The sequence below is a fragment of the Lynx rufus genome, unplaced genomic scaffold (assembly GCF_022079265.1).
Source record: "Lynx rufus isolate CCGP_SWC_20201006 ecotype Redwood Valley unplaced genomic scaffold, mLynRuf1.p SCAF_1, whole genome shotgun sequence".
Lineage (NCBI taxonomy): Eukaryota > Metazoa > Chordata > Mammalia > Carnivora > Felidae > Lynx > Lynx rufus.
The window spans coordinates 129,573,830-129,645,918 of NW_025814823.1; the positions used below are offsets into that span (position 1 = coordinate 129,573,830).

At 42.8% G+C, this 72,089-nt stretch overlaps 1 long non-coding RNA gene across 1 annotated transcript; it reads left to right on the forward strand.

Moving 5' to 3' along the window:
- The first annotated feature begins 23,448 nt into the window (after positions 1-23,448).
- Positions 23,449-54,279, forward strand: LOC124517588 (uncharacterized). Its single transcript, XR_006963510.1, has 6 exons — positions 23,449-23,853; positions 27,309-27,480; positions 28,100-28,218; positions 33,908-33,956; positions 35,699-35,829; positions 53,946-54,279. It is a non-coding gene; the product is annotated as an uncharacterized LOC124517588 (long non-coding RNA).
- Positions 54,280-72,089: the final 17,810 nt, after the last annotated feature.

Below are 72,089 nucleotides of genomic sequence, written 5' to 3' on the forward strand. Positions count from 1 at the left end.
GGATTTTGGCTCAGGTCATGATCTCACAGTTAATGAGTTCGAGCCCCATGGATTCTCTTTCTGTCTCCCCTACAACACACACACACACTCTCTCTCTCAAAATAAATAAAGTTTAAAAAAAGGATGAATTAATGGCCACTGCTTTTCATCAGCATAAGGCAAGCTGACAAGAGATGGTGTCATCAGTGTGTGTGAGACACGAGCATCTGTGGCCTTGGGCATAGCATGTGGGGTTTCTGGGGAACTGTATACCCTGGTCTGGGCCAGGCTGTCCTTTGTGGGGCTGCCACTGTGGATGGCATCCTAAAGGGGGCATTATTCCTATATTTATCCAGAATATCTGGCTTGAGTCAGCAGGTTAGGCCATGTCCTGCTGCCCTCTTAGCCCTCACTGACAGTGTCCCTTGGGCATGGCACTTCTAGCTGTCTCCTCATCAAAGCCTTGGTGTGTAATCTTACCATGGTCATCCTTTCCCAGCTCTTGGCATGTCCCCAGTCTCAGTGACAGGATACACAGAGTCCAGATTTACAATGTAAATGCATTTAGAGTCTAGACTTCTTCCAACAACACATGGAAGAGTTCGAACCAGTGGGGGAAACCCAAGCTTGCAAATCTGTCCTATAGCCCTTAAATTAGGGAGCCAAGATGCAAGAAACCAGGGTCAAGTTCAAAAGCTTCAGCCTTGGGCTCCTGGGCCAGGAAGGTGCCTGCTAGGATGTGCATACGCCATTTCCCAGTCTGTTTTGTCCTGAGCTGAATTTTACTCCATCACATGGACAGGTTCTCATTCCCACCACTCCCCCATGCAGATGAGGACTTGGGAGTTATTAAGAAAAGGAGCTCAATTGTCCCCCTTGGCTTATCGTTACTAACCAGGCAGAGGAAAGCTTCAGCCCACCATTGATTTAGATTAGCCCCTTCGTTTCAATATTATTAATTACCCAAGTTAGCATACAGCATGTCAACATCAAACCCCTACTTTTTTTTTTTTGAATTAACTGTTTCATTTGCAACCCCATGGCTGTACCTGCTTTCTTTCATGTCTCTGGGACCAAAGCAGGAATACCTCACAGATTCGGTTTTAACTCCGACCAACCAAGTTACTATACTGGGGACTAACACAGGTGACTCCTTCCATGGGCGTCCACCAGGTTAATCTTTGGAGGTGACATTTCCATAATAACTTAAGGTTTGCCCAAGTTCTCTGTTGCATCCTGTGCAAAGTAAACAGAAGGGTTAATTTAGTTCTCTAATCTCTTGTTATAAGCCTAATTATTTTACATGTCTTCATTTCATTAATGAATTGCTGCTTTTTACATGCAGCTCCTTCCCCATTGCTTTTGTTTAAACCTCCTGGTGGGAAGGGATAGATTAATTTTGTTGTGCCTTAATGAAACTGTATGCTACATTAGATTTAACCATTTGGCATGCACTGCCAACATCACCATTATGCATAATGAATTATTTTTTGTGAGTCCCAAACTACTATAGACCTTCAGTGTTCTCCTTCAGATATTGTGACTGTGCAACGGGCAGGCACAGGACACCAAGCTTGGTCATTGCCCCTCGTGTGTAAGGAAACTGCCTTGTGGCTTTTTACTTTCTGTCACTTTCATGGAAGTGTCTAGATTTCCCCTTGTCATGAAGAACTCAGATGTCCAGTTGAGGTCCAGTGAACATCTCACATGAAAGCAGCAAGTCAATTTTGAGGTTGTGGGAGCAGAACACCGTGCTAGGCACCTTGAGGCAAAATGTTGTTTGGTCCTTGTCTTCAATTTAAAACCACAATCATGCATTGTTGCTCCTGTGTCTGCAGGTCATCTGGGCTCTGCTGGTGTAGACTGGGCTCTACTGGTAGCTGTGCTTCAGTTTGCAGCAGCCAGAGCAGCTCTGTTTCTCTGTCTCCATCCTCCTGGGACCAGCAGACTAGTCAGTGTCTGTTCTTCTTATGCTGATGGCAGAAGTTCAAGAGGGCAGGTAAGAATGTGCAAGGCCTCTTAAGGCCTAGGCTTGGAACCGACACACTTTTACCCACTTACTGTTTGGTCAAAGCAAGTAACATGGCCAAGTTTAAAGACGAGGCCGCGAAGTATTCTCCTTTAAGAGTTAGCTGTGGCAAAACTGGGGTTAAAGGAACTGGCAAATAATTGGAGCCAACAATTAAATTGTTCATATGTTTTAAAGGGTTGGCTGGGTTCTGGGATGTGGCCATCCCAGTTTTCAAAGCTGGAGCCATTTAATCCCACAATTAAGGTTGGCCCCAGCCAAGACTCTGGAACCAGTTTTGTCTCTAGGCAGGGGATTGAAGGATCTCAAGCCAGTGACTCTCTGGCTCATCACTGAGTTAGGCCTGATCCAAGTTCCATTAAGCCAGAACCACATCCTGTTCCAGGTGCAGTGGGGAATGCATTTCCTGACCCTGAACTTGGGTTTCCCCCATATCTGCTGCTGACCCTACTCTAACACACTGGCCTGCCAGCACGTTCCTAAGTCATTTTCTTGGTTACCTAAGTTGCCCTGCTTGCCAACCTTTTCTGAATTGACTTTGTGAATACTTGATCTTAAAACCACCAGTCATTATTCCTTGCCTGGCCTCTCCCACAGGACAGAACCAGTGCTCCAGAATGATTTCCAGATTCAGAACAGGGGACACCTGCCCTTTCCTTTGCTACTGGAATTGGTGTTTCACTGTCCTACGGTTCAGCCTACACCTCTGATCCTGGGATTTCCCCATCTGGTGTCATTCACTGCTCCTAAATCCTAGCTCCAGACTGGAAACCCAGCTAGCAATATGGTGTAGACGATACCAAATTGCTACCAAAAAGTTGAAAGAGTGTTATGTTCCCTAGGTTCTCTCCATGGGTTTGGAGGAAGGTGGGTCCCACGAATGGGTACACCCTGGAGCAATTGCTTGAGGTCAAGAAGGATGAGGAGCCAAAGAAGAAATAAGCAGTGAAATGGTAGCTCACTTAAAATTGTGTCATAATCAAGGCTAAGTGCTGATTGTCCTGGATACAAAGACAATGAGTTACAAACTCCACCTGGATGGAGTCTTGATGACATGTGTGCTGATTCTTCAGTGTCACCTTGGACACCTTCCGGTGGGGGGAGGTCGCTGTGCTGTTCCTAACTCAGGGCATTTGGTATGACCATTCCCTCTAGGAAGAACGTATTTTCCCCTGATATTTATATCCCTCCGTCCCTCATCTCCTCCAGATCTGTACACAAATATCGCCTTCTCCATGATGTCTTTCCTGATCTCCCTACTTGTTATTGCTATTCCTACCCCTCACCCAACAAGGCAATCCCTCTCTTCCTTTCCTGCCTTATTTTTTATCAAGAACACTTATCACCATCCTGTGCAGTTCACATTTTACTTTTTGTTTTGTTGATTGCCTCCCTTCACTAGAATACGTGCCCCATGATTTGTCTGTTGGCCCCTGGAACATATTATAGATGCTCAGAAAATATTTGCTGAATGAAGGAGGGAAGGAGGGATAGACAGAAGCAATGGGAGGCTGGCCAGAGTGGGTTGGAAGACAGAGACAGGCCAAGACAAAGCATGTATAAGTGCTTGAAGACTCACAGTCACCCTGAGGACACCAATGAGGTCAGCCCAGGGACTCCAAGGCACTGCTGAGCTTTAGCTTCCCCATTGCTTCTGCTGGTTCCTCATTGTCAGCCTGTCAAGCATACTCAAGGTTCTCCACTCCTTGACCCAGAGCTGTCCTTGGTCTACCTTCTCCCCATCTTAACCACACTTGAACAAGTAGCCAGCCAGCACCCTGAATCTCCACTTACTTACCTTCCATGGGCTTTGAATTAGACTTTGGTCCAGATCTGTCTGCTAAAGGGAACTCAAACCAAAGTCCCAAACTAAATTGATCCCATTTACCCTGCCATCAGTCAGAGATCATCTTTCTCACCAACCCCCTTAATCCCAGGTTTTTTTGTAAGCACAGCATCTATTTGGGTGTCCAGATAGAATCTTGAGCATCTTCTTTTACCTTTCAAAGGTGTACTGACTGCACCTGCTTCTGTCATTTCCTGTGCAACCACTGCTTCCACTCCCATCCTCCTCATCTCTTAATTGGCAAGTGTCCTAACCATCTTCCTTCTTTAAGTCCCCTTGAGCCCCATCCATTAACATTTCCCATCACCTGGGGGGCTTGTTAACATGGCATATAAGGTCCTCCATGTTCTAACTGTTCCCTCTCCAGTTCCGTCTCTCTTCCTTGCTATTATGCTGAATTTTCTCCAGTCCTTTGCACAGACAGTCCCCCTGCTAGGCCTTCCCTCTGCCACTCCTACTTACCCTTTAAGATTCAGCTCAAGTGTCATTATGATTTTGCCCATATTGCATAGCACATGTTCACTTTTTAAAAGCGTTATCTTCAATTGGATCAGCAATGTTCAAAGAATAATGGACTTGATATTTTTTCCCGATACATAGTAAATGCATAGTTATTAAGAATGTCCATCCACATAACCTCCAAAGATCATCTTGGATACCACCAAAGTCACCCCACTTTTTTAAAACAGTGGGATGGGACATCTTGCTGTTTAAAGTCATAGAGTTGGAGGGGTGCCTGGGTGGCTCAGTCGGTTAAACATCTGACTTCGGTTCAGGTCATGATCCCACGGTTTGTGAGTTCGAGTGCTGCATCGGGCTCTGTGCTGACAGCTGCGAGCCTGGAGCCTATTTCGGATTCTGTGTCTCCCTCTCTCTCTGTTCCTCCCCTGCTCATCTTCTGTCTCTCTGTCTCTGAAAAATAAATAAACATCATAGAGTTGGAGAGAGCTGTGAGAAGTCAATCATACTGCCTTTAGTAACATCTGAAATATTATGCTTTGATGGTATAATATTCAAGTTATTAACAATTACTGAGTGTCTCTTACATGCTGGGCACTGTTCTGCATGACTTACTTATACTCACTCATTTAATCCTCATAATAACTATGAAATGAGACTAAAATCATCTTTATCTTACAGAAAAGAACATAGAGGCTCAGAGTGGTTAAGTAATTTGCCCAAGGTCACACAGCTGATAAGGGTTGACCCCTCTATTCAAACACAACCATTTGAGTAGAGTGAGATTATCACTTCTAACAGGTGTTAATGCCTCCAATAGTCTATAGATGAGACTGTACTTGGCACCTAAACTTTGCTGTACTACAGCCTGTTCTTGCTGGTGGAAGGAGGGATGCTTTGCCGGAAGGCTGCCAGGATACTCAGAAAAGTAACCTCTTGAAAGTGGACAACTCAGTAGTCTATGACTCTCTAATCTTAGTTTAAGAAGTTCTTTGTGGCAGGAGCCAACTTGGTATCACTTTGATAGAATCCCTGGCTGCTGGCCCTTTCTGCTATCCTGTGTGTTTTTTTGGTCTCCAGAGATAGCCTGAACTTTCCAGCTCTAAGCAAGAAAGCTTTGGAACCAAATCATCCATGTTCTTCTTGAAACTCATAAGCCCAACCCCTGTTGAACATATTAGAGAACTTTGTTCTTCTGCAGAACAGGTTCTCCTACAGAAGAACCTCAAAGCCAGAGGCTGAGCTCCTGCTCCTACATGTCACTTGCCCTATCTTAAAAAAAAATCCTGGCTTGAAATATTTATGCACCTGATTGTTTGGGAGTTTTGTGGAACCTGCACGTGTCAATTAAACAGCTCATTCCTGTCACATGCTTGTCACATTCACTGGGAGCCTGCGTGTCACAGCTTTTGAAATGACGCAGCCCAGATGCTATGGATCAGCTCAGTGTCTCTTGGAGAAACCCATGCTCAGCTATATCCCTGTGGGTGATAAACAGGATGGATGTCCCCATCCCCTGATAAAGCACTTCTATCTATAAGCGCATAACTCAAAAGGAATTACCACCAATATTCTTTTAATTGGAAATATCTTTCTTCCTCCTAAGCAGATACATGCAAGCTCCTTTTCTGCAGAAGCCATCCATAGAAAAGGAACATGTGTGTGAAAGACAGCCTGTTTAATCTTTCCCTGTAATCAGCTCCCCGGAGCCCAAATGCTGAGTCTGTAAAAGTTGCAAGCCCAGGCCACTCTTCTGCTCACTCCTGCTAACGACTTACTCGGCCTGCCCTGCCCCTTCTTCCTGACTTTGGCAATGGGACTCCTTGGAAAGCCAGCACTTTCCACCTTAAGGGAGATTCTCCATCAAAATCAGACACCCTAGAAAAATAGAGCTTAGGCGAAGCGGCTTTTCTGATCCCATTATTGATAAGCTCTTAGAGCTCATCAATGGAAATTAGAACTTGTTAATCCTGTACATTTCCCCCCTTGATTTTTAATTACAGAAGAAAGAAGTAATGGATAACTTATGGGGCTACAGAGACACTGAGGCTGTCAAGAGAAAATTAAATTTACGGTCAGAGAGTTTTGTTTTCTCAAGTGTCCTTGTAAAATGCAAAAGAGGCTCCTGGCATCACCAAGGCAATTCAACTGGTTTCCTAAACTGGCAGGGTTTTCCTCGAAGAAGCCCTCCTTCATTTGCCAAGAGAGTGTATTAATGACAAGGACTGGACCTAAAGGGAACTCATTCAGAAGAAAACTGCATTAAAAGAACATTAAGGGCGATGTTTTAAAGTCTGATTTAAACTCATGAAAGCAAGGAGATTTATTGTCGAAGCCAAATCGCCAAGCTGACGCGCCCTGCCTGGTAATGCATTCCGATTGGAGCACAGGGGATTGAATCTGTTCAGAACCATCGCTCACCGGGGCCCAGGCGCTCCTGCTGGGGGAGAAGAAGAGAACCAAAGTGGGACACGGGCTGGGAGCAGCCACATTTCTGGAAGCAGATAGGGTGACCTCCCACAGGGGCCGACCCACCAGGGAAGCAGGAGGAGGAGGGCGCTGCCAGCTGAGGTCCGCCTTGACATTAGCACAGAGCTTAGCAGCCTTTGAGCTTCCCAGCACAGGCCCACGGTTGCTGGGGTGCTGCCCCCTGGGGAAGCTGGAGGCTCAGCAGGCTGTTCCAACCCCTCTCTTCTGACTCCTCAACCCCTCCTGCGTTATCCTCTTTGGCAGCCTCTCCTGCAAGCATTTAGACCCATGGCAGAACGGTCACCCCTCCCTGTCCAACCCATTGCTCTGTTTCACGTGACCACACTCTGCTTTGGAGTAATGCAACGCAGGTGTCTCACCTGGGCTGCAGACCTGGACTCCAGCCAGAAGGCCAGCTGCTTGCCACCTTGCAACTCAGGATCTGATTTCTAGCTTCGGAGTGTCAGTACCAATGTTGGAAAGGCACAGCCAGTCACCCCAGAAAACTCGAAGAACACAGCCTCGAGCCTGTGCTCTCTATCCCCATCTCGGTGCAGGGGTGCTGCCAGGGTACCTCCCACTGCTCCCGATGCCAGCGTTTATGGTTCCCCCCTCCGTAGCCTCATATCTGTTCTCAGTAGCTGCAGCCCTGCAGTTCAGCTTCGTACTTTTTCACGAAGCCTTGGAACTGATTCTGTCTCATGTTTTTCCTGGTGTTTCAGTGCCTGGACAGATACTCACTTCCCGGTATCTGTGCCCCTCTAAACCTTGTGGAATCTTTACCGTGTCTGGATGCAGGTTTGTCTTTTCAAGTGGCTGAATTTAGACAGCCAAGGGGCTGTCCGGATGTGGATGTGAAGTCATCTGCCAAAATTACAGGAGCCAAGAGCATCACAAGAGGAGAGACAGAAAAGCCTTTGGTGAAGGCAAATCCAGGGTCCAAGACCAGGAGAGCCCATCGGAGTCAGGGTGCAAACGTGCCTCAGAGAACTGGGTGGCAGGAGAATGGAGAGTCCAGGCAGTTGGCACGGGCTGTGTGACCCTTTCATCATGCATCTCCTTACTTGTACATTGAGTGCTTCACAATATCACTGAGCATGAAGCTATGGAAGCAATAAATAATATAACAACTATGTAAATGTTAGGAGAAACAACTGGGGAGAAGGTGGGAGAGGACTTCTCAGAGGCAGTGGCCGCTCAGAGTTGGGTTTTGAAAGGAAAGTAGAAATTTGCCAAGACAGGAAGTGGGTAGGAAGTGGGGGTGGGTTGAGGTTAAGCTCAGAGCATGACTGGGGTGGAGACATGTGGCCAGTTTCCTTTGGGGAGCAGAGAGCTGTGGAAGACGAGACTGGAAATGTCCTCAGGAGCACGATCGCAAAAGTTCTCAGTGTTATGCTAAGAAACCTTAACTTTCTCATGCAGCCAATAGGAGGAAGCCATTAAATGTATTTTAGGTAGCTTCCGAGTTAGTACTAGTCCAAGGTGGCTAAACCCCCACAACTGATCAGACTGTTGGCCTACTTGGGTTAGAGAGGGAGATACTGGAGGTGGGGCCCACTGTGAACTTCCTTTCCAGAAAACGTCTCATAGGTTCCACATTTTGCATGTGATCTCACGGAAGTCATGGACCTAAAGCTATTTCTGGGAAATAACTTGTTTCCTAGGGAGAATTTCATTCTTCTTAGGGGATGTGTGCTGCAGTGTTTAAAGATGATATGTCACAATGCCTGCAACTAATTTTCAAATCATTTGTCAGCACATTTTTGCAAGTGTGTGTGTGTGTGTGTGTGTGTGTGTGTGTGTGTGTTGGGGAGGGAGAGAGAGAAATGAAGAAATTGAGGCAAGATGTAAACAGTTGATGAATCTAGGGGAATAGTATATGGATGTTCATCACAATTTCTTTCAACTTTTCTGTACATTTGAAATTTTTAAAAATAAAAGCAAAGCAAAGCAAAACTCTCGCTCAAGGCAGAAGTAGCAGGAATGAATGTAAAGTGATGAATTTTATTCATTTATATTCCTTCACCACATACTGTCTGAATACCTACTATAGTTGTTCAATATTTAGTCGGAACAATCAATAGGACTTAGTGCCTGACGGGAGGCGAGTGGGGGAGATGATGGAGGAGGTGCGGTAACGGAGCGCGAAGTAGCCGGCGTGAATGACGGCTGGTTCAATTAACAAAGAGACGAGAAGGCAGAAGGGCAGCAGGCCGGAGGAGGGGAGAATGAGTTCAGTTCCGTGGACAGCATTTTAAAAGGAGTGTTGATGAACTTGAATGAGTTAGGAAGAGCCATCAGAAGCAAGGTATAAGAGAAACAGGGTGGGCCAAGGACAGGGATATATTTGGGAGGAGGTGAGGGTGGGTGTTGTCTGCAGTTGTCTGCAGACAAGAATAATATTAGGAAGTGTTGTGGACTAGATTCACATGACCTGAGAGGGCTATATTTGGAAGATGGGAGACAGTGACAGAGATAGTTTTGGGCTCAGGGTGTACAGGGACTTGACCCCAATCGTACTGTTGGACAGCGTCAGTCTCAGAAGACAAGTCACTAGGTGTCGAATGCTGGGCATCAGTCACAGGTCAGGAAGGCAGGGTCTCTATTCTCAAACAGCTCCCATTTTGCGATCGGATCTTCACAATCAATACCGGGCAGAAAACAAAGCCGTATTGCTTGACACAGACCTTCAAATTCTTAGAAAACCTACAGTTGTCTGTTCCTTGTCTTCCCATTTCCATCCAGGCACTTAGAAGGACGACAAGTCATGGCAGATGCAAAAATTCACAGGGTATGTTGTGGCAAATAGAAATCCCAGGAGTCCGAGGTAAGTAGCTATTTCCAAAATGTCACAGTCCCTCCGTAACCTCTCCTACCTCCGTAACAGACAGTGCAGCTAGGGAGGACTGGCCTTCTGGAGGGACAGTTGAACCCGGCCTTGAAACGGAGATAGGAGTGTTCCAGGGAAAAGGAAAGAAGACATTCCAAGGTGAACGACGTAGCAGAATGGAAGCTAAACCATCCCAGTCGCCCTCCCCTGGCCTCTCTCAGGAAAATAGGCTTGAGAATTAAAAGAAAACCCAGACAGTAGAACCCTAGTTTCTTCCAGGCTCTTGTCTTCTTTGACCTGAGTCCTGTACCAGGGCTATTTATTTATCTCCCTGGTTTAGGGGCTTTGCTCTAGGTCAGAGGTTGCAGGGTAAATCCCCAGACTCCCATTCTGGAGATGTTTCAACTCGAGTACCTACAAAATTTGGGGCCCCAAGGCTCATTTCGCTTTCAGTTGCTCTCCTCCTCATCCTCCAACTAAGCCCAGAAACAACGATGTGAGCTATGTCCCTCAGTTCCCAAAAAACAGCTCTGGCTGGCTCCCTCGCTCCCCAAGGGGAAATATGAAAATTGCCTTTTAAAATTTCTCAGTAGACAAGTCCTTGTGTCATTGACACCCTCCTCCTCTCTTAACATCTCCTTGGCTAACATTTGTGGAGCACTTTCTATGTGCCAGGCATCTTGTGGGTTTTTTACATACATTTCATTTCCATAGCAGCCCGATGAGGAAGGTGTTATAATTAACCGCATCTACAGACAAGGAAACTAAAGCTTAGAGTGCTTGAGCAATTTGCTCAAGGTCATGCCACTGAGATGCCAGAGAGTGGATGCCAGAATCGCGGGAGATGGATTCCAGTACACAAGCTCTTAAAAATTCATGCGAGGGGCGCCTGGGTGGCTCAGTCGGTTAAGCATTTGACTTCCGCTCAGGTCATGATCTCACTGGGTTTGTGAGTTTGAGCCCTGCATCAGGCTCTGTGCTGACAGCTCAGAGCCTGGAGCCTCCTTCAGATTCTGTGTCTCCTCTCTCTACCCCTCTCATGCTCATGCTCTGTCTCTCTCTGTCTCTCAATAATAAATAAACATTAAATTTTTTTTTTAAATAAAAATTAAAAAATCCATGTGACAGCTACACTGGCTCGTTCTAGAGGTCCTTAGTCCACATCCTGAACACAATTAAAAAAACCAAAAATCAAAAACCAAACACTGAGATACTGCTACTGTGTTTCGGGCTTTGTTCTAGGGATTTTATATGTATCAGTTCCAGTAACTCAAAGCCACCTTGTGAAGGAAGCGCTGTTATCATCTACTTTTTAAGGATAAACAAATGGAGGCACAGAGAGGTTAAGTGACTTCCCTGAGGTCAGAATTTTAACTCAGGCGGTCCATCCCGTAACTGTATTGCTGTGACATCTTGCCTGAGAGACAAGTGTATAGAGTATGCATGTATAACTTGCAAGGGGGGACCTTTTCAGGAATGTTGCCCATGTGGGGTGGACTTCCAGCCTCTCCCGTGGCCACTGTCCCTGTTCCGTACCGTACTCTGTACCACTGGTCATGTAGCATCCCTTTGCCGTCATCCTTGTCCCCAGAGCACAAGAGAGAGGATTCCTAAGTGTATCCTGAACATCATGGGGGGAGCTTAATTCTCAAGTGTTAACAATGTGAAACTCTTGGATAAACAGGTTCATAATGTGAAAATTCTGCGAGATAGTACATTGTTTTAAATTAGCATAGTTACTCTCAAAGTTAGAAAGGAAAAAGTTTCTTGCTACTGGCATTTATTAAATAGTTTGTCTCAGCCTAAATGAAAGCATTTTGGTAAAAAAATTTTCCTGCCATCTATAAAAAAAAAAGAGAGAGAATCACTGATTTGTATATAAAGAAAGGGAAAAGGGGAGAGGCAAGGAGGAAAGACACAAGGAGGGAGGGCATGAAGAAAAGAAAACTTTTTTCTTACTTTGGACTATGCACCATGGTAATGAGAATATAATCTGATCACCTAAAATAGTCTGGCCTTACTTATGCCCTCTGGTTGGTGATTATTTTTGCCTTCATAGGAAATACTTTGATTTAAAATTTTCATTATATTAAATCTTCCTTAAGTCTTAGAGTAGTATGCCCCAGGCTGACATTCACAATTTACAAACCATTTGTAAACCAAAGCTTACAACTGGTTTGGCCAGGGCCCCAACCAGTCAGAGCAAGTGCTCCCTGGTATATGGTGTCCATGGGAATCAACTAGATCTCAACCCTCAGACGTCATTGATCTGGGATTTTAAAATGAGATCAATGGAAAAACAATATAGCGAAAGCTTTCGCTCCTCTCAGCTCATTTCCTATAGGATTTAAATAATCTAAAATCTAGCCAGAAACCAGAAGAGCTCAGCAAAAAATGATGGAGCCACTTAGCATGTCTAGAAGGAGGTCTGTGTAGCAAGGCTCACACAGTCTGTTCACAGGACAGTTGATAGAAGGGATTCTCTGCCAGTGGTTTTGACTTTGAAACCACCTTAATGTTTGCCATGTTTTCATCAATCTTGAGACAGGAGACTGCAGAGGGAAGAATTACTTCTGGAGACAGTGTACGTTAATAAGAGCAAAAGAGACAAAGAGACAATAGCATAGGGGAAAATCCCAACATCCAGACACAGCAACTCTAAATACACAAGAAGCTGAGGTTATCTAGTACAGGGGCAAATAGCCCTGTACAGAGCAATCAATACTCCCAGAGGGCAAAGCATCATCACAATTATGTATACTGATGACTGGACCACCAAGAAAAGATGAAGTTGTGTTCTGGGTAGAGAAAAAACCAGAAAAGGATGAATTCAATGAATGGAAAATCTTTGCATACAAACATTTAAAATTCTAAAAAGAAAAAAAAATCAAAAACCCTAAGTAATCCTTAAAAGAATGGCTTCTGATATATCTCTTAGGGTATGAAATAATGTTACTGTGTTTATATGTATGTTCTTACATGTAAAAGTGTAAGAATAGACTGTTCCACAGTATAAAGGAAATGGCATTACCTAGGAAAATTTAACTACTGAGTTTTATAGTGAATTAATAGCCATAAGGTAAGAAGAAGGAAGAAATTATGTTTTCAAGGATTCCAAGGAGGCTGACACAATTCACTTGGTCAGCTGGAACTATTCTCCACCTGAAAAGTGGCTACAGAGGGTGGGGGAGGACTGGGCTGTGCTTCCAGGGACAGGGTGACATGGGTGTGTGAGTTTCATGTTGTAAGCCTGCACTTTTCAGAAGATAGTGGGCATGAGGGGAGGCCAGAAAATGACAGAAAGCTGAGAGGTACAAGATCCCGTCTCTTATCAAATGTGAATCTCTGATCAACTTACCAGATTGTGTAAAAGGACAGGACTTTTTTCATGTACTAGCTAGCGGGGCACCAAATTAACCTCAGACTTTTGGATTTAGGAGAATTGGAGGAAATCAAGAGGAGGTAAGGTCATGAACTTGTAGGAATTGTGAGGATGACTGATGGGTTCAGAATTTGGGGATTTGAACCAATTTACCTAAATCTCTGAGACTCAGGAAAGCCCAGTAGAAATCTGTGTGTGTGTGTGTGTGTGTGTGTGTGTGTGTGTGTGTGTGTGATAGGTATATATGTATGTGTATGTGTATCTGTTTTTTAATAACCAATAGTTATTGAATACCTGTTGAGTGACAGGTGCTATGTTAAGTGCTTTTATATTCATGATTTCATTTAATCTGTAAGCCAACTTCTGTGAGGTAAGATTTGCGACAGTGAAGAAATTGATCTCAGAGAGGTTAATTCGCTTGCCCAAAGTCAAAGTCACACGGCCAAAGAGTGGTTATTCTAAAGTGCATTCTTTCTGCCCAACCTCAAGCAAATTTTAATGCACCAGGAGAAGCTGTTCTTTATTTACAGACCTACATTCTCTCAAACAGTCAGGGAGTCTGTCTTCCGGTTGTCAAGTTACTAAACCTTGACAACAATGAAGGAGAATTTTAATGTTCCAAGATTTCAATAGATCTGGAGTTTGTGTGGGAAATTGAAGATGCAGGTTTAATGCGGGACAAGGAGGACAGCCGTATCTTGTAGATTTAAGGCATTTGCTGTGTATACATGTTTGGAGCTGTTTTCTTCTGCAACCACCACTGCCAGCGATAAAGAATGAATGATACTGAGTTCACAGGACTGATATCCATCAGCAACAGTATTTATTCCAGCCTCATAGGAATAAATACAAGGATGTGCTGATAATTACGCCTTGATACACGGAAGAGGATAGAAAAACTCTTCCTCAATTTGTCTAGCTCTCTGTGAATAATAATGCTGTCTGTGTGTTTATGGGAGGCAAAGTATTTAAAGCTCTATTGTTATTTTCACAGAAAAACAACTTTGAGAGAGGCATGTTTTCCGTACGCACTGGGAATGTGGGATTTATCTCGTGGCCCACGGCCCCCTTTCCTTTTCTAACCAGCACAAATTCCTAGTGTTTTGATGCATGGGAGACGCTCTGCCTTCACTGTGAGATGACAGAGGCTTACAGAATGTCAAACAGAGCCCTGGTTTCCTGACTTCTGACCTAGCTCAGGTTTTTCTGTTTCTTTTCTTTCTTTCTTTTTTTTTTTTTCCCTTTACATGACTCAGACAGGCTCTCGGAGGCCTAGAGATAAAAGGCCTTATTAGAAGTGCAAAATATGACTATTATTACCTCCTTCAATAAGGCTTCTTGCCAATTTTTCAAATGACTAGATTCCGTGTGCTAATTATTACTCCACCGATTCTGCATTTCATTTTCTTTCCCTGAAGGAGCCCACTTCCTAGGAAGATGAAGACAAGTGCTAAAAAGTGTGTTTACTGCCATCTATGGGAGGGAGCGGGGCCACCATGGCAGCGGCAGTGGGTCCCCTTCCCGTGTAAGTCACAAAGCCACACGGAAATGTGCATGCTGTGTACAGGTTTTGCAGGGGCCTCCGCAGGAAGATACCGCTGGCAATTCATTTGTTTAAAGTTTTCCAGAAATAGAAGTTCACATTCCTGCTTTAGAGAGTGAGAACAAACTGCCCAGTTCAAGGCCATCATATTCATGTATCTAGAAACATAGAAGCACGTGGGCCCCTCTCCTAACTCAGGGTTCTCCCCTATGAGTACCCTCAGTGTCCTGGCAGAGAATGCTTGAACTAGAAATTCATTTGCTGGTTGATTCTGAATATTCTGAAGGAAGCCAAGAAGTGGGGCCTGATAAAGACCCTCGAATGGCCAGAATAGATGTCTAAAGTCCATGTGCTGTGTGGCCTAGGAAATTGACCCACGAATAAGGCTATTATAACAAATTATACTGTTTAAGTATCAGGAACTCAATTACAAGATGGAGCAGAGATTTTGAAAGACAGATGTTTGAGGGAAACAAAAAGTGATGGCACTGATCCTAAAACCTAGGGAGAAAAGAGGAAACTTAAGGAAAAAAACGAAACAAAACAAAACACCGGATACAAGAGCCCAAGAGAGCAAAGCAGCTTGGACAATCACAGTAGTGTAGCAATCCGTGTTCATGCTAATGATCCAATTATCAAATAATGGTTAGATTTTCTTAGGGTGGTTAAATCAGTAACATGAAAGGAGCAAAGGATACGACAGCACAAGACACGGGAAGAAAAATATTAGCAGTCCTTGAAATATGAAAAGGTGTTCGACCTCATTCTGCACGACGAAGCTGCAAATTAAAAGTACGAGTTAAAAACAAGCCTCTGAACAGGAGAAAACATTTGCAAAACAAATATCATTTAAAGGTATAACCATAAGATACCAAAAGCTCTTCAAACTTGACAGTAAAAATAAACAACCCAATTAAAAGGAAGGCAAAAGATCTGAACAGATAGGTCACCAAAGAAGATATACAGGTAGCAAATAAATATGTGAAAAGATGCTCAATATCATATGTCGCTGGGGAATTACAAACTGAAACAACACCACTGGATACTGGATCCTACTATCCACATATGACAATGGCTAAAATCAGAAACAGTGACGACACTAAATGCTGCCATGGATGCACAGAAACAGGAACTCCCCTTCGGTGCCTGTGGGAATGCACAGTGGCTGGGCCACTTTGGGAAACAGTACTTACATGTACTCTTACCGTACAATCCAGGAAACGTGCTTCTTCTAGGTATTTATCCACATGAAACAAAAAATTTACGTTTCTGCAAAAATCTCCGCATGAATGTTTATAGCAGCGTTAGTCGTAATTACCTTAAATCGGAAGCAACCAAGATGTCCTTCAATAGGTGAATAGATTAAGAAACTGTGATACAGCCAGACGGTGGAATATTATTCAGGGCCAACAAGAAATGAGCTGTGAAGCCATGAAAAGGTGTGGAGGACCTGTAAATGCCTAATTGTACATGAAAGAAGCCAATCTGAAAAGCCTACGTACTGTATGACTCCAACTGTATGACTTTTGGAAAAGGTAAAACTGTGGAGACAATGAAAAGATCAGTGGTTAGCAGGGGTTGGGGATGGTGAGGTGGGATGAACAGGTACAGTACAGAGAATTTTTAAGGCAGGGAAACTATTCTGTATGATACTGTAATGGTGGATGCGTGACATTATGCATATATCAAAACCCAAACACAAAGAGTGAACGACTTAGTTAATAATGTGTCTGTATCGCTTCATTAATTGTAACAAATAGGCCACACTAAAGTGAGATGTTAATAAGAGGGGAAACTATGTGGTGGGGGGTGGGGCAGAGATGAGGTATACGGGAAATCTGTACCTCTGGTTCAATCTTTTTGTAAACCTGATATTTATCTCAAAAAATAATGTCTTGGGGCATCTCAGTGGCTTGTTGATTAAGCGTCCAATTCTTGATTTCAGCTCAAGTCATGATCTCACAGTTCACGAGTTCAAACCCCGCTTTGGCCTCTGCCCTGACAATGCGGAACCTGCTTGGGATACTCTCTCTCTCTGTCTCTCTCTCTCTCTCTCTGCCCTTCCCTTGCTCATGCTCACTTTCTCTCTCTTTTTTAAAATAAATAAACTTGGGGCGCCTGGGTGGCGCAGTCGGTTAAGCGTCCGACTTCAGCCAGGTCACGATCTCGCGGTCCGTGAGTTCGAGCCCCGCATCGGGCTCTGTGCTGACTGCTCAGAGCCTGGAGCCTGTTTCCGATTCTGTGTCTCCCTCTCTCTCTGCCCCTCCCCCGTTCATGCTCTGTCTCTCTCTGTCCCAAAAATAAATAAACGTTGAAAAAAATTTTTTTAAATAAATAAACTTAAAAATAAAGTCTCTTAATTTGAAAAAAGAGTGGACAAAGATTATAATAAAATGGAAACAATAAGAAAGTAGGTATCGCAATCCTAACGTCAAAGTCAAACCAAACCATATATTTTTTAATGTTTATTTTTGAGAGAGAGAGAGAGAGAGAGAACAAGTTGGGGAGGAGCAGAGAGAGAGAGGGAGACACAGAATCCAAAGCAAGCTTCAGGCTCTGAGCCATCAGCATGGCACCCCACGCGGGGCTTGAACTCACAAATCACGAGATCATGACCTAAGCCAAAATTGGATGCTTAACCGACCGAACCACCCAGGCACCCCAAGCCAAATATTAGAAGAGACAAAGATGGGCACTTTACAAAAGCCACATTCCACAATATAAATATTTTTTTAACAAATGAGTTAATATTCTTTACTCACTGATTGACAAAACTTCAGAAGGAGAGCTTGGTTGCAGATCATGCCACTGAAAGTGTGGGGAACCAAGTCTGCTCATACAGTGATGGCAAGAGAGAATGACAGATACATACTCTGTGAGGGGCGATGTAACGGTAGTTACCAAAATTACAAATGCACATTGTCTTTCTTAGACCCAGTGCTTCTGAGATTTTAACCCACAGACATACTCAAACATGTGCAAAATGAAGTAAATACAGAGATTATGATTACAGTATCTTTGTGGCATATTTTAGAACAGCAGAAGGTTGGATACAGGTAGATGCCTATCGGTAGGGACAGTTTAAATTATGCTGCACCCACACAATAATGCTGCCGTTATAAAGAATGAAGCATCTCTGTATGTACTGATGAAGAGTGATGACTGAGGTATAAGATCTTAAAAGGCAGGGTGCAGTACAGTGTCCTAGCACGTCACCTTATGTGACAAAAAAAAAAACCTGAGGAGAGAGATCCCCCCCATAACCTGGTAATGGCAGTTACGTAGCATCTGTTAGGGATAGGAAGTGGGAGGCTGGGGCACCAGGAGGAGGAAGACATGATGATCACTCTACTCTTTTGTTTCTCTGCTGGAAAAAAAAAATGACATGAAATGATTTTAAAATAAATAAGGCAAGAGAGTATGTAATGCATTCGGGGATGTTTCCATTTACTCTTTTTAAACGCTGATCTCTAAAATGTTGGTTAGCTCTAGTTATCTGGACAATTTAATTACGTGGAACACCTCATTTCCTGACGATGCTGGATGAATAAGGCATTACTCTGGTTTGCTGACTTATGCACAATTACAAAGTTAACATTATCATCATAGCACAAAAGAGATTGGAATTTAGAACAAAGGATGGGCATACTTTTCAACAAGAAATTAAAGCAGAAGGAGAATGGATGAAGGAGACAGAGTCTGTAACTCTAACCCTGATTGAGGGATGAAGGTCTAATGAACGAAATATATAAGCCTTGTGTGAAGTGCTGTGCTGCTGAGTGTAACAGGCAAGGCTTCTGTTCACAAAACAGCAAAGCCGGTTGCTGCCTTTGTAAGAAACGCTTTGTTAGGCACCAGCACTGACAAGGAGAATCGTGTTCAGCGCTCACTTAGGTGCTTTGGAGGGATTGCGAAGAAGGCAAAGGCATAACTTCTGCCCTAGGAGAAGCCCGGCCTTGACCACAGGACATGGGAATGTAAGCATGCCCTCCACATAGGAACTCAAGTGGTGGGCACCTTCCCTGGAAGAATAGAGCAGAAGTTGACCATCAGGCTGATAGGAATTGCAGAAATATGCCTCTACATGTTCTAAAAAATCTGGATGCGTCATATGGAAATTCAGATTGTTTAAAGCTTTTTTGAAAAATTGGAAGATCTAACAATGCAGGGCCTGCTTTTCCTGCATATTAACACCCACTAGAGTTGAGCAGGGACTGTCTCCCTTTAGATGGGGCATAAGCATGGTCCTAGCTCTCCCTACTGGCCCATCCCTCCCAATTACTTGCCTGTGTCTGTAGGTGCTTCAGTTTGTAAGTCCTGGACCAGACTCAGGAGGGGGTAGTTTCGAAAAATGTCTTGGAAATAGGAGATTCTGGAACAGATTTTGAAAGGCAAGATATAGTGGCCTGGTGGATTGGGTGTGTGAGGCATTTCAGGGGGAAGGTTTCTAGAATGTCAGTGTTTCTTCTTGACCAAAACTTGGACCAATCATAGGGTGCCTGTGCTTCGGAGAAATCCAGATAATCCTGAGTGACCAAAGTCTTAGCTCCTACCCTGTGCCAGGTGCTTTGTAGGGGTGCATCAGTGAACAAGACAAATGGTTTCAGAGAGCTTACAACCTGCTAGTGGAGGTGGCTACGGTGAGAAAATGAATTCTTACATGTAGATTTACACAACGTAACTAATACTATGAAAGGAACAGCCAGGATTGTCACGGGATTTTTGTGAAGGGGGGCAGAGAAGGGGACACAGAAGCTGAGACCTGAATGATGAAAAGAGTCAGGTGACGAATGTGATCAAGAAGGTATCAGGCAGAGGGAACAGCATGTGCAAAGGCCCTGCAGGGGAGTGGTGGGGGTGGGGGTGGGGAGGAGAATATTCCTGAGCCTGGAAGAACAACCAGAGGGTCTAGAGCATAGTGAGGAAAGTGGTATGAGGTGACACTAGACAAGGAAGAAGAATCAGACCACAGTCATCAGAGTAAAAGACGCCAGAGCTATATTCGACCCTGAGAAGTTATTGGCAGGGGGCTTAAGGATAGGAGTGTCCTGATTCAGTTTATAGGTCGAAGGGACTGGGCGATACAGAAGGAAGGCAGGGAGGCAGGGAAACACCGTTCAAGCAAGGGTTGGCTTGCTTTCCCTTTCAGCCTCCCACAGCCAGCATCTGAACACTGGTTCGCGGTCCTCCTTGCTTGTTAGCCGTCCACTCCACTCTCTCCTTGGTGTTTCATCCTTACCCTTGGTCCTCTTATTTTATAGCTTTCTCCTATAACGGAATATTGGGAAGAGTCGGCTTCCCTTGTCTCTTCTTCCCTCCCCTGCAAACTGCCCCCTCACACACGCCCCCCCCACCACCGTGAGTCTGTGCCCCCACACAGTGATTTCAGCCAGCCCCGTGCTTAGGGACAGCAGTGCAGGTGGAAAGAAGCAGGTGGAAGAGTTTTGCCTGGCTAAAGCGGAGCGCACCAACCTGAGCTTAGCAGGAAGGATGGCAGTTAGGCAAAGCAGGGCTAATTGGTAGTGGGCTTTGAAGCCCAAGACAGGAGGAGTTTTAATATGATTTGGGAGGCAGCTGGGAGCCTTTACGGGCGTGTGAAGAGGAGAGCGATGTGATCTAAGTGACACTGGAGGAAGATGATTCTAGATGATGTGTGTCCAATAGAAGAGAGGGGACCCCCACAGGCTGGAGGAAGGGGAGCTGATTGGGAGGCAGGAGTCCATGTGTGCAGCGATTATGGTTTGGACCCAAGCTGTGGGACAGAGAAAGCAGGCAGAAGAAGAAATAGCAGGATTTCAGGTTGAAATTAGGTGCCTCTGTGTGTGTTGGGGGTAGGAGGCGTGGCTACAGAGATGAGGTGAATAAGAAAGCGAGAACTCATTTGACTAGACAAAGACTTGGTAGAGCAGCCAAGAGAAGTGCTTCACAGTCCACTCACGTGTCACCCCTGTGGGAAATCGACCCTTCCTCCACCCCCCCCCCACCTTGGATGGGTAACAACTTTCTCTCAGGTGTATGTCCCTTTCTATTCTTGTACCATGATGCCGAGTTGTAATATGTCTTTGTCTGTCCATGCCTGCTGCTAATCAGTAAGCCCCACAAGACAGAGCCCCTGTTTTACTCCCTTTCTGTTCCCAGTGCCTAGTTAGCATGGGGCCTGGCCCTTAGTAAGTACTCAACATGTTTTGGTGAATGAGCAGATGAATGAATGGAAACTTTCCAGAGGCATGCCATTGAACACCAGCCACTGTACAGCACCATAAAACTTACAAATTGTGTGGCAGCTGCAGCGTCCCTGGAGCAGTTGTGGGGATCAGGTTACAGCTGGGAGTCTCACAAAGCCCCAGCCACTGCGGCAGCTGACAGGTGGTCCTGGAAGTCAGGCTTGCGATGGCAGACAGGAGGCTGGGGGAGTTAGCTCAGTGCCGGCGGAATCTGAGATCAAATTGCAGGGTTGTTTAAACACCTTAGGGTTACAAATGGGCTTTCACCCTTAAAATCCCATCTGTAAATATGTAGCCTTAAACTGTCTAAATAGCCCTCTTCATGTTGTTAAATCCGGGGTTGGTAGAGGCCACTGGAAAGGCTTTTGTGGGCTCTCCAGTTGATTTCACTGAAGTTACGTTTGTGTTACAGCGAAATGTGAAACCTGGAAAATACATAAAAATGAACTTTTTGTACCACGTGCCAGCCCCCCAACTAACGTCAACCAAAATGAGTAAACTTTCTAGATATCTACCTTCTGTTCCACTTTTTACTGTGTGCCAAACATTTGGTTTTATACCCATTATATCATTAATAGTCACAACAAGTACACGAGACAGGAGCTCTTGCTCTCAGCTTCTTTATTTGGTGAGAGCTTTTGCTGATAATGTTAGAGCAGGAGAGATCTTGGGAGACCATTTAGTTCAAGCTCCTAAGTTTGAGGTGCAGAGGGCTGATGCTCTCTAAGGAAAGCGACTTGCCTGTGGTTCCACAACTGGACGACTGACCTACTGGGGCTGGAACCCAAGCCTCCTCTCTGGAATATTTCCCTTTCAGAGACATAGGAGAGTTAAGCACCCAGGTAGAAACACTGTCTCAGCCATGATCTTCAGCGCAAGGATGTTCTTGTTCCTTGTTTTTCGTTTAAGTCCAGGCAGTTCAGGGAAATGAGTCTTGAATGAGCAAAGTGGGAGCCTCTTGGAAGCCTGTTCCTGGTTGGAAACCCTTGGTCAGTTAGGACCAAGATCAGAACCATCTGCCTGCTCTGGACTCTGCTGTAGTGCTGAGGGAATTGGGTCTTTTATTTGTGTTCATTTGGATGGTTAATTATGTAAATATGTGTCTATTTAGTGCCCTAAGCATTTAAATCAGATCTAATGGTCGTATTGGTTTGCTTCCCGCACTGCCCAGTGAGGAGCAGATCATTGCCAGTAACTTCTGCACGAGGAGAATTACAAATTGTTCATGCAAACATGGTGCTCTATTTTTAATGCATTTTTATGCATTTTTTTACAGTTTTTTTAAAATTTAAAACGGGATATAGGTGGACATGCCCTTGGGACACGTCTCCTGTGGTTTTCATCCCAGGGTATATATTGAGTTTACCTTATGGGATAAATTCACTTGATATGCTCCGTGTTCCCAGGTTTCACCTTCCCTGCCTGATTCTAGGAGCTGCCAAGCCAACCCTTCAAGCCAACTCTGGGAGCTGGGCCCTGGCAGCCTGGAGGCTGGTAACCAGGGGTTGCACAATGCCCCAAACCTCGTCAGTTACCCCAACCAGTCTGGCACATTGTTTCTGGAACTTTGCCCGAGGCAGAATCCCCACCCCACCTTGGACAGCTCTGCAATTAACTAGACCATTACTTCTTTTCACTAATAGTGACCTGGATCTGGGTGTCTTATCAGTTTAATTTCCTGGGGCCACACAGCGATAGATTCTGTGGGAATCGAACAAGACAAGAAGGCAAGTCAGAGTGGAATTTTTCCCAGCCTCTCTTTTCCTTCCAAGTGTGGGTTCCCTGGCTGGGCTCTGCCTGAGCAGCCTGCAAGAATTTGGACCTGAGGGAAAGAGGAAACATTGTATTAGACGGGACTGCATGGATATTCTAGGAGAAGGTGTGCACAATAAGCACAAAGCTCTGAATGTAAGGGGCTTGTTAAAGCTTCGTATCCTTTCTGGCAACTCTGGAACTATTCTTCCCCAGCCGTCTGTTCATATTCTCTCCCTTCCCCTCTGGCAAGTACTTTCTGGCATGGAATGTACTCCGTTTTCCTATAAACAGGTCAGAACTTCTTTTCATTCTGGACATACATTTTCATGGCTAAAAATATAAACTCAAAGCACTACACTGGCATGGACTTTCTGAGGGGCGCTCTGGCAACTCCTATCAAAAACCAAAAGCCAATTACATTTCGGGGGATTTAGCCTAAGGAACCAGTCAGACTCCTACTTAGAGCTCTAAGTACAAGATGTTCATAAGAGTGTTGTTTAGGTGAAAGCAGCAGGTGGGCTCAGGCAACATCTCTTCTCCCATATGCATTTGCATTCACTGGTTTAAGAAGCTGAGCACAGGCTAAGTCAGGAGTTGAAGGGCCTCTTGAGGACAAAATAACTGAAACGTTATGGTTATTTTTGTTTTGTTTTTGAGGTTGAGACATATACAGGACGGTTTGGTGAATGCGGCCTCAGTGGAAACCGGATGGGGGGAGTGCTAAGATGAATTTTATCATATAGGAGGAGGCAAGTCAGGCAGGACCTCATCATTAGAAGTAACCAGTGGTTTGAAACACAGCATGTTAGCTGATGCCAGCCCTTGAGCCAATCCCTCTGCTAGCGACTGATCTTTTTGGTTTGCCTGGGACTGAGGAGTTCCTGGGGCCTGGGCCCCCCCATGCTGAAATCAGGAAAGTCTCAGCAAACTAGAATAGCTGGTCCCTACCTCTACCAGGGAGACGAGGTTCGTGCTCAGAGAAAGAAGTTATGTAAGAATGATAGAGCGTGTCCCTCCACACCGGACACACTGGGCTTGGAGTAGCCTTGCTACGGGACCCTACCTGAGCATGGCAAAGGTGTGTTTTCCTTCTCACTTCACAGGGGTAGTGCCAGCAATAAAGATCATCCATCTTGAAGAACAGTAATGGTAGTTTGGTTGTACCAACATTGGGAATAGTGGATTTTCAGAACACCGTGATGAGTCGGTACAACAAGAGAAACAAAACTCCAGCCTAAAGTGCCCCCCCGTGGGACTGTCCTACACGGGGTGTGTCTGTCACCCTGGCCTGGCTGGCCGTGGAAGCAGGCGATGGCAGGAATGATCCACTGACACAGGTACATACCCCTGGGGGCTCCTGGAAACATTTAAGGAGAAAGATTCTGAAAATGATGGGAATTGGGGCCTTAGCATTATTAAATTGGGGAAATTTATGTTACTGGGATTACATTTGTGTTCATTGGCTAGCAAAAAGCCTGAGACTTTCAGGTCACGTTTGTGAATGAGAAATTAAAACATGCAGTCTGATAATAGGAAATTGATGAAATAAATTATACTATTCATAGTCATTTAGAATAAAAATGTAAATATATATATTATGACAGAGACATGCAAAGAGAGTTATAATATTACTGAGTGGAATAAAATCAGTATGTAAAATATGGCCCTTTTCTATTACAGGATGTCGACATTTTTAATTTAGAGGCACATATATGGACAACCACAAGAGTCTACAAGATTAACAGTGATGGACTCTGAATTTGGGGTCACTTACATTCATTCTTGTTTCTGTTGGTATCTCTTAATTTTATAATTTTTCTAAAAGAGCATGCATAATGTATGCTACACACACACACACACACACACACACGCTTATTAAAACTATCTGCACAGTCTATATGGTTGCAGCTTCCCAAACCTTTTCATAAAAAAGGCATCGTATCAGGGCACCTGGGTGGCTCAGTCAGTTAAGTGTCTGTTGACTTCCGCTCAGGTCATGATCTCAGGGTTCATGAGTTCAAGCCCTGCGACCAGCTCTACGCTAACAGCGCTGAGCCCGGTTGAGATTCTGCCTGTCTCTCTGCCCCTCTCCCGCTCGCACTCTCTCTTTCTCAAAAATAAGTAATAAAAACATTGGGAAAAAAAAGGGGTCGTGTCTACAATTTAAGATATGTTTACATTGAATGCTGACACCTTGGCTATATTCATAAAGAACAAATCACCTTTAGGCCTGGACTAGAAACTCCGTGCAGTTTGAGGCTCAGGAGGTAAAGAGCATAGGTCTCAGTTTTCATGACCATCTGGGTTCAGGAATTGGTGGGGAAGGACTTAGAACTCCACTTTCTTTTTTGCCGGCACAGGCGTCCTCAGTGTCCGCACCTGCATGCAAAACAGGCCCTGGGAGCTGCCCAAGCTGAGGTGGCACGCGAGGAGCCCTCTCATGGGCACGTTTGCCTGAGCAGAGCACAGGCTGTGACAGGGCTCTCCGCAGACCTTCCCTGGACAGGAGCCCTCACGTCTGTCATCCCAGAGCCTGGCAAGAAACAGAGGTGAGGGGGTCCCCCCATATGTGTTCGCTGCACTCGTTACACGATTTCGACCACCGCAGGAGCCAGAAGCACTTGACAGTGCTCTGTAGCTCTGCGTTTCATGAGACGCTTTATGCAGTACGAACGCAGCGGCATTTCTTATGCTGGATTTGCCGTCTCTGTCTCTTCCCAGCCTAGAGGAGTAACCAAAGGGAGTAGCAAAGTAGCCGCTCTGGGAAGGGGCTCTGGCTGGGTGCCGCATATTGGAATGCACTGCTGATGGCCTAGACAGTAGAAATTAAAGGGCACAAAAGCTCCTCTGCTTGCGTCTGCAACACGCCTTGACTGGTGATGAGTAGAATTCAGAGGGCTTAAGAATCGCATACTTAACAGAAGCTCATCCAGACCTCTTTGGTCTGGATAATGGGCCGGAAATCAAGCTCTTGCTGAGAGTTTCTGGTTCAATCAAGTCAGAAAAGAACTTGAATCCCAATTTTTTAAATACATACAGTTTTATAATATGATTGAAGGGGTCCTTCGGCCTTCAGTTTTTACCAGCTAACCCGCATTTCTTCATTTGTCACCTAGCATCCAAAAATGCACAGGGATCTGTTCTAGAAGATTTCATTGTATCCAAGCTGTCAAGAAAGGAGCACTTATTTAAAGTACTTGGTCTGTCCATCTAAGGGTTTAAAAAATTTGTTTTAATGTTTTTATTTATTTTTGAGACAGAGACAGAGCACAAGTGGGGGAGAGACAGAGAGAGAGGGAGACACAGAATCTGAAGCAGGCTCCAGACTCTGAGCTGTCAGCACAGAGCCCGATGCAGAGCTTGAACCCCAAACCATGAGATCATGTCCTGAGCCAAAGTTAGACATGTAAGTCACTGAACCACCCAGTTGCCCCTGTCTCAAGGTTTCAAAAGAGTTCGGCTGACCTTACAAGGTGGAAATATAGAGCATTTTAAAATTGTGCCCATTGAATTCTTTAAAGTATGATACTGACTAGAGAAGCTACAAATTGGGACATAGTAATTCCTGGAACCAAAACTCTGCTCAGAAGAAAAAGAAAAGAAGAAAAAAAAGAGGAGGGAGGAGGGAGAACATTGAGAATGTCATCAACCATATAAGTAAGGGCACTTCTCTCGGAGCTTCAGGTCAATTTTCTGTCTATCGAAAGTACTAAATTATGTGAAAAGACATCTTTTATCCTATGTATAAAGGTGGGGGAGAGGGATGTAAGACATTAAGAGAAGGGCATACTAGTAATTTGAATTCTTTAAGTAATAAAAATTTCTGGAAATACCACTAAATGGAATTATGCTCTTCAGAAGGTTGGACCTCACTCAGTAGTACACTGACTTTAGAAGCTTCTTGGATTACCTGGTGAAAGAATGCAACTCGAGTTGGAGTCGGGAGTTCAGAAGTCATATACATTTAAATCTTAGCGTTTCCCTTTTTTCCCTTCAGATGTCTGAAACAACTTTAAATGGGAGCTTCAGTTCTTCATACATCCCCAAACTGCAAAATCGCCTCTAGCTGCTGAGCTCTCTCAATCTCCGTTAGACTCATGCCCATTTACTGAGGCCAAAACTGTCCACCTCTTACTGCTCTCTCTCTCTCTCTCTCTCTCTCTCTCTCTCTCTCTCTCTGTATTTTTTTTTCTATTTTTTTAAATTAGTACTTCCCTATAGGAAATACAATGAAGTCTTCTCTTGCCCTGAGGTCAGATTCAAGACTTTCAGAGTGTTAGAACAGGCAGAGATCCTAGCACTGAGCTGGTCCAACCTCTCCTTTTCACAGGCGAGGAAACTGGGGTCGGAGTAGTTAAAGAGACTTATCTACAGTCATAGAATGATTTCCTGCAAAATAAAGAACAGTATGGATTGTGTAGAATGACAGGCCTCTGAAGTTACCCAGACTGCATATGTGTCCCAGATCCACCTTTTGCCCTATGGCCCGAGGCATAACCACATAACCACAGCTTCTACGTCATATATAGGAAGGGGATAATAAAATATATATGAAGGGTTGCGATGTGGACTAAATGAGAGCTAAAAGAGTGTCTGCCCCAGGATAGACTTTCAATAAACGTCAGTTTCTTTTCTTACAAAGACAAGATACCAGAAGTCTTCAAATATTTAGGGGATTAAGATGGCCAAATGTCTCAAATTTATTTTAGGCCACATGTAAACGAGGTAGAACTTCTATTCTTAACTGACTTCTGTAATCTGTACCATTTCCTAAAACCCCTTATCTCCATAGGAACTCCTTGAAACAAAAATATTTCCACCAATGGCAGAATGCAGTACTCCTGTGCCTTCCTCTTGAAGCCTGAAAAGTGCTCTTTCTTCACATTGGGAGGGGGAAGGGACCTTCCTGACATTGGCCTATATTACTCAGGATGTAGCTCAAGATCCAGAAGATGGGCCTCCTGGTAAGATTCACATAGCAATCATAGAAAATCGGGCTCAGCACTTGGTGTAGAATCAGGAAAATTACAAGATGAATGGACCGTTGTGAATATGAAACATAGCCTGTTCTTTAAAGTGAAAAGGAAGGAAAGAAAGACCCTGGCAATTATCGCCCTGTAAACATCAGTTCCAGCTGTAATAAGTGTGTGTGTGTGTGTGTGTGTGTGTGTGTCTGTGTGTGTGTGTGTCTGTGTGTGTGTATGTGTGTGTGTGTGCGCGCACACGCGCGTGTGGTTAAGTAGCAGGAAAGTGATGATATCAGGAACAATAAGTGGCTTAGGCTTCAAAGAAACAAATCATGCCAGCACAATAGCTTTTTTTTTTTTTTGACAGAGTTATGAATAGATGGTGGGGAAATGCAAGAGATGTAATATATCTTATGTTAGTAAAGATTTGATATGTCTCAGGAAATTTTATTTGCAAAATTAGCTACAAGATCACAAAGAAAGGTTATTGATAAATTGCAAAGTATCTGGTGGTAGGAAGGTGCAGAGATGGCCGCCGGGGATGGCCTTATTTAACAGTTTCATCATTAATTTGGAAGAGGGAGTGAATCTTTCTCTGTGTTCATAAAAATTGCAGGTTATACGAAATCAGGACATGGTGTGAACACTGATCAGCCAGGGACTGACACAAAGTGGTCCCCAAAGAAGGAAGATTGGACAGAAACAAGAGGCAACGGAGAAGAGCCACATTTTTAGGTCTGTTTTGATTTACCTTTCTTGTAGTGCATAAAATGAGAATGTGATAGCCAAGTGGGGCGACATAGACATGGAGAAGAAGATGGGCAACAGAAAGGAATCTGTTCAACACACACTCGTGGGGACCCTCATTTGCTGGGGCCAGTGTGTGCCAAGTTCTGCACGTGGACTTTGTGCTGTGTGAGCAGGTACTCAGACAAGGCTCAGGGATATTAAGAATCCTTCAATAGGAGAGGAACTTAAAATTTTGCATAATCTGACCATTACTCATCAGGTATAATTTGACATAGATTTGACTTCCTTGACTTCTAGGAATTCTGTAGATTTACATTGTATCTGTAGGTCACTGGTCCACTTTGAGTTAAGCTTTGTAATAGGTATGAGGTATGGGTCAAGGCAAAATTTTTTTGCATAGGGATATCCAGCACCATTTTTTGAAAAGACTATCATTTCCTCTTGAATTGTCCTTCTTTGTCAAAAATCGGTTCTCATCCATGTGTCAGTCTACTTCTAGAATATTTGTTCTGTTCCACTGGTGTGTGTGTCCATCCTTTTGCCAGTAACTCACTTTCTTGATTACTGTAGCTATATAGTAATTCTTGAAATCACCTAATGTAAGTCCTGCAAGCTTGTTCTTCTTTTTCAAAATTGTTTAGGCTCTTCTAGTTCCTTTCTTCTTTCATATAAGTATTATAAACATATTAACATATTGGGTCAATCCATGAACACAGGGTATCTCTCCATTTCTTTAGGTTTCTTTGATTTCTCTCATCAGTAGTTTTTTTAAAGGTATGGATCCTGCACTTGGTGCTATTGTAAATGATAGTGTTTTTTTTTAAATTTCACATTCTGATTTTTTATTGCGTGTATATAAAAATACAAATGATTTTTGCATATTGACCATGTACCTCATGGCCTTGCTGAACTGACCTATTAGTTCTAAGACCTTTTTGTAGATTGTTTGGAATTTCATAACAGGCAATCATGTCATCTGTGACAGAGAATTTTATGTCTTCTTTTTCAATCTGTATGGATTTTATTTGTTTTTATTGCCTTATTGCCCTGACTAGGACTTCTAGTACAATGTTGAAGAAGAATGGTAAGAGAAGAAATTCCTGTCTGTTCCCCATCTTAGGAGCAAGGCAGTGAGTCTCCATATATGATGTTAGCTGTAGGCTCCCAGCATATGTCTTTTATCTTAAGAGAGTTCCTCTCTATTCCTAGTTTCCTGGGAGGTTTTAATCATGAATGGATGTTGGATTCTGCCAAGAAAATTTTGCATCCATTTCAAGAATCAAATAATGATTTTTTGCTTTAGATTCTCTGTTATCTTTTAGAGAAGCTAAAAGTGAAATTGTGAATTTATATCATACCACATTTCTTAATTTTATATAGAACTAAGTTTTTGTCTGATATCATATCCCTTCTACTGGAAGACCTTTTTAAAAACATTTCTTGCAGGCTACATATGATGGTAATGAATATTATGTTTTTCTTTGTCTGATAAATTCTTTATTCCTCCTTCATTTTTAGAAGATATTTTTTCCAGGGGTAGAATTCTGAATTGACAGATTTTTTTTTCCTTTTGGTCATTTCATTGTTCTTTGGATTGTATAGTTGCTGACAAGAAGTGTATTATAATTCTCATCTTTGTTTATCTATCTGTATTGTGTTCTTTTTCTCTAGCTGTCTTTAATATTTCTTCCCCTCTCCTTTGGCTTTGAGCAGTTTGGATATGATGCTGGTAGAGGGGTGTGTGTGTGTGTGTGTGTGTGTGTGTTTAGTATTTATCTTGCTTAGTCTTCTCTGAATTTCTTAAAGTTGATATTTGATACTTGTCATTGATTTTGGAAATTTTGCAGCCATTATTTCTTCTCTTTTCCTCTCTTTTCTTTCTGGGATTCTAAGTATACATACACTAGACCACTTATTTTCTGACAGCCCTGAGATGGAAAGAGGCTGTCTCTGAGGTACAGCAAAAATGGATGACCTAATGCTCAGGGTAAGGCAGCCACTGAGAAAAACCCCATATTTGTTTATTTAGCATTAGTGTTACTCTCTGTGTTTCAGTTTTTGTAGTTTATGTTGACATATCTTCAAGTTCACGGATTCTTCCTTCAGCTGTGTCGAGCCTACTGATGAGGTCTTTGAAGGCATCACTGAAGGCTCTGCTACTGTACTTTTTTCACTTAAGCATTTTTATGTGACTTTTGCTTATAGTTTTCATTTCTTTGCTGAAATTACCTATCTTATCTTGCATTTTGTCCTCCTTTCCTATTAGAGTCCTTAATATATTAATCATAGTTATATGAACTTCCGGATCTGAAAGTTCCAACATTTGCATCATATCTGGTTTGGTTCTTTTGTTTGCTTTGTCTCTTTGCAGTGTCTTGTTTACCCTTGTTTTTTTTTTTTTTCACTTGCTTCATAACTTTTTTGTTGAGAGCTGGACATCTTCTGTAGAATGGTAGAGGCTGAGAGAATTTTATGCTGAAACTGGGCATGGTTTTCTTATGCTAGTCCTTTACTCTGCAGTTTTAAATGAATCCAGTAAGGACTTGAGCTGTGTTTAGGGTTTATTGTTGCCATGGTTACCCACAATGCATCGCATGCTCCAGATGCCTCTAGTTCAGGATGGGGGCTGATTCACTATGGGGTTTTTCTCAGTGGCTGCCTTACCCTGAGCATTAGGTCATCCATTTTTGCTGCACCTCAGAGACAGTCTCTTTCCACACTATTGCAATACTCCCTACAGAAGCCCATTGTTACTTGACATGTGTTAGCTTGGTGATGTTGACAGGGGCCTCTATTGTTCAGATAATATGTCAGACTTAGATAGTCACTGGGCCCTTGTGTCTTATGGGCTTTCACTGCTTTGTCAGTCCTCCTGCCTCTGCCCTGAGTTTAGAAGATTTCGTTTTTCTTTTTTCTTCCTCAGCTACAATAGGTTTTTGACAGTGCCTCAGAGTGACCATGTTTGTTTCCCTTCTTCCCACTGTATAAGGCTTGTGTTCCATAGGGGAAGTATGCGAAGGATCATGGAGAAGGGAGCCCTCACTTTCCCACAGCCCTGCCATTCACCTTCTACAAGTATATACTCCAAAGGATGCTTTCTCATGACCCTCACCATTATGTTTTGTGAGCACATGGGTAGGTTAGTTAGAAAAGAGTGTACACGTGTGTAAAAATCTAAAGCCCCCGGCAATCCTATATTCTCTCCATTACTCACTTATAGCCCGCCTTTGTTGACCTACACTCAATCCTCACCAATTTGTTCACAATTTTAGCTAAATTCTTCTTACCATTGTCCAGGTGCATGTGTCCCAGGTAAGAAAATGGCCTCACCTCCTCTGTCTTTGTAAGCAGCTGTCATTCCTTACCTCTCTGATAGGGTAAAGAGAAGGTGTGGATTTGCCATTTGCCTGCTTTTGTGTGTGTATGTTGTTGCTGTGTTTGCTGCTGTTGTTTTTGTAAGGATGAGTGTGATACTCTTTCCAGCTTTCTGTGTCCCCAGATGGAGCAGAAAGTGTCTTTTTGCTTTTGATAAGACAACTAGAAATCTGCCGTGTGTTTGAAACCAGATCCCATTCTGTCCCCCTCATGCCTCTCCCTTTCTTGTGGCAGTGATTTTAGGGATTTGGAATTAAAGGTCCTAATGGAGAACTGAAAAATACACTCCCCTTGTAGGTAAAATGGTATCCACCTCCTATATTGATTTGAATCATTTGATATTTGCTATAGAGTCCATTTTGGATATTTTTTCATTATTCTCCTGATCATCAATAAAATCTTCAGAAATTCTCATGTGTTGAGAGAGCATATGAATTACGTTATTACACATTTATTTACCCTTGATAACACTTCACAGAAGCTTTCCTAAACCACATTTCCCATTTCCTATTTCAAAGGTATAAAGCCAACAGGCTATTCCATTATTTCAAAAAATAAAAGAAATCATTCAATTAGTAGTATGTCAGATGAAAGGGACACTTTGAATTGTGGCATTATTCTGAACGTATGAAAAGCAAAGTCTGCACCTGTCATAACTATGGGATGAGGCATGAATATTCTATACATTTCTGATTAATCAAAATCCACGCAAAAATATCAGTCAGATCAGAAGAGTCAGAATTGATTAAACCATATTTAGCTTATCTGTATTGTCCTGGTATCACACAGATTAGAATAGAAGCCAGTGTGATAGTGTGAGAACAAAAGACTTGTCAACCTGACACTATTTTAAACACAGAAACAAATGGAATCTTGCAAACCAATCCTGACTAACTAAACCTGACTCTACCTTGAAAAACATAATGGTATTTTTATGATTTTAATATGGTTATCAGCACATCCCTTCTATTCTAAGATATCTAGACACATAATCTTCAGGTATTGGGAAATAGCATCTCCAATTTGAGAATAACATGGTCTGCAGTATGCCAGCCACATACAGGAAACTACAGGGCAAACTTGTCTCTGGTGTGATTAAAAGCGCACTTGAAAGGACCTCTTTGCATGTGGAACTTTTCTGGGCAAAGGATAGAGGGCTTCTTTGTCTTCAAAGAGCTTCAAAGGATATACAGAAAAAAGCATGTGCAAACTGGAGAATCAGATGTGTGAGGTAAGGAAAGTATTAACATTTTATGCTCAGATGATGCCTAGTATCTCAAGCCCCCTACGCCTTGGCTTCTTCCCCCAAACAAAATCTGTTCATATATAAACGGGCAGAACAAAGCTCCACCTGATCCCTTCCATTGCTGTTGTGCTGGGCAGGCTGAAGGCTTTGGAATACTGGGTGGCTATGGATGGTGACTGTGGATGCAAAGGTGGACTGTAGTAGTGGGGGCCACTGCTGGGGATGATCTTCCCTGCCTGGCCTCAGAGGACCTTGCAGTGGGCAGATGTAGCCCTGGGTCTGTCCTCTACCTGACTAGAATGTATTTTGCGAAAGACTTATTCACCATGCCTTTTACTACCATATTACCCACCTGAAGATTCAATCTTACACTCCCTGAGAAGCTGGAAGATAAGTTGAGCATGCTCCCGAAGCTTTCCCTCTCCGCTCTCGGTGTCCTGAAACTCAACCCCATTGGGTCCCTACAGCCCATTTTTTGGACTAGGAGGCCTCCCTCCCTCCCGTGATCCACAGCAGCATTTCTGATGGAAGAGGCTGCTGGTCCTTCCACCCTGGTGGGCAGAGGGTGATGTGGTGAGCTCTTTCAAGAGGGCTGTGTGCATTTAAAAAAACAAAACAAAACAAAAAAAACTCCATATCTGCCAAAACCTATAAATACTTTCAATAAAGGCATTTTCTCTTTTGTTTCTAAGAAGAGAATAGCGTGGTGGGGGACAACATAAATTTTAAAGTCCACAATTTGTTCCATTCAAAACCAATTAGCAATCAGAGCGACAGTGGGCTTTTTCTGGGCTTCCCGCAGCATCAATACTACAATAGCTCTTCCCAAGCTAGCTGAGTTGAAATATTCTCACCTGACATCCCTTTTTTTTGTTGTTGTTAACCCACCCCCTCTTCCCTTTTTTGGTTTACTTTTCTTTAAATCCACAAACTGTATTCATTGGCAAGCAATGGAAAGAAGTGTGACTTGTAACATTTACAAAGGCAGGGCCAAAGCCTCTCATTTAAAACTCACTGACCACTCATACGAACACTCCTCTATTTGACTTGCAGTGAAATTCCACTTTGATAAACCCTCTGGAAGAAATAGTTTTTTACAAAGGTAAGATATTTATTTATTTATTTATTTATTGATTGATTTATTTATTTATTTACTTAAAGAGAGAGCTCATGTGATTGGGGGAGAGGGGCAGAGAGAGAGAAAGAGAGAGAGAGAATTTTCAGCAGGCTCCACACTCAGCATGAAGCCCAACACAGGGCTTGATCCCATGACCCTGGAATCATGACCTGAGCTGAAATCAAGAGTCAGGCGCTAAGCTTACTGAACCACCCAGGTGCCCCCTCAAAAGTGAGATGTTTTAGACTCAAATTTTCCTCAAATTCTCTAGATAAGAGATCCCTTTTGAAAAAACTTCTCTAATTCTAGTCCATCCTAGGTATTCATAACCCTGATACTCTAGCCAGATGAAAAGATGTTTTAATAATTTGTTCCTGTAATATCAATCAAATCTGCTCCATTACATATTCTAGAATTCGTGTCCTATTCTGAGGGGAGTATCTATGAATGGGTAGTAATGAAACTTCTACAGATTAAAAGATCAATCATTTTTAATGTTAAAACTTTTTAACATGGGTATTACTTTTTAAAACTGTCTGATCAGAGAAAGGGGAACCCTCTTCCACTGTTGGTGGGAATGCAAACTGGTGTAGTAACTCTGGAAAACAGTATGAAGTTTCCTCAAAAAGTTAAAAAAAAAAAAAGTTAAAAATAGAATTACCTTACTATAATAGCAGGGATAAATACTAGGTATTTACCCAAAGGGTCCAAAAATACTGATTTGAAGGGATAGAGGTACCCTGATGTTTATAGCAGCACTATCAACAATAGCCAAATTATGGAAAAAGCCCAAACGTCCAAAGACTGCTGAATGAATAAAGAAGATGTGGTGTATATATGCAATGGAATACTAGTCAGCCATCAAAAAGAATGAAATCTTGCCAATTGCAACAATGAGGGCAGAGCTAGAGAGTATAATGCTAAGTGAAATAAGTCAGTTGGATAAAGACAAATAACATGTGATTTCACTTATATGTGGAATTTAAGAAACAAAATAAATGAACATGGGGAATTGAGTGTGGGGAAGAGAGACAAACCATAAAACAAACTTTTAACTATAGAGAACAAACTGAGGGTTGATGGACGGGAGGTAGGCAGGGGGTTGGGTTAAATGGGTGATGGTACTACGGAGAGCACTTGTTGAGATGAGCACTGGGTGTTGTATGTAAGTGACAAATCACTCAATTCTACATCTGAACCTAATATTATACCATACGTTAAGTGACTGGAATTTAAATGAAACTTGGAAAAAAAATAAATGCCATTGACCAAAGCTAATTAGGCAGAGATGTTTTAGAGTAAGAAATCTAAGTGATTGGCAAAAAAACTGGAGGCAGGTGGGGGCAGGTGAGGAGAAAGAGGGACAAAGTGGGGATGACAATTTTGACACAAGGCATTGGTTTGCAATTTTGTGCTTTCTGCATACCAGAAGTAACGATGAAGGAAGATGGATGAACAGAAAATGTTTGTGCCAGGACTGAGAAATCATGGATGTTGAGTGACATCATGAACATAAAGTGGAGTCCAAGGGCTATGTCTTCCTATGGAAAGTTTGTAATGCTGTAGTAAGAAATGCCATTTGTTTAGTGAGTAGAGAGCTGTGCTTCAGAGACCATCAGTTTGGTTCCACACAGAAGTGAAATGTTAGCCTGTGTTTCCTATTAGCTGTTGTGGGCACTGGTGGTGATCTTCTCAGCATCCAACTCTGTTTTGTCCTGTCCCAACAGAACTTGGACTTGTTCGGGTATCCCCCAGGCTTCCACACACCCCAGGAGACATGGGAAGCTGACCCCCCACTCCACAGTTCCCAGGAGTGAGCCTGATTTAATAAGGATCATCTTGTTCCTGCAGAGGAGAGGTGAGCAAGCCTTTCCTGTGAAGGGCCAGATAGTAAACACTTTAGGCTCTGTGGTCAGACACCCCTGTGGCGACCACTCAGGCCACTGTAGTGCAAAAGCAGCTCAAACAACACATAAATGAATGGGTGTGGCTGAGTTCCAAGAAAACTTTACTTGGGAACACTAAATTGTTAATTCCTTATAGTGTTCACTTCATAAAATGGCGTTCTCTTTTTTGATTCTTTTCAACCACTTGAAAATATAAAAACCGTTTTTCAGTTAGCAGGCGGTACAAAACCAGACACTGGGTTGAATCTGGCCCGTGGGCTGTAGTCTGTTGACACTTGTTCTAGGGACCAGCACTTCTAACAGCATTTTGAGGGATAGTGGAAATGTTCTATAAGTGGCCACATGTGACTTTGAGTACTCGAAGTGTGTCTGGGGTGAATTATTGTGTTTTAATTCTATTTAATTCTAAATCATTTAAATGTAAACAATCTCCTTTGGCTAATGTAATAAGGAATCTTCATTTTGGATGTTTGCTGACAGCTTTTAGGCCTCACGCCTCTGTCTTCCCCTTGTGCCTGCATCTATGCAAGCAGATAAGAAAGCCTAGGAGCTCCTCCTTTGCAGCAATGGGAGATTCTAACCACCCAAGCCCTTGCCTGCACCCAGGAACTCTCTTACTGGTCCCACCCATGACTATAATAAAGAACCAGGCCAGCCCCCTTTCCCTGCTCTCTTGAACTATTTTGAACCTGCTTGAGAGGGCTGCTGTGCTCTCGAGAGAGACCTGAATTATATAAGCTATCAAACCTTTCATATCCTCCTGGTGTATATGTGGCATCATCAGCTTTGACATCCAAACCAAATTTCGGGTGAGGGTTCATTTGCCTCTCGAGGTGACCGTAACAGTGAGTCATTATCATGTTGGACAGCACAGGTCACAGAATACTATGGGTACAGGGTAGGTGACTCTGGAGTTGGACTACTGAGAAAACAATGAGAAGTTAGGGATGTCTGGGAAATTACTTTTTAATTTTTCGGAAATAATCCTCTTTCTTTGACTCAGTGTGAACATGGAATTCTGCAGTCCATTTGCTGCTGGCATCTGTGTTTTGCCTATAAGGGGAAGCAGCCTTAGAGAATGAAATTGATCCTGTGATGGGATAGTGAGTCTTTAATGACAGTATTAAGCTGCTGGATCAGCCCCTTCTTGAAGCTGCCACCTCCTCTCAGCTTCCAGGGATGTGATTTCTGAATCAGATTTCTGTTAGTCTGAAACAGCCTAACATATATAATTGATTCTAAGAACCACACTCCCCAACCCAATTTTAAAATCTCTAAAACTGTAATCAGTCTTACAGTCTATAGTACAGCATAGTTTATTGGGAGAATCTTCTTTCTTCTTTGCAATACATAGGATAATATTGTGTCTTAAAATGTGGTGTCTTAGATCGGATGAACTACTATAGATTTGATGACTACTTTAGGCTTTGGGATTTCTTTCTTTCTACTTCTGGCTTTTAATGCTTTAAGTAAGCTTTTGTTCTAAGATAATCTTTTCTTTAAGTTTGCAATAACCCCCAATATTATAAAGCTGTATTTTCAGGTTAGCACATCTTCAGAGCATGCCTAGTTGAACTTTAGTGCCAGGGTAAGATTTTATTACCTGAACAATACGTTCTCGTTTGTGAACTAAAGGCAATATGCAAAACATCGTCCAAAAGTGGAGAGATCATTTGGGAATATCAACTAAATTAAAAAATATTGTTAAGGGGCTGACATATTCTAGCGCTATTCAAGCACTGAATGAACTGGCCTTGGATGAAATGAAAAAGAGTGTATCTGCTTAATTGTATGCTTGATGCACTCCATTGTCCCTGCCTACTGGTGGGCAAACTTAACTGTGAATTACATTTCTGTTATTATTCGATTTTTAACATTCTCTTTGTTTTATTGCAAAAATTCAGCCTAATGCAAGCATATTATTATGGGTTTTAAGTCAAGAACCACCAAGCATTGCCATTAATTCAAATATACTGAAATCCAAAATAAATACCCACTTTCAAAAGCCAAAACTCCCAATCATGTTGAATTCTTTTATTACAAAAAGGGCCTTCTTGCCAGCCTTCCCTCTACTCCACCCCAAAACTGTATCCAAATGGGAACAAGAAACTGTAATGGAAAATAAAGTCCTATTTCATAATTTCAACAAAAAGATAAAACACCTAGAAAAATATGTGATCTATTTGCAGAAGAGTACAAAAGTTTGACATCTATAAAAGAAGTCGAATAGATTAATATAATGGTTTTGTGTTGAAAAAGAATGTCAGTCTTACACAAAATACTTAGTAGATTTATGAAATCCTCATAAAAACCCAAGATAAATGGGGAGAAGGGAGTGCAATACAGTAATTTTAAAGACGAAGGGCCAAAATAATCAAGAATATATTGAAAGTAAAGACTAATGAAAGAGAATCTGCCTTACCAGATAATGCAACTCCAATAATTAAAGCAGTGCGCTACTGACAACAGAATTGGCAGATGGATCAATGTAATGGATTTGATAGCCCAGAAATCGACCCCAGTATAGATGCGAGCTTAGTATGTATTAAAGGTGGCATCACAAATCAGTGAAAAAAGGAACCATTATTGAATAAGTGGTCCTGGAACCGATGGTTAACTATTTGGAAGAACACAGTCAAATTACCACTCTAAAATAAATTGCAGTGGGTGACCTTTGACCTATTAAATGCTAGAGGTAAATATAGAATGAGAAGTACTCTTTCAGCATAAATGAATCAGAAGAAATCGTAAGGAAAGTAAATCACAATAGAAGATGTAGCATATGTGTCTGTCTCCTCTCTTGTCCTCAGTGCCCATGAAATAGATAAGAAAGAATAGAATGAAAGAATCAAATCCTACGTAAAACAAACAAATAAAGTAAGTACCGTTACCAGAAAGTGATAAAGCTCTGGAAGATAGAAAGTAGAGAAACCATAGTCCAAAGCAACAAAGGAAAGGTCCTCCGCAGATAAGAACTATTCTCCCCAATAAAGCCCTAAAGCAGGCATTCTTGAGGATGGTCCCCCGACCAGTAGCAGAAGCTCCTGGGAACTTATTAAAAATGCAAATTCCTAAGTCTCAGTGCAGACCTACAGAGTTAGAAATTTGTGGAGTGGGTCCCGACCACCTGGATTTTAACACGCCTTCCAGGTGGTTCTGATACACATAGCATTCAAGAACTCCTTTTCTAGGAGGGCTCCTGGGTGGCTCAGTCAGTTAAGTGTCCAACTTTGGCTCAGGTCGTGATCTCACGGTTCCTGAGTTCAAGCCCCGCGTTGGGCTATGTGCTGTCAGCTCAGAGCCTGGAGTCTGCTTCAGATTCTGTGTCTCCCTCTCTCTCTGCCCCACCCCTGCTCGCACTGTCTCTCTCTGTCTCTCAAAAACAATAAACATTAAAAAAATTAAAAAAAAAAGAACTGTTCTAGGAAAACTCCATGGACAAATACAGATGTTAAAGGGATAATCAGCAGGATAATTACATAATGGTCTACATTCCTAGCAGCTGGGCCCATAGAACCCCCTCTTTACTGCCCATAACATTGAGGACAACTTTTTGTGTAGGGAAAGTGCCTAATGTCAGCGTGGGGGCAGTAGGGAAAGTGGAGCAGAGACTTAGAATTTCATACCCCCTTAATGCTAGCAGAGAGAGGAGGAAGAGATTTTTCTCCCCAGAATGATTTATATACAACATGGCTCTCTGAAGTGGTTCTTCTGACAAGGGGGACTCTTAAGAGTTGTTGTGGAGCTGAGGAAGCAGGCATGCACCCCAGACAAGTCATTGCCACCAGGTAGAAACTGAGCCTCCTCATCTGGAAGTCAAAATATCCCTCTCGCCATCTGTTCCCATCTTGTCCACTGCACTCACCTATATTCAGAACTCTTATTCATCAACAGGAAAACAAGCGTGTCATACAGCTTTGGAAAATTTGCCTTCGGCTTAGAGTAGCCATTGTTTTCTGTAGAGAGTCAGATAGTAAATGCTTTTGGCTTTGCACATCAGTTCTCTGTCCCAGCTACTCAGCTCTGCCACAGTAGCACGACAGCAGCCAGGGAGCACATGCACAGTGTGTGTGTATACAGTAGGAGTCGTTTTCCTGGCACGTATCCCACTGGGTGTTCTCTGAGCTTCCTGGATATGTGCTTTACTTTCTGACATTAATTTGGGAAGTTCTCAGTCATCATGATTTCAAATGTTTCTTCTATTCCTTTCTGTCTTCTCCTTCTGTTCCTCCCATTACTCACATTATACCCTTTGTTGATGTCTAGTTGTCTTATAGTTCCTGGCCACTCTGTTCTGGATTTTGTTGTTGTTGTTCAGTCTTTTTTCTCTTTGGTTTTCAGTTGTGGTCATTTCTGTTGAGCTATCCTAAAGCTCAGAGATTCTTTGCTCAGCCCTGTCCAGTCTCTCATCAAAGGCATTCTTCATTTCTGTTAGTGTTTTTGATCTCTGACATTTCTTTTTGGTTCTTTCCTGGAATTTCCATCTCTCTGCTCACAGTGCCCATCTGTTCTCACATGCTGTCTACTTTGCCCTGCGTATGTTAATCGTAGTGGTTTTAAATTCCTGCCTGGTCTGATGATTCCAACATCCCTGCCATTATCTGCGTCTGGTTCTAATGCTTGCTCTGTCTCCTCAATCTGTGTTTTTCACCTTTCACTATGCCTTGTAATTTTTTTCTGATGGCCAGACACAATGGGCTGGGTGAAAGAAACTGCTGTGAGTAAGCCATTAGTAATGCAGTGTAAAGTGTGGGGACAGAGAAGTGTTCTATAGTCCTATTAGCAGATCTCCGTGTTCGAGTGAGCCTATCCTGGACTGTGAACCCCACACATGTGAACCCCAGCCCCCTGCCCCTTAGGTAGGACAGTAGGGCTAGAAGGGGCCAGAGTTGGATATTTCCCTTCCTTTGGGTTAGGTTCTGGAAAAAGCCCAGCACGTGAGGCTGTGGTTAAATAGTTTCTCCTGTGGGCAGATATTGTTAAGACCAGAATGCTCTGAAGTTGTTCAAAATAGTTCCTTTTCCCCTCTCACTGGGGAGGCGTGTGGGGGTTTTGCTCTGATGTGCACTGTGAGGACCTGGTAACACTCCTGGAGGTAAAACTCTCTCAAGGGTGGGGACTCCCCCCTCCCCCCCCCCCGCAAAGACTGGATCCTTCTAGAGTTTTTCCCTCTCAGAGTTTGTCCTCGCTTAGTGCCCACCGGTTTGTCAGCTGTAGTTCAAGTTTTCCTCCTGCATGCTCCTTCCCGCAGACGCTGTGCTCTGGTGGATGGTGGTTCTGTTTGCCTGTCAGTCTCGCCACTTTTAAGGGCTGCCATTTGCCCTACAACCATACTTCTCGCATGCGTTGAAGAAAAGTTGTTGACTTCTCAGTTTGTTCAGCCCTTTACTTGTTAGGACGGAGTGGCAAGCTTCTTCCATGCAGAACTGGAAACCAGAAGTCGAAGGATGAAATCTTAAGGAATGGGCTCTCAACCTGAATTTAATGAATGGGCTTATTAATCACCTGATTTCTATTCCAGCCTACACTGGCAGTAGAGATAAAGTGGCTTTCATTGGAAACTCTGGCCGGACAACGAAATGAAGAAAACCGGGAAGCAGGGGAATAGACCAGGGCTCTCAGAGCTTAGCGGGGAGACATTACAAAAGCCACAGAAGAGATGGCAGTTTGGGGAGAGGAGGCATCCAGCTAAACGGTTCTCATGGAAACCAAGCGTACCAGTTGCATGAGAAGGAGCTGAAGGGACCAGGATGAGGGCTGCTTGATCCTGACAGGTAGCTGCTAATTAGCAATCAAAACCTAATTGAGATTAACAGCTGTTTTTCTAGTACAGTTACTAACAGGGAGGCAGAAATGGTATGAAGATCATCCAAGCTCTACAAGCTGCATTTTAACATCAGAAACTACGAGAATAGAGCAATGTGCCAAGCGAGCGGGGAGATGAAAGCGGGCCATGAACACAGAGCTGAGCTGACAGGCCAGAGAAGGCCGGATCCATAGGACCAATTAGGATGTCTACAGGGGTGCTGGAGGCAGATTAAAGGGGCAGGATGCAAACAACAATAGAGCGTCTATTCACTGGCTGGTGTGGCCGAGCGACAGCCTGGCACTCCTGGAGAGAAGGGCACATGGGCGGGCGCAGCTCTCTTAGCTATCAGCCGGGCCTCGGGTTAGGCTGGAAATTCTTTCAAATGCACTGCCTGAGCACCGTCCTAGTCCTGCATGTAGGAATATCTATTGTGTGGAGGCCCCAGTCTCCCCAAGGGGGTGAACCTGCTGACACTTCCGACAGGTAAAGCACACTGAATGGTCAGTCTCTCTCTTTGAAATCCTTTCAGTGGGTTTTCTTTTTCCAAGGCACTCTCAGCCTAGTGGCTGTGAAGGGGCTCCCTTAATTACCACTAGGAGAACTGGTGACTGCCAGGAGTATGGCGCAGGACCTAGGAGGAAGTAAAGCACTGCACACTCAATCAGCGTGGTTTAAAGCCGTTAGGCATCCTGCTGCCTTGGCCATTGGAATCTACTGGAAAGCTAGAGGAATATGACACAGCACCTACTGTATGTCCAGCGCTCATCTAAGTGCTTGACACATAGTAATTCGTGGAATCCTCACAGCACCCCTGTGAGATACTTGTGCACTGCTATCGCCCCCACTTTACAGATGAGAAAACTAAGGCAGAGAGGTTAAGGAATGTGCTCTGATTTACGCGGCTGAAAATTGTACGGGGAGGACTAGAACTTGTGGATTCTGGCTCCAGGGTCTGCACTCATAGCCACTAACCTGCAGTCTGCAGCCCAGCAATAGTGTCCTCACTTACCACCTCTCTAGAATACAGAAGTGCAGACCCTGCCCAGACCTGCTGAGTTAGAAGCTGCATTTAACAAGGTCCCCAGGTGATTCCTATGCATATTAAGGTTTAAGAAACGCTTTACTATGCTAGGCACCCTCATACAGATCTATATCTTGTATGTATAGTAGTAATTAATATTAAGAACATAAATCTCTCCTCAATCACAAGGACACACTGCAGTTAGAGTAACGCAAAAGACAGGGCGGGTAATATCCTGAACTGAATGCTTTTCTCTATCTTCATTCATTAGGTCTTGTTTCCTAAATAAGGCTTGTTTATTTTTCTTGCGACTCTCTCTGCCACAGGCCATTTTCATAGCCAGTGACTGTTTGTGTTTCAACAAATATCCCCTACATTTTGAAGTCATAATTGCCTTTTTATTACCCTTTTTCCTTCTCTTGCCTCAAATATCTCAACTCTAAAGTTTTCGCAGTGATAGGAGCTTAGTTTATTTCTAGAACAACCAATTCCTGTTGGGTTTCTCTCCGTCTGCTCCTCCTCACACTTCCTTCCATGGTTGTCCTGAAATACTGTTTATTAGGAATATACGTAGAGACTAGACCTCTCATACATTGCAGGTGGGAATGTAACATCCTTTAGCCCCTCTGGAAAATAGTTTGGCACCTTCTTATAAACGTACACATAGATTTTCCTAGGAGACCCCGCAGTCCCACTCCTGGGTGCTTAACTTAGAAAAATAAAAACTTGTGCTGTCACAAAAATGGACACCTAAATGTTTACAGCAGCTCTTTTAATAATTGCCAAAGAAAGAAAGAAAGAAAGAGAGAAAGAAACTCGGAACAACCTAAATTTCCTTCACCGAGTGAATAGGTAAACAATTGTGGTTCGTCTATATAGTGGAATACTATTCAGCAATAAAATGGAATGAACTACGGAGATACTAAACATTATGGATGGATCTTGAAAGCATTATGCTAAGTGAAAAGCCCAGACATAAAAAAAAAAAAACCATATCTTTTGTCGTTCCATTTATATGAACTTTTAGAAAAGGCAAAGCTATAGTGATAGAAAGCATTTCTGTAGTTGCCAGGGGCTGGGGGCTCGGGGACAAGGGTACAAGGAAACTTTTGGGGCTGATGAAAATGTTCTGTATTATAATCATGGTGTTGGTTACACTGCCTTATGCACTTGTCAAAACCCACTGAATTGCACATTTAAAACTTGTGAATCTTATGCATAATAAAACTGTGATGGTTAACTTTATGTGTTGACTGGAGTTGACCTCATGGTGCTTCTGTGAGGGTGTTTGTGGAGGAGGTTAACATTTGAATTGGTAGACGGAATAAAGCAGGTTGGCTTCCCTAACGTGGGTGGGCTTCATCCAATCAGTTGGAGGCCTGAATAGACCTAAAAGGCTTGACCCTCTTGCAGTGAAGAGGGAAATTTTCTTGCCTAATAACCTTGAGCTGTTGGGACATCTGTGTGTTCTGGCCTCCAGACTTGAATCAAAATATTGGCTCTTCTTGGGTCTCGAGCCTGCTGGCTTCCAGGATGGAACTGCACCATTGGTTCTCAGGGTTCTTGGGTCTTGGGATCGAGACTGAAACTCACGGTATCAGTTCTGGGTCTCCAGCTTGCCGATTGGAGACCTTGGGCTTCTCAGCCTCCATAGTCATGTGAGGCAAGGCCTTATGATGAATGAATGAATGAATGAATGAATGAATGAATGAATGAATTGGTTCTGCTTCTGTGGAGAACCCTGACTAATACAAAAGCTAAGCCACAGTAGAAGAATTAGGGATTCATTACAGGTTGATCTAAGGAAGAAGAGGGAAAGGTATCAGATCCACCTCAGCAGTTGGTGGTCATTATTTTCACCATTAATCATCAGATAATAAAAGTCTCTTTCTTTAGAGCCTGCAAATACCCAATGCTGGTAGGGCAGTTTGTTCTCTGGAATAGTCTGAGTAAATTCAATGCTTAAAGAAAACACATTATAAACATGTTTACAGTGTCCTGAGGCTTTAGAGTCTGAAATGAGTTCTATATAGATGCCATAAACTTCTTGTAATTAAAGACATGCTAAATGTTAGTTGCATTAATGCTGAAGAAATACAAATACATAGTCTGAAGCCATTGAGAGTTAGTTATCTCTTAAATCCCATTAAGAGTAAAACTTCAGTGCTGGTAGACCCAAGGCCCCATCCCTTTTGCTATCAGAAGATGCTTTTTGAAAAGCCCTCATCCTAAGATATTTCTGGAAACCCCAAGGCCATGCTTATGTGTATGCACAAAGTGGCCTGTTAGCCAGTCAGCCCTCAAGTCTACACTGTCTAGCCCAGGCCTATATTTTCACAGAGGAAACACTGTGAGTCTGTGGGCTCTCTTTGCATGGCCCCTGGCCCCAAAGTCATTCATAAGGTGGATTTGCCCCACCCCATCTTGATGATACTAAGCAAGCATCAAAATGCTTTGAAGTCAGAATTTCACTACAGCTCATACAGATTGAGAAGGAAAACACTTCTTTATTTTTTATTTATTTATTTATTTATTTTTAATTTTTTTTTTCAACGTTTATTTATTTTTGGGACAGAGAGAGACAGAGCATGAACAGGGGAGGGGCAGAGAGAGAGGGAGACACAGAATCGGAAACAGGCTCCAGGCTCTGAGCCATCAGCCCAGAGCCTGACGCGGGGCTCGAACTCACGGACTGTGAGATCGTGACCTGGCTGAAGTCGGACGCTTAACCGACTGCGCCACCCAGGCGCCCCAAACACTTCTTTATTAAATGTTTTGGGGCTCCCAAGCACAAACACTTGGGTTCAAAAACATTAGAGCTGTTAGCAAACTAGCCCTTTCAATACTCAGAGACTCTTTTCTTTCTGATGCACAGGCTGGCCTGGGTCACTTTCAATACTGGAAGGCATACGTTCCAGGAGCCACGACCTCATCCCACAATTAAACCCTGCTGTTGTGTGCTTGACCAGTCCTTCCTTTCCCCTTACGGTCCTTGTTCATCCGGGGACCTCCATCACTTTTCACTCTGTAATCTGGCTCCCATCAAGGCTACCCCAGTTCACCCTCTATCTGTGTATCTCTGAATATTATATATGGACAGAGTTTAGCCCAAGAGTCTGTCAGTCTCAGTGAAAATCAGTGGCAATAAATAGATGCCTAAAGTGCATGTTCCAGAAGCTCCAACTCCTACTCAGCCGTGTTCTCCTCTTACACACAAAAAATTGTTCTCCAAGTATAATTTGCTTTTTATCATAAAGTGTATTTTTTAAGTCTATGGATTATATTCTAGAATTGAAAAGGCAGCTGAACAGTCAGGTTCTGAGAGGGCAGTAACTTGAACAGATCTGGGGCCCCGAAGATCATGAAAGAAGGTATAGTCTCTACTGCATGTGTGGGATGCCTCTAGGGGGAGAAGTCAGTTGGAACCATTTTAATTTCATTTGCTTTTTCTAAACTGTGAAGTATTTCATACACAAAGCCCAAGTATAGGAGATAATGTAATAGACAACTATGTCCAGTACTCAGTATTATCAAATCATATAGATATTGCTAGATTTGCATAAATAAATTATTATATACCCAATGGGAGCTCTTAAGTGGCACGTTAAAAAGTGGAATGCAAGTTCTTTGCATCTCCTCCCAGCAAGAACCTATTTCTCCATCCCTTGACTGTGGGCTGGCCCTGTGGCTTATTTGGACAATAGGATATGATGGAATGACATTATATGGCTTCTGAGCCTTGGCCTTAAGAGAGAAACCTCACAGCTTCCTCTTTCAGCGTCTTGGAATGCTGCCACTTTGTGAACAAGCCCAGGCTCTCTCTCCTTGAGAGAGAGTGCATGGAGGGAGCTCTCATACAGAGAGAGGGTCAGGCATCAAAGCTGAGGCCCCAGAGCTGTGAGTGAGGACATCTTGGACAGACAGCTGCAGCTGACAAGCCAACTGGACAAAGACCTATGAGCAAGCACTGTTGACACTATGTAGAGGAGAAATGACCCACACCAGCTGAGCCCTGCCCAACTGCCAACCCATAGAGTCATGAGCAAATACATAGCTGTGGCTTTAAAGCCACTCTTTTTTGGGACAGTCTGTTAATTGCAGCAATCGATAACCAAGGCCACGCTGTGGACACCCTCCTCAAACTCATTCTCTATATTCCTCCCCCCAAAAAGATAAACACTGTCATTTCAATGTATGATTTTAGCGTGTTGCTACATATTTGTGCTCCCTTAAAAAATATATAATACTGTTTTAGTGTTTTTTTTTATTTTTTAATGTTAATTTATTTTTGAAAGAGAGAGAGACAGAGAGAGTGAGTGGAGGAGGGATGGAGAGAGAGGGAGACACAGAATCCGAACCAGGCTCTAAGCTGTCAGCACAGAGCTCGATGTGGAGCTCAAACCAACCGACAGTGAGATCATGACCTGAGCCGAAGTCAGACGCTCAACTGACTGAGCCACCCAGGCGCCTCTGCAGTGTTTTAAACTGTATTTAAATAGTATTAAATTCTATTATTCTATGACTTGCTTTTATGCACAAAATGTACTGAGACTCTTTCAGTCTGGAACACTTCCATAGTCTTTCCTTAACTTTCATGACATATTTGAAGATTACAGGTAGGTTATTTTGCAGACGGTCCCTCAATTCGAGTTCATCTGATATTTCCTGATGATTAGATTCAACATAAGCATCTCTAGCAGGAATAACCCAGGAGTGATGTTGGGTCCCTGTTGCCACCTCTCAGGTGGCCCATGATTGCAGTTTGACCTGTTACTGATGATGTTCACTTGGACTGGAGTCAAGTGGTGTCGCCCAGCCTCCTCTTTGTAAAGTTCCTCCTTGTTCCTTTGTGGTTAAAAAATGCCTTGTGGGAGGTCCTTTCCAGCTATGTCAATATCCTGTTCCTTAGTAAACTCTCAATCAACTAGTTTGTTTGTATGGACTCATGATACCCTATCTTACTCAATGGGCATAACCTTCTATTGGCATTCTATTGGTCTCAGCTTGTCACCCTTTTGGCCAGTGGAAGCCACTTGAGGCTGGCTTCGGCATCCTTTTGACCTGCCTCCCATGAGTGCTTCCTTATCTTCAGAGTCAAAAAGAAATGCTGGATTCATCTTATACTTCTCGGTGTCCAGCCCTGGAATCATCCATCTCTCCTGGTTTCTTTTAGCTAAGAATGCTAGTTAAAAGTCTCGTTTGTACTAGGTGTGTTCATTGCTATTGAGAGTTTGCTGTTGCCAGGCCTTTTCAACCCTCTTAGCAGACAAAGCTAGGGAAATGTGTGTGTGTTGTATTATACACGCCTGCACTTGTGTGTATGTTTACTTCTCTTTATAATTACATAGATCGGAATCCATAAGCTTACACCGGTATCTTCATTTCCAATCCCAAACCAGAGTTCATTCTAGGTTTCTCTCCTTTCATACTTGTGATTCCCTTCTTCAGCGGTGAGCAATTCAGCCCCCCTTATTCTTCACATGTTTACTTACTTGGTCAGTCTTCTTGTACATAAGAAATACCCCATGGCATCAGTGTCCCCTCTCTGCACCCCACTCTGCTCCACCGGACTCCTTACCCTGCTTCTACTCCTGCATGGACAGTTGCCTCACCTGTCCAGTGCACTCCCTTCTACTCCCTGCCATGTGCAGGCTGCTCTCATCCACCCCTGCTTGGTCACCCTCCTCACCCTGCTCTGGCTCTGAGTAAGAGGAATTGAAAGGAAGGGAAGAAAGAAAGGGAGGACGAGAGAAGAAACTGATCATATTTTTAATCCCACTCCCTCCCTCTCACTGGAAACTGGAATGATCTCTTCTCTTGAACACAGACCTGATTGTGTTCTATTCCTCTCCACTGCATTCTCCCTGCAGGCTACTCCTGTCCTCAAACTATCTTCCCACACACTTCTTTTCTTTTTCTTTTTAATTTTTTTTTAGTATTTATTTATTTTTGAGAGAGAGACAGAGCATGAGCAGGGGAGGGGAGGAGAGAGAGGGAGACCCAGAATCCAAAGCAGGCTGCAGGCTCTGAGCTGTCAGCACAGAGCCCGACCTGGGGCTCGAACTCACGGTCCATGATATCATGACCTGAGCCAAAGTCAGATGCTTAACCGACCAAGCCACCCAGGCTCCCTCCACAAACTTCTTTTCACCTAATCCTCCTATTTCAGATCCATTTCACCCCCCGAGTTTCTCCAGAAGGGCCTCTCTGATCATTTCCACCACAGTCTGACTTTCACCTCTAAATCTTTCTGAACCTGTCCTCCCCGAAGGCATTAAGGACCTGTTGATGAACCATATCCAGTAGCTCCCTTGCAGGATGTCCCCCTCCCTTAGATATTATAAACTATTGTCTCCATCCTGAAAGTCTGCCCTGCTTTTTCCCCGGGCCGGCGCTCCCTCTGGTTCTCACCCCGTCAGCACCCCTCCATCCTTCCCTGTCTCTTCTGCTGGCAGCTCATCCTCATTTCCCAGGGGTGGATGTTCCCCAGGGATCTGTCACTGGGCTTCTCTCTTTAATCTCTATTTGCTCCCTGTGAAATTTTATTTTGTCAGTTCCTTCTCTCATTTCTAGGTGGATGATTTCCAAATTGACATGGCAAGTTTGACCTCTCTACTGTGCCATAGGATATTTCCCCATAGTTACCATGAGCTATTTCCCTGTCTCGCCAGGTACCTCAAATTCCAAAGTTTATTCAGTGTCTCAAATTATCCGGCTTGTCCCAGGTAATATCCATACACAGATTAATAAAGCACAGTTTGTGCAAACAAGAGGTTTAATCTAAGCTGGAAATGATAGTCGTCTTCAATATATTCTCCCCCTAACTTCCCGTCTCCAACCCACCTTTCATATCACTGTAATATTCAGCTTTCTAAGGCACAATTGCCTGGAAGCTTCCTTTGCCTTGCTATCATCCAAGGTAAAAATTTGCAGCTCTTCCACTCCTTTCCCTTATTCTTTCCAGCCAAAGAAGGTGTTTATTTTATGCCTCTGTGCCATTGCTCATGCTGTTCCCTTCTAGAAGAATGTTCTTCCTCTTTTTCTCACCTATTAAAGTTTCACTGTCTTTTAAGGTTAAACTCAAATGCCACCTCATGTTGTCTCTCCTGCCTCTAACAGAATGGCATCTGGGATTTCTTAGCTCTTTGAATTTTGTCTAAATTCTTGTTATGGCAAATATCCTGAATGACTGTGGTTGTAGGACCTATATCTTTCTGAGCAGTTACAAAGCAGGGACTGGGTTTTATTTAAGTTAGTTCCCCTGTAGGACAGTCTTTCCCACACTTTCAGTTCACAATGCCCTTGATGTGTCAGCAATTTTTCAGGATGCCCATAGGCCCATAGAAATACCTAATAGTTTCGCTTATTCAATACTTAGGTCCAAAAAACCATAAATATTTATGTCCTAACAACTCAGCAGCTTTTTGAGAAAAAATAATACATACACATTGAAGGGAAATATTAAGATTTTTATTCCATTTCAAAATAATGATAATTACTTGCCAACGAGATATGTATCCTTATTAGGTATTGCACAGCTTCTTAAATCTTAGACTCCAGTTGGAAGTCCCCACCGTCATTTCCTACTCTGCCCTGATTTTCATGCAGTGCTTGCTTTTCACACAGCCACTGCCCTACCCGGCTTCACAAGGATATGATGTCACTGAAAAAGATGTAGTCTGATCTAACATAGAAACTGCGAACTACCTCGGGCCAGTGGTTCTCATGCTGTCTGACACATGTCACTGTGTTTTTTTCAAAAATATTAGGTATCCGGTGGTGTTCCTGAGACCTTGCTTCACCACCAACAGGCCACTGAGAACGGCTGGGGACTGTGGCTCCAGGGCTGGGCACCAGGCCCGCTCCACCATGGGATCCTGGCAGATGGAATTGGGTCCAGTTGTGTGTATGGGTCATTGGATGTAGATTTACCTCACATCTCAGGCCCAAACAGCTTTTATAAAGAATGAAAGCTTCTCTAAAGAATGTGTAGGATTAGGAGAATTATTATTATCATGATTTCAAACAGAACCAAGGACCAAATACCACTGGAGTGGTAAATCCTTCAAAGCCATATTTCCATTCATCTAGTAATTGCAAATAGGAGCTTTGTTTGAGCTGCTATTTTCAAGAATGAAATGGGTAGCAGAGGATGTCAACTTGGAGTCTGTTTATGCAACCATTGTTTGTTTATTCGAAGTTGTAGGTTCTCTGGAGGACAGTGTATACAGTTTTTATCAGCTCCCCAAAGTGATTCGTGACCAAAACAGTAAAATTTGAGTCGTAACATTAAACAAAATATTTAAAAATCAGGAATGCCATGTTACTACTAATCTCAAAGATGGTGTGTTGCCAAAATTGATCTTGCTGATACAAAATAATTTTAATTTTTTTTCCCAGAATTGACGCTTTGACAATTGAGAATGAAACAGAGAGGATTCACCACTTTTTTTATTTAATTATTCTTCCATTTATTTCCCTCACTTTATAAAGATGCCTCTCTCCTTTAGAAATAATTTAGAATTTTGTGACTTACTTCCAAAATGAACAAAATGATTTTTTGTCTTCTTTTGTAGATCTTAATTTTCCTGACAAACAAAAATTTCACTTGGAAAATAACATTTTCCAAAATACATATCCTTATGTAATTTATGATCTCCTTATGACATTCTGGCTAAATTGATGGCATTTAATATACTCTCTGGCTTGGATGGATCTTCCAAGAGATTAAAAACCTTAATATGAAAAAACCAGCCAAATGCTGAATCTGTTACTACATGATCTCATAGATTAAAAACAAAATGAAACAAACAAACAAACAAACAAACAAAATCCTTGTAATTTATTGGGTTATTACAAAATATCACAGTGCTTGGCATTGTGTAGACCTAACATCTAAATAATTGCTTCAATAAACTCAAGAGGTCTCAGATTAAATAATTGCTGTTAATAACAGATGTGTAAACAGAGCTTTGCCTGTTGTTCCTCACTGTTCTGAACAATACTGTTCTTGTCTTTCTGTCCAGCTCAGCGTATGCCCCAAATCCTCACCGTCCCTGCTTCTCCAGCTAGGAGTGAAATCTCGTTTCCCTAAATTACTATAAAGTTCTAATCTTTAACAGACAACGTAAAGCAACTATGTTCTTCTCAGCCTCAAATTTAGATTTATTCTCTATCCCCCATCCCAATGCTTCATATACACTCAGGAAGTGAAACCTATAACCTGGTTTTGACCAGAAGCTTCTAGAGAGCAAAGAGTTGGTTTTGTTACATATTTGAAAAATTACTTCTTTTCTTTATCCTACTGTCCACTTTAGTTCAACCTCTTATTTCTTATTATCTGTATACAATTGTTAGAGACCCTCCTCAACCATGTTCCTACCTCTGTTTTCTTCCCACCCCAATCTGCTTGACCCAACTTTCTGACTTATTCTTAACACTGCATAGCTCAATTAGACTGTTCTGTTTTTAAACCCCATTATGGCTCCCATCGCCTAGGATAGGCCTTCACTGTATGCCTCAGCTCAACTTTACATCCTCACCCTCAACCATTGCCCTAGAATTCACTCCAATTACATTATCTGGCACTGAACCTATATGGCTAATTTTCAGCCTTGTGATTTCTCCACTTGTACACTTTCATAACACTGAATTGTGATCATTTGCTAGTGAACGTTATAGTTCTTTATATATTCATCTTCCCTTTTTACTCCCTTGTAAGCTTTTTCCATACAGTAAGATTCATTTATTCGTACATTCATAGTGTATTGTTTCCGTGCTGATTGCCAAGCATTTGGTAGGAACGGATGTTCAAAGTTGAAAGATGACTAAGCCCTGTATGTACTTAGTGCACAAAAAGGATTTGTTGAATTAAGTTTTAATGGTTTTCAATCAGATAATAATTAAATTGAGTTGTATCCTACTTTTGTATTCCTTCATATATATTTTAACTGTGCCAGTCTTATCTCTCCAAGAGGAGAGGGACCCTATCTTATTAATCCTTTGTATTCCCCAGATGGTACTCTACAGGTATACCTGCAATAGATTTTCAGTAAATTCATTTTGGTTGAATGATCAAACATTTGATTTTCTTCCATACGTGTGATGTCATGTAACGTGGGCCCATCACGTATACAAAGCAAGACTGACTGACGTTGCATGGAGTGCAAAACTTGAGTTGACTGTGCTCACTTACGCACGGGGAGCCTTTGCCAATATTTAATTTTTACTTTTGCACGTGGAGTTTTCTGAAGCCAAAATAGCATTCAAAATGAGTTAACCTATCACTTGATCTTTTGAGAATCTCAAATATTGGTTTAGTTCTTGTTTTCTTATAAAGACATCCAAATATTGGGCAAAGACAGATCTAAATGTCAGAAATCACTCCAAAACATTTGTATACATTTTGAATAATTTTTAATGTTAACTTAGCTTTTTTTCATAAGATTTCTTTACATCATTGTACATAGAGATGAGTAGATATAAAGATTTAAACAAGATTATCTATTCAATTCAAAACTCTTACTGAGTAGCCAGTATATAAAAATGCAGGATTCCATAGGAGAATACTGCCCTGGTGAAGGTCAGGTATTAAGGCACCCATCAGGTCATTTGTTCTGCTGTGCTATTGTGGGTGTGTTCAGGGAAATGTGAACTTCAACTGCCTGAAAACCAAAAAAAAAAAAAAAAAAAGTGCAAATCTGTGATGACTATAATAACCAAGTCCAAGTGAAATTATGTCTATAAAGCACATAGTAGGTGTTCAATAAACATTAGTTAACTTTCCCCTAATGACTGGGAATAGAATTAATCAACTATTTACAGTAGAGTGGAGTGAATAGGAAATTCTTATTAGAAACTTTCATTTAACCAGAAGGACTCAATTGTTATTGTGCTTTAGTTGCATTTATCAGATGACTGTTTATTATTTTCCTTCCCCTGCATGATAGAACTATCGAATATGAAAGAAGAAAAAAGGAAAGTGAAACAAAGAAAACCTTAAAATATAACATGCTGAAAGTATTGTGAAATCGGTGAGGCACCTAAAGTGGGAAAGATCATGCTGGAAGAAAACACAAAACATGTATTACAAGTGACCTGCTTCGGAGGATAACCAAAAGGTCCTCCCACGATACTTGACATAGTGGATTCACAGTAGATACGTAGAGATTGACTGCTATTATGTTAAAAGGCTCTGACTAGTATACCTACTGAATATGTAATTTTTAATTACACAGAAATGAGAATGTACCAAATTTCTAGAAGAGAACAGGATTGCACGGCACCCTACAGGATGGCTTGGCCTTGGCCTGAGGTTCACGGGAATCTTCCATTCTGTGCCTTTTCTGAGAGCCTGGCTTACCAGAGCTGGAGTGTGAGCAGGGACTTATAACGGCTGGAAGCTTGGCCTCCACATCCAGCACCCAGGAGCTTCTCCACTCGGCCAGGAAATTGCCCAGCTGAATGGTGTCTAGGGATTGCTCTCCTGGTCCTCAGAAAGGAAGGACAGCGACACCAGCAACAGCTGGCATCTCTACCTGGTCAAATAGCCAAGTAGTTATGAAGGAGACCCTCAGTAACTATCAGTGGTGGGGGTGGGAGTGGGGGGGGGAGGGGATTCTGCTCAGTCAGCAGGGTGACCTCAAAATTGTGGGAACACATCATACCAGACACACTCAATTGCTATTTGTGTTAAAATTACACCAACACAACGGGTTGTTGTTAAAACTGTAGTTGCTGTATGTTTAGATTTATTGAAGTAATAAAGAATTCGCTCTGCCGTCTTACGACATTTTACTGGCAAATTCTGCTCAAACTGGTTTGGATCTGATTGTAATCATTGTGTAGGCTGAAAACTGGCTGGAATGTATTAAAACAGAGCTTTCCGATCCTCTGGAAATCAATCCAGTCAGCAAATGGCCAAGTGAGTCGCCTCGGGGTAAATGTTAGACCTCAACTGGCTTCCCTTCCAAATGTACGTACAGCCTCAGTTCCATAATAAACTGCCGCTTGGGCTTCTCAGCTAGATCTGGCCAAGTCACTTAGACAATTCACTGCCTGATATAGACTCTAACTACCACCATATCTGTCCACTTTGGTTTTGACAAGAAGCTTCTAGAGAGCAGGAAGCATTTCTGTTTTTCCTGTGTGTCGAATCCACACACTGGGTTCTACTCAGCAAGTTCTGGAAAGAAGAAGATGATCACACTCCATAATCATTATCTGCCAGGCACTGCGTGAACCATCTTTATATATTATCCCAACAGCTCTATGTGCTAAGTGTTATTGTTTCATCATTTTATAGATGAGGAAACTGGTTCGCAGAGGGTCAGGAGCTTGCCTGAGTTTATGGCAGAGCCAACTGGCCTCATTTCAGACACTGAGCTTCCCATCAACCCTGTGCCCGGCTGCCTCTGTATGATGAGGTAGTAAACCTGGGTGCTTTCTATGTTCCAGATGGAAGAAAGTGGGGTGACCCTGTTGTCACCTCTCTGAAGAACTCAGAGCTTGAGTGTGCCTGTGGGTGGGGGAGATGTTGCCGCTGATTTGGAATGTGCTTTGGTCTAATGGTAACTGAGCCTACCAGAATTCCAAAACAGGTGACGTTTGTCTTTTGATTCTCTCCTATTTGTTTTCTTTCATTTTAGTGACCTTTAATTTTTATAACAGTTTTAGATTTAGAAAAAAAATTGTGAACATTGCACAGAGACCTGGTAGGGGCCAGACATCAGTAGGGTACATGAGTCACAACTGATGAGCCACTATTAGAACATTGTTATTAACTATGTATTAACAAGTATTAACAAGTCAACACTTGATTCACTTTATTCAGATTTCCTTAGTTTTTATGTAAGGTTCTTTTTCTGTTCCAGAAACCCATCTAGGATACCACATCACATTTAATTGTTATGTCTCCTTAGGCTCCTCTTGACTGTAGCAGTTTCTCAGACTTTCTTGTTTTTGATGACTGGGACAGTTTCGAAGAGTACTGGTCAGGTACCGGATTGGTCTGACGTTTATAACATGAGTTGTCTGGAATTACGAGTTTTGGAAGAAGACCCTAGAGGAAGTGTCATTCTCATCACATTCTATCGAAGGTACAGGCTATTAATGTAAGAACTCCATCACGTATGAGTCATTTCGCTAAGGCTGACCTTGATCACCTGGCTAAGCTAATGTTTGCCAAGTTTTTCCACTATAAAATTAGTCTTTTCCCCCTTACCATACTCTATAGCCTTGGAAAGAAGTCAGCAGGCACAGCCCACACTTAAGGAGTGAGGAGTTAGGCTCCCTACTTGAGGATGAAGCAGCTACATAATTTATTTGGAATTCTTCTGCAGGGGGAATTTGTCCCTTCTCTACCATTTATTTATTTATTCATTCAATCATTTACTTACATTAATATGAACTCATGGATATTTACTTTATACTTTGGGTTATAATCTAATACTTTGTTATTTATTTTGTGTTCAAACGGTTCCAGCTTTGACCCTTGGAGGCTCTGTTCAGTTGGTTCCTCTGTCCCTTTCACATGCCCCCATCACTGGGGGGTTTTGTGTTTGTGTGAGCACTTCCTTACTTTCTGGCACCACTAGATGTTCCAGGTTCTTTTTATATACTTCCTGCTCCAGTCTCAGAGTCATCTATTTTTCCAAGGAGCTCTCTCATCCTTTTTAGGAAAGGAAACCCAAAGGATCTGGAGGACAAATGAAAATCATGATATTAGGCAGTCCAGTGAGAGCTTATGATTAGATTCCTATTTTAGAAATATCACTTCTGGCTGGATGAGACTGAGACTACAGGCAGAGTCAGAGAGACTACTGCACCAGTCCATGCGGTGGGGGGGGGGGGGGGGAGTTGATGTATTGAATGACTCAAGGGTCATGCAAGCCAGATGCTTGAGAGGTAGGTCGGCTTGTATTCCTAGCAGAGCCTTGGGGAGTCTAAGTGCTGGAACTTGTTCTATGATGGCACAAAGTACACAGAAACTTTATGGATGGAGGAGAAGGATAATTAATAGTAGTAATCACTAATGTTTATTGGGCACTTCCTGTATCCCAGGCACTAAATACTTAATTGCCATAGCTCATTCACACCACTCTGTATGCTGAGCACCATTGTTACTCCCATTTACAGATGAAGAAATCAAGAATTGAAAGAACCAGTAAGTGGTCCAGTAGATGTCACAGTTACTAAACAGCAGGCTGAGACATGGGTGCAGGGAGCCTAACCACAGCCCTGCCCTCCTCAACACTGTGCTATAGTACGTCTTGCTACAAGATGGCTTCAGAGTTGACAGCTCCTTGTTGCTAGAGCTGTGTCTCGACTGCCTAGACTGGCAGTCTCGTAACACTTCTCTTCCCTTTGATTCCTAGCTCATCCTAGCTCATCCCCTAAAGCCAGCTCAGATGGACCAACCATTACATCTTTACCTGCCCAGGACCAGCTGCTCATTTGATCTAACTCACTTCCACATTTTTACTTTCAACAACACTTAGGGAGCACCTGCTATTGCCTGGAATTCTTGTAAGTTGCTGGAGATAGAGAGGGAGTAAGAAACATTCCTGTCCTCAAGGGGCTCAGGTTGTGTGTGTGTGTGTATGTGCAAAAATACAGTGTGGTCTCCGACTCCACTTACTCCATGACCTCTAACTGTCTTTCAACCTGTCATACCTGTGCCATAGCACTGGGCTTTCCAATTGGCTTTAGACCATACTCTCTTTCAAATAATTGGCATCCAGATCTGTGCCCAGGTCTGGCCCCTCCTGTGTCTGTCGTGACTCTTTCTGCTTGTCTGTGGGGCTTCTAGTCTGTTGTTCTTGTGCCATTCACACCTATGTCACTGGGGGCCACGAAGGCAGCTTCCTCTCTCTCCTGTTGTTAATAAGGTCAGCCTGGAGCATGCCAGGCCAGCCCAGGCTTCCAGACTGCTCTGCTCTGAGTCATGCTAATTTTGTTTCCAGAATTGTTTTTCATTCACAGTCCTGTTAGAGCTTTAGGCTCTTTTTTGCTCCAGAAAAAAAAGTATGAGGTGAATTAGGGGTGATTTGAAGCCAGATTTCTTCTCCCACTCCATTTGAGCCCATCTGGATTTTTCAACTTGACTATTACCTGATTTGGCCTGAGTCATTCTGCCACCAAGTAGCAAGACCATTTAAATAATTTGTATTATTTATATAATATTTGCAGTTTCAAAATCCATCTCCTATACATTAATACCTCCCAGAGGGTACTGCCTGCTTGGTTTAGGGAAACATCTTCTCTAGGTAGAACCTAGTGAAACCATTGCCATGATTAGTGTAGAGAGATACCAGATAATTCTTGTGAACTTTTTAAAAAGAATGCTAACAGCTTTTTCCCTTTTCTTCCCAGATTCCAAAAATATATGCAGTTAGCTTATGCGACACAATTAAGTGACATACTTAAGACTCACTCTTTTCTTCAACACCTTATTTCTAGTTTTTAAGGCACCTTGTTTTTCCCAAGTTGTGAGCACATATCCCTCTTCGTCATTTTCCTGGCCTTTCTGCATTTCTGGAGTGGCAGATCTAGATCAAAAGCCATGGGTGATGGTGTAAAGAAAGGAAAAGGAGAAAAATTCTTTTCAACAGTCTTTTTACACACATGACTCTCCCTTCACCACCCCCCCCCAACAAATCGCTCACTCTGTAGAATAGTATTCTTCACTGTGCTCTCAGAACCCACTTTCAGAAGTCATTTTGCAAATTATCTGCCACAGATAAACACCGAAGTTGGAAAATAAGTGAATTTTAATACAGGATTGTAGATTCAGAGGTAAACCTAAAATAAGTAGCTCTCATTCTCTTATGTGACAGTTTGCTCTCCTGAGTGGGAGGGAAAGTGAGGGAGTTTCAGCCTGTGGGACAGTTGTCCCTAAGCCACTGAATGTGTTGTCCTGAGCATCTTCCATGGAGGAATGATAGAGAACTACAACAGACTGATGCCATCTTTTCCGTTAGGGGCACCTGTTCACTCCTCCTGGGCCAGAGCTTACTCGGTGGCTTCTGTGAACAGTAGGAGAGCAAGAAAAGTCCAGCCCTCCGAGAGGTGGCTTCATCTACTTGTTGTCCTGTCTACATAGTAGAATCTCTGGTGGTGGCTTCTGGGCCCAGGGCTGCTATCCACCTTCACTGCAAAACTCTCAGAACCACTGCAAGGCGAGAATGAATGGACCACCATGAGGATCTGTTGTGCAGTGGACAACAAGTGGACAGCAACTCAGACACTTCCTGTAAGCCCAGCCTCCCTGCTGGGGATCCCCAGTGTCTGAGAATGGCTGGGCATGGGGTATAGCTGGTTACACATTCACCTCATTTTAATGCATGGAAAGTGGGAGAGGGGAAGAGTTCAGTTTTCTAACTGGGGGAATGGGTTAAGGTCATACCTGCCGGCAGGGACCAGAGATGGCCTCTTGAAGGTCTTTGGTTTTGCAGTGGAGAAAAGAATAACTGAGAGAGTTGTGTTGCTGTTTGTTTGCTTTGCTTTTCAAAAAGGAACCAAATCACCTGTTCTTCCTCTTCTCCCAACCAGCAGACATGCCCACACAGGTCCTCTCTATAAAGAAAGAAGCATCAAAGGAGAGCTTGGAAAGGCTCACCAGGACCCTACACCATGGCCTTTGTGTGACTCCTGCCTTCATGGAGTCCTGAACCCAGACTTTGGTTGAGCTTCCTGCTCTTTATTCAGTAAGCCTCTATGTTGGGCTAAAATGTGCACCGCAAAGCTCACACCAGAGACTGAGGTTGGGGAGGACACTAAAAGGAGGATATTTTGGCAAATGCTTTGCCTTTGCCCTACCTTTCTGCAGGTAGCCAGAAAAGCCCACAGCCAAGCAAATTGTCATTGGTTCCTATCTCTGTTTCAGAACTCGGTTTTAGGCACTTTTTCTTCCATTCCTCATCCAATGCAAGCATGCCATCACCTGAGCTCTGTTCTCCCACGGAGTGAGTTTTCTGAGGGCTCCCCCAGAGCTGGGGAATGGATGGGAGGCCAGTTCTTCTGTCTCGCTTACATTCTTTATTTAAAATGTGTTTCTAAGCAGTGTGTGAAAGATCTGGCTGCTGCTGTGCCCTGTGTTAGGCTGGTTGCTTCTGATCCACCAGGTCAACATTGCCTCTAGCAGGAATTGAGTTGTATGTTCAGAAACACAAGAGTTGTTGCTTAAAGAGAGAGGGAGTGGCAGGGCCACACTTATCAGGAAAGTGTGCTAGGGGAGGGGCGTCTGAGGGGTGTGATTCTAGCCATCTTCCCAGGCCCTGAAATTCCCATTATCTTAACTCCATGGTGACGGCATTCTAGCTTCCTGAAAGTAGCTCACAAAGTAGCATGGAGGCTATATATGTAATCATGATAATAAAAATCTGATAGAACCTTAAGGTTTATAAAATGCTTTTATTTCACTGCATTTTTGTGGGATGGTCCCAGGTGAACCAACTTCACCTGAAATTGTATGGGTGGTTCTAGAAAAACCTCACCCTCATTATCCTCCTCTTGCAACTATTTCCCTGTGTGGTTTGCATGGTAAGAAGGAGTCAATCAGGAGAAAGTATTTGCTATCAAGGTCTCTGGGAGGCAGAGCATGGGACATAGGCTGAGATGTTAGAGAAGTCATAACTTGGCTCCAGCCCAGCCCCACACTGACCTTTGAGCCTCTGTTGAAGGAGATGGTCTTCAGGAAGACCTGAAAGAGCAACTTTCCTGAGGGGCTAAGACTGGGAGCCCAAGCAAGTGCTCTTTGTGATCCAAACTACTTTCTGTGGTACAGAAATGTGAAGAGTGTGGGTAGTCAGCCCATTTGTTCATGGAATATGGTGCCACTGCAGTGACCCAGGCAGAGGTAAAGAACTTGTAGTGTTTTTTGGCACCTCAAGGGTTTGGTGGCTTTAGTAGCCCAGGAGGCAACCCCTAGCCTAGTCAGAAAGCAGCATCCTCATAGACACAGCAGATGTCAGTAGGGCTTGTGAAGGGAAGACAAGAAAGGACGGGCCTTGAGCAAATGTGCAGTATTTCAAGGACTCCAGGAATCTCTAGAAACACCCTGAGGGAGTGGACATTGAAGCCCATGCTTATAGGTGGAACTTATGGGTCACGCAAAACTGCAAACAGGTCTGTGAACATTGACGTTCATTTATTCATTTGCACCTCATCACGGCTCTTGAGTATTTCCATTTTATAGGTGAAAAAATGAAGAATTGGAAAGATTAAATGACTTGGAGGCATTTAGTAGCAGAGTTAGAGCTCTTAGGAGTTTAGTTATCATGTTCTTTTCATGGTGCAGGTCTGCATTTGCCTTTACTAGTCATGGCCCTTCCTTCTTACAACTCCCACCTTCCCAAAGGAAAGGCAAATTATGACAAATGAGGTAAAGATTAGGAAAATGGAAGGTGATGAGGCATTGTGTGTGGGATGGTGACCAGGGAAAGCCTGAAGGTGCTGGATAAAAGTGAAGGTAGAGAGATACAGGATGTACTTCTGAAGGTTAACTGGCTAAGGAAGGAGAGAGACTAGAATGCAAATCCTGTCTCCTTACACTGCACAACGTGCAGATTGTGTTTACAGATATACACAATTTCCACAACTTACCTCCAATTTATTTATGAGAAGACTGAGGTCCTGAAGTTTAGTGACTTTTGCAAGACCACCAGTGTTGGGTCCAGAATTTAGATCTTGGTCTTCCAATTACAGGTAAACCTCCTTTCTACTTTTGCATCACTTCCCCTCCTTTGTTCCCTGTCCTACAATCTCATACTTTCTATATCCTTTCTTTCCATCTATTTCCCAAGGCTGATGTCAATGAAGTTTTAAAAACCAAGCAAAGAGCAATGTTAAAAATTACTAAGTCACTAGGGAAATGCAAATGAAAACCACTGTGAGGTATCACTGCACATCTATTAAAATTGTTTTTAAAAACTGATAAAACCAAGTGCTGTTGAGATTGCAGAGCAAATGAAAGTTCATCCACTGTTGGTAAGAATGCAAAATTCTATAGCTACTTTGGAAAACAGTTTGGCAGTTTCTTATAAACACACATTTATGCAACCCAGTAACTCCACTGCTAAGTATTTACCCAAGTGAATTGAAAACTTAAGTTTATACCACAAAAACCTATACATCATGTTTATATAAGTTTATTCATAATTGACAAAAATCTGGAAACAATCAAGATGTCTTTCAATAGATGAATGAATAAACTGTGCTATAATCATAGGATGGACTACTGGTCAGCAATGAAAATGAATGAGGTATTGATTTATGCAACACCCTGGATAGATTTGTTATTGTTATTAATCTTGTTGTTGTTATTTTAGAGAGAGAGAGGGAGTGTGTGAATTGGGGAGAGAGGTAGAGGGAGGTAGAGCATCTCAAGCGGGCGCCATGCTCAGCATGGCCCCCGGGCTAGGGCTCAATCTCATGACCCTGGGATCGTGAACAGAGCTGAAATCAAGAGGTGGATGCCCAACTGACTGAGCCACCCAGGTGCCCCCACCCTGGATAGATCTTAAACACATTTCACTAAGGGAAAAATGCTAGACCTAGAGGTTATATATTGTAAAATTCCGTTTATGTGATATTCAGGAAAGGGCTAACTATACGTGGGTAAAACGGACCACTGGTTGCCAGAGGTTGAGGGTATAGGGAGCAGTTGACTGCAGGGATGTTACACATGGAAACTTTGTAGGTAATAGAACTGCTCTGTGTAGTACTAGGGTGATGGCTACATAACTATGCATTTGGTAAATCCCATATGTTTGTACGCCACAAAGAATGAACTTTATTCAGATTATTTTTTTTTTAATTTTTTTTTTCAACGTTTATTTATTTTTGGGACAGAGAGAGACAGAGCATGAACAGGGGAGGGGCAGAGAGAGAGGGAGACACAGAATCGGAAATAGGGTCCAGGCTCCGAGCCATCAGCCCAGAGCCTGACGCGGGGCTCGAACTCACAGACCGCGAGATCGTGACCTGGCTGAAGTCGGACGCTTAACCGACTGCGCCACCCAGGCGCCCCGCAGATTATTTAAAAATCAACCAGAATGTCAGAGAATCTCAAGATGGAATAAAGACTGTGACAAATGAATCTAGGTGCACTGTAAATGTCCAACATAACCTTCCTGAAGGGAGTGGGGGAAAAGGAGCTGACCTAACTAACTTTGGAAAATGGTATTTTTAGGGATTACTGCAAAGCCAAAAATAAAAAGAACTGCACACGATACCTGGTAAATTTGTTTCTTGAGGGAATGTAAGTTAGCAATTCTGAAACTACATGTACATGGGGATTGAACAAATAAATAAATAAATTATAGATAATGGGAGTCAGATTCTCATGGTTCAGAAAAAAACATTACAGATAAACAAGGAAGATTAGCTAGAAATGACCCTGGGGTAAAGGACTAGAGTCAGAGATATCATATGGACTCATATTTGTTTCAATATGGATGCACATGGACATATACAAAAGTAGAGTCATATGTGTACATATGGGTTCGTATATACACGTAGGTCTGACCACTGAGAGAATCTGGATAGTGTCAGCCCAGTAGCAACAAACACATGCAGCACCCAGGTCTTGGTTTTTAACAACCATTCTCCAAAAAAAGGAACTAAGGGTCCATGGGAAAGTGGTTAATTTGGGGCTGGGAAAAGGAAAACACCAGATGAGCCTGGAGCATCTTATAATGCCAGAAATTAAGAAAGTAAGGAAGTGCTAACAAACAAACAAACAAACAAACAAACAAAAAAATAGTACCTGCATGTCAAAAAGACATAGACGTTTCCGGTGGCCAAAGCTGGGACAATTGGAGCAACAAAATAGTTCCTCTAAGGGATTACAGCAGGGGCGCCTGGGTGGCTCAGTCAGTTAATTGTCTGACTCTTTTTTTTTTTTTTTTAATTTTTTTTTTCAATGTTTATTTATTTTTGGGACAGAGAGAGACAGAGCATGAATGGGGGAGGGGGCAGAGAGAGAGGGAGACACAGAATCGGAAACAGGCTCCAGGCTCTGAGCCATCAGCCCAGAGCCTGACGCGGGGCTCGAACCCACGGACCGCGAGATCGTGACCTGGCTGAAGTGGGACGCTTAACCGACTGCGCCACCCAGGCGCCCCTAATTGTCTGACTCTTGATCTCAGCTCAGGTCGTGATCTCAGGGTGCATGTGGAGCCGGCCCAAGATTACCTTTTACCCTGCCTCTCTCCTCTGCTCACATTCATTCTCTCTAAAATAAAACTAAAAAAAAATTAAAAGGTTAAGGATTATAACATAATAAAATAAATATTCATAAGTCCATATGGATGTAAATAAATAATTGAATAAATAAATGGGGAGAAGAAATAAATCTTACAGAACTCCATGTAATACATACAGGTATTTCTCTCCAGGAGGTGGAGCTTAGCTCCTTTTCCTCATGAATGTGGGCTAGACTTAGTGAGTTGCTTCCAAAAAATAAAGTATTGAAGGAAAAAAGGGGAGTAGGGAATTCAGTTAACATCAGCAGCGATAAACTCTGTTGTGCCGATAAACTCAGACGTGCCATCTGAGATGTGATGGGGACACATTACCTGTGTGGTATACTTCCCCAAAACCCAGAACTAGTCTAATCAGGAAAACACATCAATAAAGAGACATTGAAGGACATTCTACAGAACGATTGAATAAGAGTTTAAAATTGTAAGGTCATGAAAAACTAGAAAAGAATAAGAAAGTGCTCCAGATTGGAGGAAACTAAGAAAACATGACAACCAAATGTGATGTGGTATCTTGGACTGGATCCTGAACAGAAAGAGGAGATTAGTGGAAAAACTGGTGAAACCCAAATAAAGTCTGTAGTTTATTTTATAGTATCATACCAATGTTAATTTCTTTGTTTTAACAATGTACAGTGGTTATGTAAAATGTTAACATTCGGGAAAGCCAGGTGAAGAGGAGACAGGAACGCTTTGTTCTATCTTTGCAACTTTTCTGTAAATCTAAATTAAAAGTTGAAAAAAAAATTTAATGACCAGGAAGCCAGAGTACAAAGAGAACTGGACAATACACATGTAGAATAAATAAGCAGGAAATAAGGAAAGTTGGATGTAAGAATTGGCATTTCACAAAGGTTTTACTACTCCAGACAGTTGTTCAGATCATCTTAGGTCATCTGGATTTTGGACATTTTGTCACAGTAAAGGCAAGCAAGGAGGAACAGTGGTCTTCAGGGGACTGGAAAAGTCCTTCAGAGATTCTGCCCAAAGGTTTGGTGTTGGGGAGATATGTTCATCATTGTGCTGAGGAGTTGAGTTTATAACTGGCTTTTGGGTACTGTTTCAGAAGACCAATCCAGATGAATTTTTTCAGTGAATTAATGAAGTTGTCCTTTCATCTGCCACTTTATATTTTATAAAGATATAAACCTGCCATCTTATATTGCCATTTTATCCACCTTCAACATCTTGAGGCTTTGTCATGAAAGAGATTTGGGTTCTCATCTGCTGACGGCATTTTGCTCTGAGATTATGCCAATATAGCAAATTCTAAGAACTTTCCCAACCATTTTCAAAATATGATACCCACTTGTACATTTCTGTTGAGACCAAGGCTAGCCTTCCAAGTATGTGGAGGTGGTAGCCTCAAAGACTTTTCAAGTTCTCTTCACTTGAGGGTGGTTTAGTACCTTACAGTCTGTATTAGCAGTTCTTTTTGTGTGTTAAGCATACCACTTGCCAGCCTCTGCCTCTTGTGCTCTGTACGTGACATGGTGAGCATGGTGGATGTCATATATTGGATTCTCTAGAGGAGAGACTGTGAGTCTCTCAGATTTTCATGCAGGAGGTTTACAGGGGAACGCTCTTGGAATTGACACCAATTCCAATAAAAGAAGAAGGATTCAACATAGGGACAAGGTGAGCTGTCATGAAGTTGCAACAGGGATCTCAGATAATCTATAGGTAATTCTGGAGTTGAGATAGTCCTTTATATTTGTACAAGTTGAGGAAAGAGAATGGGGCCCCACCCCATGACCAGTTATTGAGAATAGACCACACACTGTTGTCAGCTTGGGTAAGGCAGGTCCTGTTAGCAGAGGGAAATTCCTGGGGAGGGATTTGGGTATGAGTTGTCACTAACCAACACTCCAAGCAGTTATAAAAATCCTGCAAGGGGATCTCAGAGGCATATCACTATAGTTCTCCATTATACTGAGTCTTCCTCCAAACGGAGTTAAGCCCATCTGGAAACAGCCTCTCAGGATTTTGGTTGGTTCTCTTCACAAGAAAACTTAACAATATTAAGACAGTGGAATGAACTATACCCCCCACCTCTGCAGCTGGTCTCAAAGCCATTACTGATACTTTTCCTCTCCTTCCTTTGCTACCCATTCTAGATTCCTCCCACTCAGTTGTATCTCTGAAGGTCTTGGTGGCTCAGCTGATGGGGCCATACACTCCTAATCCCTGAATGTCCTGAGACACTGGTCACTGTCACCATCTCAGGTCACGGCTGCTCCTTGAGTCCATGTGTTGTGAAGGTGGGTCAAAGGAATACCAAGAGATGGTCTAGCCGATCACTGATTTAGTGAAGAATTCCCTGCCTTGCTTGTATAACCTCTGCAAGACCTAGTTTGGCACAGGAGCCCAAAGTAACTGGGCAGCAATGGTAGCTTCCAGTTTAATTGGCTTCTCACTGTGTCCTCTGGGAGAAACAATCACTCCTTTCAGAACTATCACTTTAGACCTACATATCCTAGTCAGGAACAGAAAGTAGAAATTCCCCAGGTCACTGCCATTGATGCTACCTTTCCCTCTAGGTTCTTGGACATTTTCCAGGGGAATATATCACGTGATTGACTTAGGGTATATATTGCAACCTGGCGGATGCCATCCCATTCTGTTAGGGCATCTTCTCTAAGATGGCACCTCATCTGCCCTGTCAAAAGGTCGTTCTAGAAGCCCAGAAGCTTCTGGAAGGTGAGGAATATGATAAAACTAGTGAATCCTATGGTCATGTGCATGCTGCATCTCCTTTGTGGGAATTTGGGCCCCATGGTCTAATGTGATGTTATGTGCAATCTTTTGTTAGTGAGTCAAACACTTTAGAAGGCAAAACCATATTCAAAACATGTGCTAGTGTCAATCAAGATAAATAGTTGTCCCTTCTAGGGTGGAGAAAGTCTAATGTAATCAACTGTGGCCAAGTGACCGGTCTCCTCACAGCATGGTATGAGGAACTTAAAGTACCTCTCATACACCTATCAGTCTACCTTCAAGTCACACTATACCACTCCATGCAGAGTATTTTTATAAGCATAATTTAAAAGTCTTTCACCAGTAATGCTTACATTTTACCTCTCCAGGCTGTTGTACTGTTGTTGTTATATATTTAACTTGTATGGATGTTACAGGGTGTACAATACATGGTTATCATTTTTGTTTAAGGAATCAATTTTGTCTTTAAGAAATTGACATATGAAAAAAAATGAGATATGAAAAAATCCCTGGACTTACCTACCTTTGGACTTCCTGTTAAATGAGATAATGTACATTCCTAACATTTAAGCCACTGTTTTTCAGGAGTTCTGTGACTTGCAGCCAAATACATCTTAAGTGATAAGTACTTTTACCATGACTCAGTTTCTCAGATTTACCTGATTAGTTTCTTCCAGAATAGGAAAGATGATGTTCTGAGAATAGCGGTTGCTATCAGAGAAGGTGGAATCCCAATGGCAAACCACCTAGTTCACAATTTTTCAAAGGGGTGGCACTATCGAACCATGACTGTGGGCAATCACAGAACCCTTAATGTTAGAGTCATTTAACAGACAATGGCTATGCAGAAGTTGCGCTGATAGGGAGCTTGCTGGCAATGTCCCTGGAAGGAGAGCTGCATGGATTCTTGAGTGGAATACTAACTTCCAATGCCCGTGATCCACAGGAAGAAAAAAAAAAAGCCCTAGCCAAAGTTACTTGAAATAATATATATTAATACAGTTCCATCATAAATAATACATACTGTTAATATGGCTTTAAATAATGTATAATGCTAGATTTGCATAATAAATAATACATAAATATGTAATCATCCCATGAAGTCATATGAAATTAGTAATCGTGCAGAAAACTTAACCTATTAACATGCTACGAGAGGAAAGGCTTACAAGTGGCTCCGAGGGCATTAATCATTGCTGCCGTGCAATATCTTAGCTCCGAGAAACACCAGCCTTGTACAAAGTATTTGATCTCTATTTCTTTCTGCAGAAAATAACTAGTAAGAGACTTTTCAGTGTGTAGTCAATAAAGAGTTTCTGAGCTCTGTAAAAATAACATTGTTTTTTAAATCTCCAATCCATCAGTGATTGAAGGACTATTGAAGAGTTATTTCCTAAAAGTGAGGCAATGAAAATCATTGTCATTGACTCCATCAAGCCCTTCCATTTTTTCCAGGGATTCAGTTGTATTATTTTATGTAATAGTAATGCTAGTACCCTGTGAAGTAGGTAGACACCATTATCTCCATTTTCCAGCTCAGGAAACGGGGGTGGAAGACATTAAGTGACCTATCCGAGGTCATACAGGCGGCTGGTGGCAGGGAGAGGTATACACTTCTCCTGAAACTAAAGCCTGTTGTTTTTCCTTTACAATGTGTACCCTGCTCTCATTTGAAGTGTAGCCTTTCTCTGTGGATTAAGATGCTGGATATTTTATCATTCAGATTCGGCAAGCCTTTGAAGAATTCATTTTGTGTGCCTGACGCTGTTTTACACACATCATGTAGGCGATGTCGTTTGTTCCCCACAATATTCCCATTGGGCATTTGTACCTTCGCCTTCATCTTACAGGTTAGGAAACCGAGGCTCAGAAAATGAAATGACTTGCCCAAAGACCCAGGGTGTGAGGAAAAACTGAGTCGTGAGATTCCAAACCACAGCACGCTGCATCTCTGATGAAGGGTGATGTATGGTGCCTCCTGCTTTAACACCTGGCTCTTGGGCCTTCTCCAGAGAGCAGACCTAAGACTCTTGCCTGGTAAAACTGGATGGCTTCCTTCTGGAATATGAGAGGTAATGTTCTAGAAGTGAGGGTTGTTGTTAAGATATTTGGGGGCTCGGAGAGCAAACTTTCTATTTTGCAGATTTTCAAAGGGCTGGCACTCTAAGTGACCTCAGGTACATCAGTAGCCAAGCCTACTCATGGTACTTCACAAACACTCAAAATTCTTGAGTTTCTCATGTTCTCCTTCTCTACAGGATACAGTTGGTTAAAAGTCCCCATTCCTCTGGTAATAGCATTCTTGCAAATTGCGCTTTGAGATACATTCTTCTGGGAAAGACATAACCTACTGAAGAGGTAGTAAGAAGGGTTGACACCATAAATGTTGAGATTACCCCAGAGAGTAAATATAAACCACTTGCATCTTTCAGGCTGAATTATAGCTTATCAAGCGCACATTAAACCTTTAAGCCTTTTTTTCCTTAAGTAAGAATAAATCTAAGTTGACTATTCCAGCATATGTATTTGTTTTCCCTACAGTGTCTATAAACCATGTCCAAGGTGAGTATTTATAAGCCTGAGTAAAAACTAGACAAACAATTCTGAGAATAAGTGACAACTATAGCAGTTAGTGATAAGACAGTCACAACAAAGGAAATGCTATGCATTAAGTGATTTTTCTTGCAAATCCTTTATACATATGTCAGGCTGTGTGCTGGCAGAAGGAAAGAGCATAAATCAAAGAGAAAACCAATGTAAGAAAGGGTTTTTAGGCAAATGCTGTCTTATATGCATAAATCAAATAAATAGTGATTTTAAAAACCCAAAGGAACAGCATAGAGTTCTGTGGAATTTTGTACAATGAAGTTATTTAGCAATTGCACAACAATTTGTCTTTATGGCGCACTTTGCAATTATTTGCTCGTTAAATCTTATGACACTTCTGGCAAATGGGTCCATACCATTAGTGTAATTTTCTAGCCAAGGTCACTGAAGCAGGGAATTAGAAAGGAACCTTCTCAAGGTTGCACAGCCAGGTTCAGGTGTCCAAGGACTTCAGAACTCCTGTTTCCACAGTCTTGCGTTGGAGTTACAGGATAATGGTTCAGCTCCCTGTTGGCTCCCTCCTTGATGAGGGACGCATTGGCAGGGCATACCCAGACATATGGAGGTGGGTGGTGAATGCAAAGACTCCTGGCAGCAAATCAAGAAGTGCCAGTGGTTGATGTTGGTGTTAACTTTGCAGCTGGAACGTGAACCCACTGCCGTGTCAACACATGCCTATATGATGCAAACACACATCTGCAACAGAGCCTAGTTTGAGATGTTCACAACCATGAGGTCTAAAGTTACAGTTCCCAGCCCAGGCTGCGATGCCTGGAGTGCTTTAAAAACAAATCAGTGCCCCAGGATCAATTAAATCTGAATCTCCAAGATTGCGACTTGGACAAGGATATTCTCAAAGAGTGACCCAGGTTTTTCTAACATGTGGCCAGACTTGAGAACCGCTGGTATAAAGATCCTAATAGGTCCATGGTTGGGCAGGTTGTTCACTGCGCAAGGATATCTGACTGAAGGACCAGTGGGGACTGAAATTCAGCCCGTACACAGTGTGCCCTCATTTGGAGGTGGCAACAGTTTTTAAATGAGGGTTATTTTTTGTCTAATTTCCGCAAAGGAGACCCTGGGTCATTCCCCTATTCCCGGGTGTGCATTGCTGCATATCCAACATACTCTGTTTCAGCTTATTTTATATGCATACATCAGCAATTATATTTAGGATCTACTGAATGCTGGGCCCTTGATATACACAGGGATACAAAACATTCACAGCTCCTGTCCTTATGGAGTCCATGGTCTGCAGGAGAAGGCAAGTGATTTAACAGCGAGTTACATGACACTACGAGTATGCGTGTAGGAAGAAGGGCACTCCACCCGGACCTGGGGGCTCAGGGGATCTCTTGTGGAGGCAGTATAAAAGGGAGGGGCGGCACTGAAGGCTGAGTGCTAGCGCTCAAAGAAATCTAAACTGAACAGAGACCAGGATTACCGGGGAGTTGGCAGTGGTTCAGCCTGTCCATCCACAGCCTGGGGTGTGGGAAGGATGGATGGGGGGCTGAGGAGTGTGGCTGGTTCTCCCAATCTTCCAAGAGGAGGGCTGGCCATTTGCAAGCTTAATCACTGTCCTCCACTCCTCAGCCCTGCCATCCTCCTTCCACGTTTCCATTCTCTCTCCCTCCCTCCCCTCTTCCTGTCAGATATGGTCCTTGATTAGAGTGGAAAATACCTAAACTGCTTGTACCTTACTTCCTGGAATCTTAAACTCCAGGCGCTGGAAAGAAACAGAAAGCTGAGACGCAGGCAAGGGAACAAACAAGCATGGGGACACAGATGCCACCACCTCACTCGGTGCCACCTGGCACAACCTCACAGTTGGCAGAGAGTCCTCCCTGCTCACCACTCTCTTCGCTTGCCATGCCTGGTCCTGAATTCACAGTCCACATTACCGTCTCAGTCCCTGGGCTGGTGGGGTGGGGGGTGGGGGGCGGAATGGGTGCTGTAAACCAAATGAGTTTGGTCACAAGCTCGTGGAATGATTGCACCCGAGTAATTGGGTACAGCAGCACTTGTTACACCAACCCCTCTATTTCTGATGATGTTTGAAATTTTCTGTTATGAAAGGAGAAAAACAAAAACCAAATCCAGATCCTCTACTGCTCCTTGCCTTTGTTCATTTTGCTTCTCATTGCCTCTAGTGATACTCTGTTCTTTTTTAAACCCTGATTTGATTTGATTTGGGTTCAAGGGTTTTTTTTTTTTTCATTTTTTTAATGTTTATTTATTTTTGAGGGAGAGAGAGAGACAGACAGAATGTGAGCAGGGGAGGGGCAGAGAGAGGGAGAGACACAGAATTTGAAGCAGGCTCCAAGCTCTGAGCTGTCAGCACAGAGCCCCACACGGGGCTCAAACTACGAACTGTGAGATCATGACCTAAGCCGAAGTCAGACGCTTAACCAACTGAGCCACCCAGGTGCCCCTCTAGTTTTTACTCCAAAATACATGCCTTCATTTTATTCATAGGGTGATTTTAATTTCCTAATAAGTTAAAATCGCGATTCAACAGATCAAAATTCGCTTCACTTCCCCCACCGCCTGCCAAAGTTCAGGAGTGCATGGGTACACCCATGGGTATATACATATATAACATACCCATCCATTTCTCCCCCTTGTAGTTCTGGTTGATGGTCCTGCTTCCCTTCTCACTGTGGCTAGGGCAACTCTGAACATTCGGAGATTCAGTCAGGCCCACACCCTGATTACACCACCCTGGGAAACTGAAAATATTTCTTCACTTCCAGTTGGAAGACCTACGGTGGGATTGGGGGTAAATGAGCATTC